General features: G+C 42.3%; 1 protein-coding gene and 1 long non-coding RNA gene across 14 annotated transcripts in view; both read right to left on the bottom strand.

Annotated features, from left to right (window-relative positions):
- The window catches only part of Gsap (gamma-secretase activating protein), a 115,719-nt gene extending 88,390 nt beyond the window's left edge, over positions 1 to 27,329 (bottom strand). For 6 of the 13 annotated variants that reach the window (XR_001784658.2, XR_001784656.2, XR_001784657.2 and 3 more), the window contains exons 1-3: positions 16,889 to 18,097; positions 8,872 to 8,948; positions 7,247 to 7,303 (exon numbers count right to left, since the gene is read on the bottom strand). Coding sequence is in view for 4 of the 13 variants with exons in the window: in XM_006535668.4 (XP_006535731.1) it covers positions 7,247 to 7,303; positions 8,872 to 8,948; positions 16,889 to 16,985 (231 nt within the window). In the remaining 9 variants the exon portion in view is untranslated. Of the gene's footprint in view, positions 1 to 7,246; positions 7,304 to 8,871; positions 8,949 to 16,888; positions 18,098 to 26,997 lie in introns of those variants that run through there. The other 7 variants (NR_153365.1, NM_175437.3, NM_001359876.1 and 4 more) reach the window with 4 other exon arrangements.
- A 31,057-nt stretch (positions 27,330 to 58,386) lies between these two features.
- On the bottom strand, positions 58,387 to 65,249 carry Gm42222. The gene is made up of 3 exons (XR_880865.1): positions 65,205 to 65,249; positions 63,919 to 64,009; positions 58,387 to 58,886 (listed from the first exon to the last, which is right to left on the bottom strand). It is a non-coding gene; the product is annotated as a predicted gene, 42222 (long non-coding RNA).
- Positions 65,250 to 72,089: the final 6,840 nt, after the last annotated feature.

Here is a 72,089-nt window from a genome sequence, read left to right as displayed (position 1 = left end):
CATGGTGCTGGAGGAGCTGAGAGTTCTACATCTTCCTCTGAAGGCTACGAACAGAAGACTCCCTTCCAGGCAACTAGGAAGAAGGTCGTAAAGCCCATACCCACAAAGACACACCTACTCCAACAAGGCCACACCTTCTAATAGCATTGTTCCCTGGGACAAGCATATACAAACCATCACAAATAACTTTAAAATGTGATTGAATGAAAATTAAATAGAAATTTTAAGAAGGAAATATATAAAGAAAAATGCCTAGAAAATTTGCACCTAAAAAGTGCAATAATCAACTATTTAAATCTCAAATGATAGTAACATGGTTTAAGAAAAAAACTCTATGAACTTGAAGGAAAATGAATACCTCATTTGAACAACACGAAGTAAATAATCTGGGATGGGGGAAAAGGAGCCGAAGCTCAGACTCGGGGCTATCACAAAGGTCTGTGTGAACTACTCTAACGTGTCCAAAAAGAGAAGAGTGGAACTTAAAGACACAGCAGCTGCTGCATGGATTGCCCCAAATTGAGCAAAAGATTTAAGAATTGTATGAAAACCCAAACAAATCCATATGGGCATACACAAGTAAATTTGCAGAAAATAAAGAGCAAAGGAGAAATTTAAAAAAAAAAAAAAAAAAAAACCCTTTTTCAAAAGTGATTGGGGGAAGTGATACCTTGAGTACAGGAGGGAAATAATTTATAAGACAGGTTTCCCATGAGAACTCTGAAGGGGGGAGGGGGGAGAAGAGAGGGAAGAAACAAAGAAAAAAGGAAGGAAGACTTTTTTTCACGACCCAAAAGACAAGACCTGCCATCCTGAATTTTAGACTCAGCAAAATCATCATTCAAAATGAATAAATAAAAGAAATGTGAAGGAAAAGAAAATTGAGAATGTGTGACCTGCACACCAACTGTAAAATACTGGTACTAAAGCTAAGTCTTAAAAGACCAAGAAGATGACATTTTTAAAACAGGAAGCAGTACAGGACACCAGGGAGGAAGAGGAAACAATGGAAAGAGGAACGATATGGGATCATGTAAATGATTCCCACATTCATATTTTCTAAAAGTCATCAACAACAAAGGCAGACGTATGTCATCAAATGTGGGTCTTGAAAAGTGCCAAGAAGCTAAGGCTGCCACTCATCTGCCTATCATTAACCCAGGGCTAGATGTTCAATCCCAAGGTCCACAAGAAAGTAAAAGGTTCAAACTAGAATAAAAGTCTTTTTTAAACTGGGAAGGCTGGCTAGAGAGATGGTGCAGCAGTTAAGAGGGCTTACTGCTCTTTTTTTTTTTTTTTTTTTTTTTTATTACATATTTTCCTCAATGACATTTCCAATGCTATCCCAAAAGTCCCCCATACCCTCCCCCCCCCCACTTCCCTACCCACCCATTCTCATTTTTTTGGCCCTGGCTTTCCCCTGTACTGGGGCATATAAAGTTTGTGTGTCTGATGGGCCTCTCTTTCCAGTGATGGCCGATTAGGCCATCTTTTGATACATATGTAGCTAGAGTCAAGAGTTCCGGGGTACTGGTTAGTTCATAATGTTGTTGCACCTACAGGGTTGCAGATTTCTTTAGCTCCTTGGGTACTTTCTCTAGCTCCTCCATTGGGGGCCCTGTGATCCATCCAATAGCTGACTGTGAGCATCCACTTATGTGTTTGCTAGGCCCCTGCCTAGTCTCACAAGAGACAGCTATATCTGGGTCCTTTCAGCAAAATCTTGCTAGTGTATGCAGTGGTGTCAGCGTTTGGAAGCTGATTATAGGGTGGATCCCTGGATAAGGCAGTCTCTAGATGGTCCATCCTTTTGTCGCAGCTCCAAACGTTGTCTCTGTAACTCCTTCCATGAGTGTTTTGTTCCCAATTCTAAGAAGGGGCACAGTGTCCACACTTTGGTCTTCATTCTTCTAGAGTTTCATGCATTTGACAAATTGTATCTTATATCTTGGGTATACTAAGTTTTGGGCTAGTATCCACTTATCAGTGAGTACATATTGTGTGAGTTCCTTTGTGATTGAGTTACCTCGCTCAGGATGATGCCCTCCAGGTCCATCCATTTGGCTAGGAATTTCATAAATTCATTCTTTTTAATAGCTGAGTAGTACTCCATTGTGTAAATGTACCACATTTTCTGTATCCATTCCTCTGTTGAGGGGCATCTGGGTTCTTTCCAGCTTCTGGCTATTATAAATAAGGCTGCTATGAACATAGTGGAGCATGTGTCCTTCATACCGGTTGGGACATCTTCTGGATATATGCCCAGAGGGCTTACTGCTCTTATAGAGGATACAGGTTCAGTTCCCAGCCCATATGCGGTAGCTCACAACTCCAGTTTCAGGGGATTCAATGCCCTCTTCTGGCCTCTATGGGCTTCTGCATGCACATAAGCTCACACAAGGACACATACATTTTTTTTTCAAAGACAGAGAAAATATTGGAAACAACTGTAAATTTAGGAAAGTCATTGACTTTAAAAAGTAAGGGTTCCAGTTTCACTGGAACTGGTCAGTGGTCTCCAGCAGATCTTAGAGATGACAGCAGAGATCTATCACTGTGTACATGACAGCAGTGGTAACAACAAAATCTTGCCTATATGATGAAATGACAGAGAATCACACTACACATGTTCCACCAATGTCGCTGTCCTGGTTCTACTGACAGGCTACAGTTATACAAGGTGTGGCAACTGGAGACAACTGGGTTAAGGGTACATGGGACAGTTTTGCCCATATAAAAACATTTAAACCAGAAACACTTCAGAAGGCAAGGAATCACTATATCCATGCAGCCTTTATCCCATCCTGGAGCCCTTATCACTAAAATACAGCATTGTCTTTCTCTTGGTGGCACAGTTCTAAAGCAAAAATACAGAACTTGAAAGAATATATAAACTTCAGCTGACCTGAGATGCAACAACAAGACCAATGAGCCAGGGGAAAATTGTGTGGATTGTAAGGTTTTCTGAATATATGGAAAAGATAGAAAAGGAAGGGTGCTTAGCAACTGCTGTGGTCTGACTATGTCTCCCAAGTTCATAGGCTGGAGACACTGGAAGAAGGCCCAGTAATGGGTAGTTGGGTCACAAGGCTCTGCCTTCCTTGTGGGCTACTGATGTTTTCACAACACTGGGCTACTTCCTCGGAGAGTGTTTTCATAAAAGTGAGCCTAGACTCCTCCTGTTCTCCTGTTCTCCCCGTTTTCATGTGGGCCATTGATGACAGAAAGAGAAGGCCCTTACCAAATCTGAAACCCTTGACCTGGAATTTCCCAAATCCAGAACTGTAATGTGTAGAACTAAATACCTATTCTCTACAAATTATCAAAACTCAGATACTCTGTTATACCAGCAGCAAACAGGGCAAGGGGGAAACTTGGGTTAAAAAAAAAGGAGGGTATGTCTTTATTATAATCATAACTGGTTAAATTCTCCATTAATCTATGTCTTAACCAATTTATTTCCTGAGTAATCTCCATATTTTAAAATCCAAAGAAGGTACAGGTAGGACCACCACTGCTGCTCAGAGGAACCCACCCGGAACCCTCAGGACACAGGAGCTGAGGGGTGCCCTGGAACAGGAGACTTCCAGTCTCGGTCTGCGCCCAGAGCTGATCCTGTGCCACAGAGCTGCATACACAAATACCTCCAGGAGAGAATTGGTCTCCCAGGAGTGCCTACGCATCTGTGAGCACAGGTAAGACCCCCACTTCTGCTCAAATTCTGGGCCCAAAAGGGCCCTCCATACATACATACAGTTCTCCATACATACATACAGCTCTCCATACCCAAATTCCTCCTGGAAAGAACTTGTCTCCCAGGAATATTGACACACAGGCCTACAGGAGGGAAAAGCCAAAGTCAGAGACAGCAAGACCAGCTAACATCAGAGATAACCAGATGGTGAAAGGCAAGCATAAGAACATAGCAACAGAAACAAAGACTACTTGGCATTGACAGAACCCAGTTCTCCCACCACAGTGAACCCTGGTTACATCAAAACATCAGAAAAGCAAGACTCTGAGTTAAAGACACATCTCATGATGATAATAGAGAACATTAAGAAGGACATAAATAGCTTCCTTAAAGAAATACAGGAGAACACAGCTAAACAGCTAGAAGCCCTTAAAGAGGAAACACAAAAATCCCTTAAAAAATTACAGGACAACACAACCAAACAGGTGAAGAAATTGAACAAAATCATCCAGGATCTAAAAGTGGAAATAGATTCAATAAAGAAATCACAAAGGGAGACAACACTGGAGATAGAAAACCTAGGAAAGAGATCAGGAGTCATTGACACAAGCATCACCAACAGAATACAAGAGATAGAAGAGAAAATCTCAAGTGCAGAAGATACCATAGAAAACATTGACACAACAGTCAAAGAAAATGCAAAATGCAAAAATATCCTAACCCAAAACATCCAGAAAATCCAGGACACAGTAAGAAGACCAAACCTAAGGATAATAGGTATAGAAGAGAGTGAAGATTCTCAACTTAAAGGGCCAGTAAATATCTTCAACAAAATTATAGAAGAAAACTTCACTAACCTAAAGAAAGAGATGCCTATGAACATACAAGAAGCCTACAGAACTCCAAATAGATTGGACCAGAAAAGAAATTCCTCCCATCACATAATAATCAAAACACCAAACACACTAACCAAAGAAAGAATATTAAAAGCAGTAAGGGAAAAATGTCAAGTAACATAAAAAGGCAGACCTATCAGAATTATACCAGACTTCTCATCAGAGACCATGAAAGCTAGAAGATCCTGGGCAGATGTCATACAGACCCTAAAAGAACACAAATGCTAATCCAGACTACTATATCCAGCAAAACTCTCAATTACCATAGATGGAGAAACTAAGATATTCCATGACAAAATCAAACTTATATAATATCTTTCTACATATCCAGCCCTACAAAGAATAGATGGAAAATGCCAACACAAAGAGGGAAACTACACCCAAGAAAAAGCAACACAGTAATCTTCTTTCAACAAACTTAACAGATGATAACCACATAAACATAAAAATAACATTGATAATAACAGGGAGCAACAATCACTATTCCTTAATATATCTTAACATCAATGGACTCAATTCCCCAATAAAAAGACATAGACTAACAGACTGGATACATAGGGACCTCACAAAATTGCAAAGCTTTTATAAGGTAAAGGACACTGTCAATAGGACAAAACAGTAACCAAGAGATTGGGAAAAAAAGATCTTTTCCAACCCTACATCCAATAGAGGGTTAATATCCAATATATATAAAGAACTCAAAAAGTTAGACTCCAGAGATCCAAATAACCCAATTTAAAAATGGGGTATGGAGCTAAACAAAGAATTCTCAACTGAGAAATATTGAATGGCTGAGAAGCACCTAAAGAAATGTTCAACATCCTTAGTCATCAGGGAAATGCAAATCAAAACAACCCTGAGATTCCACCTCACACCAGTCAGAATGGCTAAGATCAAAAATTCAGGTGACAGCAGATGCTGGCAAGGATTTGGAGAAAGAGGAACACTCCTCCATTGTTGCTGGAATTGCGAGCTGGTACAACCACTCTGGAAATCAGTCTGGAGGTTCCTCAGAAAATTGGACATAATACTACTGGAAGATCCAGCAATACCTCTCCTGGTCATATACCCAGAAGATGTCCCAACTTGTAATAAGGACACATGCTCCACTATGTTCATAGCAGCCTTATTTATAATAGCCAGAAGCTGGAAAGAACTCAGATGTCCCTCAACAGAGGAATGGATACAGAAAATGTGGTACATTTATACAATGGAGTACTACTCAACAGTTAAAAACAATGAATTTATGAAATTCTTAGGCAAATAGATGGATCTGGAGGATATCATCCTGAGTGAGGTAACCCAATCACAAAAGAACTCACATGATATACACTCACTGATAAGTGGATATTAGCCCAGAAACTTGAACTACCCAAGATACAATTTACAAAACACATGAAACTCAAGAAGAAGGAAGACCAGCGAGTGGATACTTTGCTCCTTCTTAGAATGGGGAACAAAATACCCATGCAAGGAGTTACACAGACAAAGTTTGGAGATGAGATGGAAGGAAGGACCATCCAGAGACAGCCCCACGTGGGGATCCATCCCATATACAACCACCAAAACCAGACACTATTGCATATGCCAGAAAGATTTTGCGGACAAGACCCTGATATAGCTATCTCTTGTGAGGCTATGCCAATGCCTGCCAAATACAGAAGTGGATGCTTACAATCATCTATTTGATGGAACACAGGGCCCCTAATGAAGGAGCTAGAGAAAGTACCCAAGGAGCTAAAGGGATCTGCAACCCTATAGGAGGATCAACAATATGAACTAACCAGTACCCCCCAGAACTCTGTCTCTAGTTGCATATGTAGCAGAGGATGGCCTAATCGGCCATCAGAGGGAGGGGGAAGCCCTTGGTGTTGCAAAGATCATATGCCCCAGTACAGGGGAATGCCACAGCCAGGAAGCAGGAGAGGGTGGGTTGGAGAGCGGGGGTGGGGGGGTGGGGGGGGTGAGGGGGTATAGGGGACTTTCGGGATAGCATTTGAAATGTAAATGAAGAAAATATCTAAGGAGGAAAAAAAATGAAAATTGGACATAGTACTACCTGAAGACTCAGCAATACCAACCCTGGGCATATACCTAGAAGGTACTCCAACATGTAATAAGTACACATGCTCCACTATGTTTATTGCAGCCTTATTTATAATAGCTGGAAGCTGGAAAGAGCCCAGATGTCCCTCAACAGAGGAATGGATACAGAAAATGTGGTACATTTATACAATGGAGTACTACTCAGCTATTAAAAACAATGAATTCGAGCCAGGCGTGATGGCACAAGCCTTTAATCCCAGCACCCGGAGGCATGATTAAACTGATCTAGGAGCACACACACACACACACACACACACACACATATCTTAGGGGAAGGCAGTGGACTTCCCACTTATATTTTTCCCCCATAACATTGTAAAATTAGTCTCAGCCAACTTTAAATTTCAAAGAACTGAGACTGTGTGAGTCATTTGGTTCAGTAGTTGTTAGTCTCTTTTTGTTAAGGTAAAAAGGACTTTTAAAAAGCTAAGGAAATTGGAGAAGGAAAGAAATGAAAGGATATAAATTTGGGGGGAAAAAATTGAAGTTTATATCTAAAAAACAGAAGAGGCAGAAAGAAAAGACAGTCAACTGAGAAATCTATAATTACCTCATTCTGTCTGGTTTGGCAATCATATAATCCAAAAACAGCGTTTCCCTTATTGTCCTAAAAATTAACCAGATGTTTATTAGTGTTATTGTTTAGAGAATCAAACCTGAAATAACTCTACCCATTTTAACAACAGGCACTCAAAGGTAGCCTGCTGTACACATCTAGAAGGAGCGGACCGAATTCAGCTAGACACTGAAGCCTCAAGAGGGGACGGGTCATCCCTCAACATCCTGGAGAATCTGAGGCCTGGCTAGAAGGCCTGGCCATGAGCCTCCAGCTGTGTCCGTGAAAGAGTAAATGTAGCATATTCTATAAGTAAAACTGAGTCTTTAAATGAATCAATCCTGTACTGGACGGTTTTGTGTGTCAACTTGACATAGGCTGGAGTTATCACACAGAAAGGAGTTTCAGTTGAGGAAATGCCTCCATGAGATCCAGCTGTAAGGCATTTTCTCAATTAGTGATCAAGGGTGGGAGGGCACCTTGTGGGTGGTGCCATCTCTGGACTGGTAGTCCTCCGTTCTATAAGAGAGCAGGCTGAGCAAGCCAAGAGAAGCAAACCAGTAAGTAACATCCCTCCATGGCCTCTGAATCATCTCCTGCTTTCTGGCCTGCTTGAGTTCCAGTCCTGACTTCCTTAAGCGATGAACAGCAATGTGGAAATGTAAGCTGAATAAACCCTTTCCTCCCAAATTGCTTCTCAGTCATGATGTTTGTGCAGGAATAGAGACTCTGACTAAGACAAACTCTAAATACAACTTAAGACTTTTTATTTGTTTGTTTGGTTGGTTGGTTTTCAAAATAGGACAAGCCCTGGATGTCCTGGACTCACTATGTAAAACAGGCTAGCCTTGATCTCACAGAGATCCACCTGCCTCTGTTTTGAGTACTGGAATTAAAGGTGTGCACTGCCATGCCTAGAAGCTTAAGAATTTTTTTAATCAGCAGGGAAACAAAAAATGGTGAAACAAATGCATAGAACTCGTTGCTGAAACTACTCCTTGATGTGTCCCTATTAGCAGAGCTGTCAGGAACATGAGATTTTCCTTAGGACAGCCAACACCTGAAGACATCAAACACCCAGAGTGTTAACTATGGTTATATTTACACCTGAATGTACAAAGTAACCATGACAAAAATTTAACATACTAACTAGGTTTAAGTATCTTGTGTTGTTTTTTTTTGTTGTTGTTGTTGTTGTTGTTGTTGTTGTTTTTGCTAGACAATGAAATTATCCATTCATTCAAAGTTTTTGAATTTCAGGTATGTAGTTATGTTTTATTTTCAAAAGATAAAATATTTCATAAGATGGACTATCAGCACTCTTCAGCTAAACCAAGGACATTAAAAGTTAAGTACCAACAAGTGTTTGTTATCCTTCAACAAAGGGGCTTATAAATTCTGTAAAAAGTTAATCTTAACACTGGGGAAGTAGAGACAAGTAAATTTTTGTGAGTTTGAGGCCAGCCTGGTTTACAAGGTAAATTCTAAGCTAGCTATAGCTACATAATCTCAAAAAAAAAAAAGTCTGTAAAATTCTGTAAAAGATTAATATAAATGATTAAAATAGTAAACTATATGTTGTATATGTTTACTGCAGTAAGAAGACAACATGGACTTACCTTATAGGTATAAATAATGTTTCCATTTCTTTCGATGTTTAGTACACGTAAGCTCCCATAAGTTGTTTCTAAAACACCTGGAATATATTAAGTCAGGTTAATATTCAGAAAATGGTCTTAACTTATCTAACAAATACAGTATTCATGAAGGAAATCAAGTGCAAAACACCATGTTGACGCTTCTGTTACCCTGGGTTTACAGGCAGGCAGACTTCTTTAATTTATCACATTTAGAGGTCAAAACGCTCATCACCTTTCAGGAACAGGAAAAGGCTAGTAGGCCAAGGTGTCCAGGAAGGATATTTGAGATGCCAGGAAGGTGGCAGATTCTGAGTACATTCATCCACTTGTGGACTCACTGGGCCTTGAGTCCTAGGCTATATACTTTCCTATATGTTGTATCTCAATAATTTTGGCTGTATACCTGCCTTTCTTAACGCATTCTGAGGCTACATCACGAATGGCATAGCAACTTAGAATGATCAGTTTCCTGCTAGGTTCACCCCGCCAGGTACTCTGAATTATAGGTATTTGAGTAGTAAATTAAAACAGTAAGATTTTAAACACAGAGCTTTTAAGGAGGAGATGGCTCCGATGGTAAAGTGTTGGCCACACAAACATGCAGACCGGCATTCAGCTCCCCAACACCCATGTAAAAACCCAGCCACGGCAACATCCATCTGTAACTTCCATGCTGGAGGAGGGCATTCAGATGGGTCCTCCAGCTTGCTGGAAAGCCAGTACAGTGATGGTCAGTGAGAGACTGTGTGGAGGACCCCAGAAATGCAGATTATGCTGGGCGTCCTCCTCCTTTGTGTCTGTCTTCCTGTCGAGACAGTGATGCAAGTGACCCTGTTTGAATGTCAACTGCCTTGTCAGCCATAAGTGCTTACTTACAAAGTCTTGGCCTTAGTGGAAAAGTACTAGCTTAGTTGAGATGTGTGTGGGAAAAGTTGAGGCCTCTGTGGGAAAGTACTACCCCCAATTAAGAACAAATAGCTACAGATCTTGTGGACTGGTACCTACCAACCCACTCTGTTCTGTTCCTCCTGCAGAACTTTTTACCTAGCCAATATCCTGCTTTTGGGAACAGGTGCATTCCCCCAGAAACAAAGTGAATATGCATCACCCCCCTCCCCATATCCTGCTTCTACTGGGTATAAAACCTGTCTGGGAAAAATAAAATTTGTCATCTTGATCAATCAGACTTGCTGTCTGTTCTTTGTGTTTCTTGTCCCCCATTCTCTCCACAGGTGGTTCCTCAGACCCTGTTTGACTGTCCTGCAGGTTGGGACAAGACAGTCTCTCACTGAACCTCCCTGCCTGGCTATACTGGCTGTATCTACTGAAGCAGAACACAGAAAGGCCTCTGTGTAGTAAGGACCCAGGAGGAGAAAGAGAGGAGGAAAGTGGAATTAGGAAGGGAAAGGGGATTTTAAGGGAGTCTCTATTAGGAGCCTGCCTCAGAAGGAAGGCATGGCCACATGCAGCTGTGTGTGAGAATAGCTAGCTAGGACACCTGAGTCCTGATGGTTATTCTCTATGGGGGCTGCAGCATCAGCTAGCAGCATCATTCCTAAGAGGCATTCGAATACATCTTCCAGTTACTCATTGAAAACTTTCTCTTGTTTTCTCTTTGGTACTTACACAGTGACGTGAGCATCTTTCTTGATGTGGCTTGTATGATGTTACTTTTTCTATCCTTTCACTATTAATCCTCTGTGTCTAAGGTATGAGACTTGTGAGCAGAATGTCCTTTTGTTCCCCCACACCGTCCCATCCCCAACCTTTGCCACATCTGACACGGCCACTTTCAATTGGATTAGTAGTCCAAGCTCACCCAGTGTGATCATGTCAGACCTCCTCTATGATACCCTTTGTTTCCTGTTTTACCCTTCTAGGCAGGAGTTCACATGTTCACTCACAGTTTTCCCCTGTCAGTTACACACTATTCTTCTGATCTTTGATCAGTTAGACCAGAAGTTGTCACATGTACTTTCAGCATTATGCTTTAATGTTATATGGGACCCAAGAATGTGATGCAGTTTAAACTCTCATTCACTCTTACTAAGAATAAATTGGAAAAGTGCCTGGCTGTGTCTACAGAAGTTGAACACGGGCAATTCAACAGGTTCACATGTACCTATCTCCCAACAGCAATCTACACAGATGTTCTCCTAACAGCAATCTATAGTTCTCCCAACAGCAATTTATACAGATGTTCAGCAAAAGGCAGAGCTAAGCTACTGTGTAGCTCACTGTTAAAAAAAAAAAAAACTATATCTGTTTTTCCTTCCCAGTCCTGCTTCTGGAAAGATGATTCTGAGACTAATTAAGTATTATTAAATGCCTAGGCCATAAGCTCTGGTTCATTCCCTGACTAGCTCTTAACTTATTCTATGTCCACTATTCTAACCATGTAGTTACTTACTTCTCCTTCAGTCCTGGCCTATTTCTTCCTCAGCATCTCCCTGCTGGTGGTTTATGCTCATTTCCTTGGTCTGTCTCCTGCCTCACCTCTCGGCTCTCACATTTCTCTTTAATCTCTTACTATTTCCCAAAATCCTCTTTCTTCCTGCCAGTGTCCCACCTCTTATTTCCTGCCTCAGCTCATTGGCCATCAGCTTTTTTATTGACAGGTGATATTTCTAAAGATTCTCTTTACAGTTCACAGTGGTTCTGAATCCCACAAAATGGCTATCAAGAGTAGACCAAGCTATATCTGAACAATGGAATACCCTGAAACAATGAGAAAGAACTAACCATAGTAACACACAAAAGTAACCAGCAAGTCAGCATGCCCTCCCCATCCCAGCACTCAGAATGCAGGTCTCTGTGGGTTCAAGACCAGCCAAGTCTACATAGCAAGCTCCAACACAATCAGAACTACATAAAAAGAATGGTTCTACCAAGAAAGAAAGAAAGAAAGAAAGAAAGAAAGAAAGAAAGAAAGAAAGAAAGAAAGAAAGAAAGGAAGGAAGGAAGGAAGGAAGGAAGGAAGGAAGGAAGAAAGAAAGAAAGAAAGAAAGAAAGAAAGAAAGAAAGAAAGAAAGAAAGAAAGAAAGAAAGAGGAAGGAGGGAGGGAGGGAGAAAGGAAGAGAGAGAGAGAGAGAGAGAGAATCCCCCATAACCACTAATGACCAACTGCATTGCTTGACTGATATGTTTCTGAAACTGGCAAAGTCAGTCTCTGAAGCTAAATGAGCAACTGCCTCAGAACACAGAGGACTGAGTGGTGCTAAGCTGCTCTTTCCTGTTCTGAGTGCTGGCTCTGTGGAGTTCACTCTCGGTAAACTAACTGAACTATGTGTCCTTATGACTTATGTACTTTCCAGTAGAAAATTCATCTTCTAGAGCAGGACATAAAGACCCTTTACAGAAAACACTTAACTTAAAAATCAACTGCCTGTCTTCACCTACAATTCTTAGGGCAGTCTTGAATCAACAGTTAAAGGAATAAATAAACACTGGTGTGTAGCACATCGGAGATTAGCATTCATTGGGGAATAGCTGATTTTTTTTTCAGCTTCTTTACAAGGTGTCCACAACTAAATTGTTTAAGCTTAGTTGCTCATGCATGACTAGAGTATGCCAACATTAAAATAGTATTATACTGATTGTGGGACATTCAAATGTTTAAATGAAAGCATGCACAACAGACTACAATAGCACGTTCTGTTGGTATTTCTAATTCAAAAGGAAAAAAAGCAGAATAAACTCAAGGATAGTGGGAGAACTGACAGCAGAGCTGGCATTAGAGTGGGAACTTCCAGAGGAAGCACAGGTATCACAGAGGCTTGGCCCTCATCTGGAGGCCTGTCTTCACACCTGTCTCAAGACGGCTGTGTAAAGGTTCTGTGGTGAGGATGCAGACATGGTTTCTATACACAGCTATATACTCCTATTGAGTGGTCGGAATCACCTTGCACAGATTTTTTTTTAATATATGAATAATCATTTGCTCTTACGGCAGAACAAGACTCTGTCAGCTGACTAGCTCTTCACAATGCGTTCTCATTCCCACCTCATGCACACCTTACACTATTATAGTCCCATTATACATAAAGAGCAACTGAGGACAGTGAGGTGAAGACCCTGGGCCAGTGCAGACTCATCTCAAACGCAGAAAATAACAAAGAGAACAGAGAGGTAGTGCCCTGCATCAGGCATGATGGGAAGATGGATAATTGCCTTTCGGAGCATTCAGTAACCACTGAAGAGACTTTCAGCAAGCTTATTCCCATCCTGCAAAGGTGCAGTGCTTCTAGAATGCAGTGTGTCAATATTTGGAGAAATATTTGTTTTCTTTCAAGAATATACTTATAAGAATGTTGGGACAGTCCTTCACAAAAGTATACTTTAAAAGGTTTCAGCTAAGATAAGAAATTCCTTTATAAGAAGTCTTGATAAAAATTCTTGGCAAAACACTTATGTTTAGATCACTAAAAATTCTTCACCAAATACAGACTACAATTATCATGTATGTGTGTATATGTGTATATACATAGATACATGCATACATATATACATACATACTGCATACCATGGACAGCCAGCTTTGTCTGTATTGGAAGCATGAAAGGAGTCTTTTAAGGAAGTATGAGGAACACTGATGCTCCACACCAGAACCAAAATAGTCTCTTTTTTTTTTAAATACCTATTACATTTTATTTTTTTGCTCAGTATGTGAGAGAGAGTGGGGAGAGGCATAGAGAGGGGGGTGAGGATGAGAGGGAAAGACGCCTGTGGCAGTCAGAGGAGCCTTGAGGAGCTGGCTCACTCTCTCCTTACACCATGTGGGACTTAGGTCATCAGACTTGGGAGGCAAGAGGCTTTACCCACTGGGCCATCCCACCAGCTCAAGCTATTCTGACTTTTAAGAGCCCCACACTCTTGTGTGTCTCAAGTTCCCCTAGACATTTCTCATTGCACAACGTTTATTTGTTAGAACCTAGATCAAAATATGGTACAACCACGGTAGACAGAGTTGAAAGAAATAAAATTGTCTTTGTGGATCCGTTAACTAGTGCAAACTCTAGTCAGACTCCTGGATTTCATTTCAAGGGCATGTGGCATGGATGTATTTAGCAATGCTGGAAATGTAGACTGATGTCTCACTCAACCTCCCTGGCCCTTCCTCTCTGGATCAGTTGCTCATGCTTCAACATGCCCTTCCCTGAGAATATTCAGTAATGTGTCTGCTTATTCATTCATTCTGACTCTTCCCCTAGTAGTGCATCTCTGGAAAGTCCAGAGGAAGAAGTTTAGCAATCTCAAATGAGGAAACGTGGTTTAATTTTTACAGTTCAGTATACTCTGGGATCACAAGTATCACACTCAGATAAGGAAGTTACTTGCTTAAGTAAACCTGATGAAGAAATTATGAAACACACAAAGTATTGTGATGTCTGAGGTAAGGTGAAACAGAAGCTAGCTTCCCAGACAATCCTGTTCACTTCAATCTATTCTTTGCTAAAGCAGAGTAGTTACACATTACAGAAAGAAGATTGCCAAATGTACAAACTTTAGTCTAAACTGCTAGGTGACAAAAATTGAAATAGTTTTGCCTTCCTACTTGGAGAGGGGCATCATACATTCTCACAAAGAAATGTGAGCCAGCTTCCAGCACACAGATCAAAAGGTAGCAACATGAGATTGCTTCTAGTCTGTACCCAGCCCCCAGTCCCTCAGGCTCAGTCCAGCCAGGCTTTATCATCCTGAAATCAGGACTTCTGAGACACTCTGAGTTTAGTGAGGAGCAGGCATGGGTGATTGGTTACGAATCAATCAAAGGAGAACTGAAAGTTAGGATAGGAGACTGGGGACTCGGGGAGGAGACATAAACAGGAAGGACAGTGGCCATAGAATGGTGAAACAGAAAACAGTGACTAAGCCACCCACGCCCCCACCCTCCATCTCCAGACCAGTCTGCAGGACCATATACATGAGGCAATAAAGAAAAGCTCACTTTCAAATGAGTTGCTTGGCAAACTATTATCACTCCCTGTACAAAGAGTGTAAGATTTAAAATCAACACTGTGTGTGTCACAAATTCAAGCCAAATCAAACCAGGGAAAAGCACACGAAAGAAAACTCGTGCTCTTTATTGAATTACACAGATGGTCCCTGACAACATTTCAACTTGCACTTTTTTTTTAAGTAGTGCCAAAGCAACACAAGACATTTAGTAAAGATGCTGGCTGGAATGGCAAACCCAGGGAGCTCCCAAATGTCACCCCCTCCCCTGTCTGCCAAGAGAAATGCTAAGTAAAGCTGGGTTCCCTGTGAAGCAGTGTTTCCCAGGAAATGCTTAGCCCTATGGGATTACACCTGTAAACTACAGATGACCCTGAAGCTTGAGGAGGGGGTGGGGTTGGAGCTCCAGAACTCAGCCTGATTTTGAAGAGTCGCATACTGAGTAAAACCTGACAGGCATTTTATTCTCTACTGTAATGCCTCACTGGATGCAGGTACTTGAGGGAAACTGAAGGAGCTGAACGTGCTTATTACACTGAGGGAAGGCTCTTCCTCAGAAGGACAGTCCACACTTGGAAAGGACAGTCCACACCTGGAAAGGACAGTCCACACCTGGAAAGGACAGTCGACACCTGGAAAGGACAGTCCACATCTGGAAAGGACAGTCCACACCTGGAAAGGACTGACTTCTGTGTTGTCAGTGAGCCTGAATCAATCTCACGATACTGAGAAGAGATTAAAGAAAAAAGAGAGCCTATGCTTTTATTCACTTGAAATTCAGATAAAAATGGGTCTAAAGCTACAAATAAAATGGAAAGAATGCTCTATAAATATTCAGACCTCCGAGGTACTCAGATGAAGAATCATGAGGTGCATACACACAAGCCCTCAACAGTCCTGCTACTGCTCACTTTGTAGCTGGATAATATATACATGGTTTCCTTTTAAATTACTATTTAGAGATGTTAAAGTATTTATGTTACTGTTTTGATTTTTTGTGAATATTTTCTCATTTTGTTTCAGGAGAAACCATACTCCCAAAGTTCAACACAGCACCAAGAGTAGGCACAATAATGAAACCTGGCCTCTTCCCCCTCAAGCTGTTGTTGACTCCATTTCCATCCTACAGCCACCTGTAGGGGAGGGGAGGGGAGGGGAGGGGAGGGGAGGGGAGAGGAGAGAAAAAAGAAAAGAAAAGAAAAGAAAAGAAAAGAAAAGAAAAGAAAAGAAAAGAAAAGAAAAGAAAAGAAAAACATATCTTAAATTACAGATGCTCTTCTTTTAAGTGAATCAATTCTGGGAACACACAAAAGTCATTTTCCACTTCCTCACCAGAAGAGCCTCAAGCATCAGAAACAAGTTCCAACTGACCTGGGAAGGCAGGAAGCTGAATATCCCTGCCTTGGTACTGCTTGCCGTGCAGGGGTGAGGTGAGGTGGGGTGGGGTGGGTTTAGGGGAGTGCTTGATGGCTCTTGAGCAAGCTGCTGCTTTGTCTTTAGAACCCGTGAACCCTCAGTTCCCTGCGTGCAGCCTGAAAGAGCACCCTACCCTCTCTACTCACATCTGATGGGAAATTCCCCCTAAGCCATCAGAGATACAGATTGTTCCACAGATACACAGAAAACGTCTTATTAACAAAAAGAAGAGAAAAGAAAAGAAAAAAGGTTAAACCACTGAACTCTCCTTTTTAAAAACATATTGACGCTAAGAATGGTCAGCATCCTCGCTGGGGCAAGCAATGTAATTGCTAAGATACTTAAATGGTCCTTTTTTGACCATCACGATTCATGCTGGTTAAGTCACCCTATACTTTGTCCTGATCCTAGCTGAGCCCAGGAGGCAAGCGAGAGGGAACCATCCCGCTACGCCACCTCCACCCCACCCTCCCCTCTCTGTGGTGACACATTGGGTACCACTCATTGCACAGGCTTGGGCAGCCCCAAGATGTGCCCGCAGGGACGGTGCCCCCTCAACCCAGAGCCTCTATGGGACTTCGGGTGACCAGCCCCGGCCGCCCCCTCCAGGACCCGCGTCCAGCACCTGCTCTGTCTCCTTCGTCCGTTGTCGCCGCCTGTGTGAGCAGACTCGGGAGCACGTCCTCCAGCACATCGAAGTGAGTGACCAGCCGCAGAGCCATGGCTCCCAAGCAGCAGCGGCGGGCATTCCGGGCGGGCTTACACCTCTCAGCCTACAACCACCTCTCCTTCCTCCCCGCCTCCCCAGGCTGCTTTCGGTTCAGGGTTCTGGGCGGTCCAGCCCCGAGGATCCCGAGCACCGCCCCTTCCAGGCCTACGCCGGGGAGCACTTCTCCCTACCCCAGAGACAACGCCTCCCCTGCCGCTGGCGCTGGCAGGGAACTGTGGCAGGGCCCGAAGGGGTGACAAAGCCAGCAGCTTCCAGACTGGACTTGGGGACAGCCGTGCGAAGCGGAGGGCAGGTTTTCTTTAGTCCCAGGTCATTCCCCCACGCAGCCACTTAGCTAGGGCCAGGTCACCTGAGGAGACTCGAGGTTACACAAAGGCAGCTGGCATACGGGCCAATTCTCCTTAGCTCTGCTGCACAGGGTGATGTTTCAGCTATAGTGTTTAGGTAATAAACAGCAGCAGGGAGTGGGTAAACTACAGGGTGCTGTTAAATGACACTAAGGACGGTTAGCTTAGCACAGTCTGGGTTCTCTTTACCTTTCAGTCATGCTTGAGGAAGCTGGCTTGTCCGCAAGTGGCCTCCCACGAGGTTTGTCTATAGGCACGTTCATTCTTCTTGGGTTCCTTCCCAAGTCCATCTATTCCACTATAAGTACGCCTGGTGTTTTCGTTCTATCACTCTGGCTTACTCTGCTTGAGGAGTGCTCAATAAACTTGGCCCTGTGAGATGCCATCCGTTCTGTACAGCAACAGCAGGTAATTACTGTTGCTAAAACTGAAATAGCCTTAGCCGACATAATGTCTCATGCCTATCAGCTTTGCACTTAGGAGACTAGCTTGGAGGTCATGGCCAGCTTGGGCTAGAGAATGAGTCCTGATCTCAAAAACAAACACTCAGCCAGCTCCATATCTCAAAGCAGAACACTGCCTAGTCTTTACCCAGTGCTGGTGCCTGGTAACTAGAACTTGAACTCCCAACTAATCTGGCTATTCATACGGATTCTGGTTATTCATACCTTCCTTCTGTTCAGTGGTTCTGAACCTTCCTAATGCTGCCACCGTTTAATACACCTCATGTTTAATACACCTCATGTTTAATACACCTCATGTTTAATACACCTCATGCTTAATACACCTCATGTTTAATACACCTCATGTTTAATACACCTCATGTTTAATACACCTCATGTTTAATACACCTCATGTTTAATACACCTCATGTTGTAACCAAACAAAAATGTTTTTCACTGTTACTTCCTAATTGTAATTTTGCTACTGTTATGAATCATAATGTAAATATGTGTTTTCTGAAGGTCTTAGATAACCCCCATGAAAGAGAATACCTACCCCTTTCGAGACTCACTGGTTGAGAACCACTAACCTAGAACAATCTCCAGTTGCTCCCAGACCTGGTTCCACACAACCTCTACAGCACAGCCCACAGTGACCTTCTTAACCCAAGAGTGGCATTGCTAATGGACTTCATTTCACCTGAGGTAGACTTTTGAGATTAAAAACCAAATCTGAGTCTTGAGATAGTTCTTCTGTCCCACCAATGGCCAAACAGGGCACCGTGGAAGAAAGTATAAATATTAGTAGTATTAGTAGCTTAGTGGTATTAATAGGCTATAAAATGCTTTTCTCTTACATCTCAAAATTAGGCTTTCACAACTGCAGGTACCAGAGTTACCTGAGGAACTGTCTTAGAGGGCAGAGTTTTCTGGCTTGGAACTGAACAAGGCTCAGAAGTGTTTCCCCTGAGTTTGAAAAACACTTGATAAGTGTAGAAGTCTTGATTTTCCTCTAGAGATTATCTCTCAGAGGAAGGTAGTAGCTAATTTGGAGTAGAATTCTATTGCTCACTACCACCATAACTTGCATATAATTTTAAGAGAAATTTAATGCTAATATTGATTGTGGATACAGGGGAAGATACTGGAGACATGAGGAGCCACTATAAGATTTTATAACAAATGGAGCCTGTTGATAGTTTACAGTCTTTATGTTTACAGGTTTGTTTTTGTCAAGTAAGATGGGCTGGTTATTTATGGGAAATAGCTTATTTAACAGATATATTCAATTTAAAGGTTCCACTCCACTATTTGAACTAAGAAAGAATTCTGAAGTTAAGATTCTCTTGCTTGTATAGAAACTGAAAATAACTAAGTTTAAGAAAAGTGAAGAGGCCAAGAAAGAATAACCAAGATGGGGGAAAGCTGTAGCCAAGTACCACAGAGCTGCTATGGATCACCATGGTCATTCAGAAACTTAAAATAAACCATGGTGGACCTTAAAATCAGATAAAATTAGAACCATAAAAATTATATACTTCAGGCACTGAACACAGGTATAATCATGGCCTAAATGTTTTAAGGGATCCAATGGCTTTCTGTCTCTACGGCAGGCAATCCATGTTGGGTACAGTAAATCTAACCAAGAATGCAAAGTTGAGGGGCTCATGGGCCCCATAAATGAACCTACTACCATTATTTTGCTAAATGGCATAGTAGCAAACAGCTTTCTAAGCTATACCCATACTCTCTGACCTCACCTGAGAAGTTTCTTTGTGCAGTAGATGGTGATTAATGCAGAAACACACACTCATCAAAGTGCAGAGAATGAGAGTCTGTGGCGTGCTCGGCTACAAGTGAGACATCTAGATCACTTCTTATCTCCCCAAAGCTTAAGGACCATTGAGGAAAAGCCAGAGGTGAGGATGGCTGGACATGACATGACTACTCTCATGACTTACTGCAGCTGTGGTTGGCTGCACAAGATCTCGACAAGATCAGCTAATCACCATTTCCAGCATAGAAGTGGGAAGGGGATACCCAAATTCCTCCAGGAGGGAGCTGGTTTCTCTGAAGTGCTGGCACATCTGTGAGCACAGGTAACAAAAGGGAAGATCAGCTAATCACCATTTCCAGCATAGAAGTGGGAAGGGGATACCCAAATTCCTCCAGGAGGGAGCTGGTTTCTCTGAAGTGCTGGCACATCTGTGAGCACAGGTAACAAAAGGGACCATCCCAGAGTCATCAGGACACAGGAACCAAGTAACAGCTGGGAAAGGAGCATTCATGTTTCCCTCTGCACCCTGGAGCTAACCCTGTGCCATGGCTTTTCAAATGCAAATCCCTGGTTTCCCAGGAGTACTGACACACAGACTTGCAGGAGGGACAAGCCACAGTCAGAGACAGCAAGACCAGTTAACACTAGAGATAACCACGTGGTGAGAGACAAGGGCAAGAACATAAGCAATAGAAACCAAGGCTACTAAGCATTATCAGAACCTAGTTCTCCCACCACAGCGAGCCCTGGATACCTCAAAACACCAGAAAAGCAAGACTCTGATTTAAAGTCACATCTCATGATGATGATAGAGAACTTTAAGAAATAAAGTTCTCTATCATAAATAAATCCCTTACAGAAATACAGGAGAACACAGGTAAACAGCTAGAAACCCTTAAAGAGGAAACACAAAAATCCCTTTAAAAATTACAGGAAAACACAATCAAACAGGTGAAGGACTGAACAAAACCATCCAGGATCTAAAAGTGGAAATAGATTCAATAAAGAAATCACAGAAGATAGAAAACCTAGGGAAGAGACCAGGAATCATTGACACAAGCATCAACAACAAAATACAAGAGCTAGAAGAGAAAATCTCAAGTGCAGAAGGTACCATAGAAAACACAACAGTCAAAGAAAATGCAAAATGCAAAAAGATCCTAACCCAAAACATCTAGGAAATCCAGGACACAATGAGAAGACCAAACCTAAGGATAATAGGTATAGAAGAGAGTGAAGATTCTCAACTTAAAGGGCCAGTAAATATCTTCAACAAAATTATAGAAGAAAACTTTCCTAACCTAAAGAAAGAGATGCCCATGAACATACAAGAAGCCTACAGAACCCCAAATAGATGGACCAGAAAAGAAATTCTTCCTGTCACATAATAATCAAAACACCAAACACACTAACCAAAGAAAGAATATTAAAAGCAGTAAGGGAAAAATGACAAGTAACATATAAAGGCAGACCTATCAGAATTACACCATACTTCTCACCAGAGACTTTGAAAACTAGAAGATCCTGTGCAGTTGTCATACAGACCCTAAGAGAACACAAGTGCTAGCCCAGGCTACTATATCCAAAATTCTCAATTAAAATGATAGAGAAACCAAGATATTCCATGACAAAATCAGATTTACACAATATCTTTCTACAAATCCACCCCTACAAAGGTTAATAGATGGAAAATGCCAACACAAGGAGGGAAACTACACCCTAGAAAAGCAAGAAAGTAATCTTTCAGCAAACCCAAAAGAAGATAGTCACATAAACATAATTCCACCTCTAACAAAAAAATAACAGGAGGCAACAATCATTATTCCTTAATATCTCTTAACATCAATGAACTCAATTCCCTAATAAAAAGATACAGACTAACAGACAGGATACATAAACAGGACCCAGCATTTTGCTGCATACAGGAAACACACCTCAGGGACAAAGACAAACACTACCTCAGAGTAAATGGTTGGAAAACAATTTTCCAAGCAAATGGCCCCAAGAAACAAGCTGGAGTAGCCATTCTAATATCAAATAAAATTGACTTTTAACTAAAAGATATCAAAAAAGATAAGGAAGGACACTTCATACTCAACGGAAAAATCTATCAAGAAGAATTCTCAACTTTGAACATGTATGCTCCAAATGCAAGGGCACCCACATTCATAAAAGAAACTTTACTAAAGTTCAAATCACATATTACACTGCACACAATAACAGTGGGAGACTTCAACAACCCACTTTCAGCAATGGACAGATCATGGAAACACAAACTAAACAGAGATACAGTAAAACTAACAGAAGTGATGGACCAACTGGATTTAACAGATATCTATAGAACATTTCATTCTAAAACAAAAGAATATACCTTCTTTTCAGCACCTTATGGTATCTTCTCCAAAACTGACCATATAATCTGTCATAAAACAGTCCTCAACAGATACAAAAGATTAAAATAATCCCATGCATTCTATTGGATCACCACAGACTAAGCCTGGTCTTCAATAACAACAAAAACAATGGAAAGCCCATACACATGGAAGCTGAACAACACTCTACTCAATGATGACTTGGGAAAGAAAGAAAGAAAGAGAGAGAGAGAGAGAGAGAGAGAGAGAGAGAGAAAGAAAGAAATTGAAGACTTTTTAGAATTTAATGAAAATGAAGACACAACATTCCCAAACTTATGGAACACAATGAAAGCAGTCCTAAGAGGAAAACTCATAGCTCCGAGTGACTCTAAAAAGAAACTGGAGAGAGCATACACTAGCAGCTTAATAGCACACCTGAAAGCTCTAGAACAAAAAGAAGTAAATACACACAAGAGGAGTAGATGGCGGGAAATAATCAAAGTCAGGGTTGAAATCAACCAAGTAGAAACAAAAAGAACTATACAAAGAATCAACAAAACCAGGAGCTGGATCTTTGAGAAAATCTATCTATGCTCCTTTCTTTCTGTCTTTCTTTCTTTCTTTCTTTCTTTCTTTCTTTCTTTCTTTCTTTCTTTCTTTTTTCTTTCTTTCCTTCTTTCTTTCTTTTGTTTTTTTCTTTTTTTTTTTATCAAATATAGTCTAACAGGAGCCAAATTGAAAAAGGAAACTTCAGTTGAGAAAATGTCTCCATCAGATTGTCTAGTAGGCAAAAGATCACTAAGTATTTTTTTGACTGATGATTTACTACTGCAAGCGCCATTCCTGACCAGCTGGAATAAGAAATCAGTCTGCACAACATAGTAATTCTATTTCTTCATGACCTCTTCTTCAGTGCCTGCCTCCAAGTTCATGTTTGATTTTCTGTCCTGACTACCATTCATAATGTACTGTAAGATACAAGATGAAATAAACTTTTTTCTCTCCTAAAAAAAAAAAAAAAAAAAAAGGAAGTGGGAAGGGAACCTGGGCTATCAGCAGGTGATGCTTCTGGGAAGAGAGAGTCAGCTCTTCTTTAAGAGTATAGGCCTTCGTAGGGCTAAAAGAACACTTTTATTAATATATATGTTGAATTAAATAATTGAATAAACTAAAAAACAAACTTTGCATTTGGGGAATTAGACCTTCGAAAGGACAATCAAAAACTTAGTTCTTGAAATTCATAGAAGTCAGCTAGAAGCATTAGATTCTAAATAGTACAAGACAAAATTCCTCTTCAATGTCTAGGAAATAATTAGGGTCTGTACCAAGATGTAGTAGTCCTTTACAATAAGACAGCTTTTTATGTAAGCATTAAGAATGCTTTCTCAATGCAATTTACTTTTTTGTTTGTTTTTTCGAGACAGGGTTTCTCTGTGTAGCCCTGGCTGTCCTAGAATTTGCTCTGTAGACCAGAACTCACAAGATCCATATGCCTCTGCCTCACAAGTGCTGGGATTAAAGGCATGAATCACCACACCCAAGTGCAATCTACTTTTGATAGAAATAAAAAGATATGTTGAAGAGATTTACTGTGGTAGTCACTATGACTTCCCAAAACCCATTTGCACCAGCCAGGAGATAACAGTTCCTCTTGCCAGTTTCTCAGAGCTGAACTCCCAAGAAGTTAATAAAATCCAAAATTAACCATAAATTAAACACACAGGTTTTATTCTTTCACCCATGTGGGGGTGGGTAGTCCAAAGCTCAGAGGGCAGGTTCCTGCAGTCACCAGGGACCTGAGATCATTTTAGTTTTTGGTTCTATCAGACTGTGACTTAAAACACTTGTTCTCATTGTCTATGGTGATCATAACAATTCAATCATCACACTCATATTCTAGAAATCAAAAAGAAGATACCAGTTAAACAGAAGGTGCTGACTCTTTTTAAAGGATACCTCCCAAAAGTTCTAAACACCATGCTTATTTTAAACATTACAGGTCTTTTATTTGTATAATATGATTTCTGGTTTTGTATTTTTATGGAATTTCTCTGTATGTGAGTGTGTGTGTCTCTGCATCTGTATGTTTCTTGGAATTTTTCTTTAGTTTTTTTCTTCCTGTTTGTTTATTTCATTCTGGTATTTATTTATTTATTTATTTATTTATTTATTTATTTATGATACCTGCTTGTTTTCTAATGAGAGAGAGCAAGAATGGGTATAGATTTGAAGTTGGGGAGGGACAACCATAATCAGAATATATTGTTTGCAAAAGAATCTATTTTTTTGTTAAAAAGGAGAGAAGAGAAGAGAAGAGAAGAGAAGAGAAGAGAAGAGAAGAGAAGAGAAGAGAAGAGAAGAGAAGAGAAGAGAATTTATGGGGGATTTTAATCCACAGCATGGCTACTCTGGCAATACATAACCTCCAAGGACCTGGTTCTGTGTGATCTGGCTGGAATACAGATGTGCCTTTAATCCTAAACAATGATGTCTAATAGAGGGGCAGACAAAGTGACGAATCAGAGAAAGATTTGACAGAATGAGTCGGACATAGGACGCACCCAGTTCTCAGAGAACAGACAGAAAAGAGGCTACTTAAGAGTAGCACGGGGTGAGCCAGAGAGGACGGGCAGTTCAGCTGAGTTTAGTTCAGAGCAGTCCAGTTGGGTGCAGTTCCATTCAGTTCATGCAATCAGTGAAGTCAGTACAGTTCAGTTCATACAGTTCAAAGGCAGTTTTTCCAAGCAGAGAAATTCAGTCAGAAGCTGAGAGAAGCCAGTTTCAATCAGTCAGCTTGGAGAGGAATTTAAGGCAGAACAGCTGAGTTGAACCAGCCAGCCAAAATTCAGAAAGAACTACAAAGGGTGAGTTTGTTCAGCAGTAAGTCTCAGAGGCTGAACATTCTAGGCCTAGGTTAGCAGATGGAGGATGGAAGCTGAAGCTTTCAAGGTCTGGGCTTACAAAAGATATGTATGGAGGCTAGAAGCTTCCATGTCTCCGGCTAGGGATAGTTAGATAGAAGTGCTCTGGACTCAGCCCAAGCCATGTGTTCATAAAGCTTGGGGATGCAGGATGGCTCTCATCTCATCCCTTCTTCTGAGGAAATAAAAACAACATGTACAGGTATTTATATTCAATCATTCCCTTGTAGGTGGCTGATGTGATTATTATTTAAAAATATATATAATTTTCCAACAGAAAATTGACTTACACAAGTATTTCTCCTCCCCTTCCTTCCCTTTTTGCCCTGTATTCCTTCTCCTTCTCTTTCTGAATGAGACCCCCTTAAAAAAACTATTATATTAGCCAAAGAAAAGTGTCTGTGAAGGGAGAATTGAGAGCAAGTGTTGGTCAGCATTTGGGTGTCAGAGTTCAAACAGGACAACCCAGGGAATCCAGAGGGATGGATGTATTCAACTCTCAAGAGAATAGACAAGAAAGAGACAGGGCAGGTATTGAAGAATTAAATATTAATAAATAAATCCCAACTGTGTGGTTCACTATCTGCCCCAATGCTTCCTGTTCTCGAAGGAAAGACACACACAGCCTTTATATTTTAATATGCCTTAAGCAGCACTGTGGTTACTCCCCAGTTATTACTTACAAATTCTATGTTCTATCTGGATTGCCCCAGACCCACTTGGATATCCCTCTGGGCCGAGCCCTCTAGATTCCTTCACATGGTGGCCATGTGTCTCTGTCCTCCACTCTTCCCAGGTATGGTGTCTCTCCTCTTCCCCACACTCTCCCTGGGTGGTGGGTCTCCTCCTTCTCCCTCTGCTCCCTGTCCCAAGCCCAGGAAATCCTAAAATCCCACCTCTGTCTGTCCTCCCTAGCTATTGGCTGTTAGCATCTTTATTTACCAATAAGAACCAACTGGGGCAGGTTCCCAAAAGCAACCTTCGGACAGTAGTTTGGGGCGGGGTGGAGGAAGGGGCACATATAAGCATTTGTAAGTCAAGCAGCTACAAGGTATGGTCCCTGGCATAAGACACCACATCAGAGGCTGTCTGTAGAGAGTGAGGAGGGCAAGAGAGGGAAGAGCCCAGGCTAGGAAATCAGACTTCAATGTGGCAGCTAACCTGGCTCCTTACCTGAGAATGGATCTGTTGAGTAAATACAGTAAGAATGACAGGAAAAGCCTATGACTTGACGAAACAAGAAACCAACAGCCAAAGTAGATACAGGTTCACCAACCAGACTGATCGAAAGTTTGCTAAGGAAAAGGATAACTAGCTACCAACATACTTACTAAATCTGGAATATACCACTTCATCAAGTGTGGAGTGAACAGTTCTTACAGAATGGTATCACCTCGAGGAATAAATAACCTTAATCTAATCGTGAGGAAACATCACACAAACCCAAATGAAGACATGCCACATAGTAACTCAACTATGATCTCCACAAGTAGGAAGGTTGTGAACATCAAGGAAAGATTAGCAAGCTGTTCCAAACAAACGGGCATTTAAAAGATATGACAATAAATACTCCAATCAGCTTTCGCCTGGGTATGTGTTCTGTCAAATCTATTAGTAGCCCAACTGAATAAACCTGAGTGGATTTGAGGATTTAAACCTCACTGACGTATCAAAGTTAATTTCCCAATTTCGATGTTAACACAATAGCTAAGAGAAGGTTCTTGCTCGTAAATAAACACATAAGTACTCACATAGAAATAGATTTGAGTCAGTGAACAGCAGAGCATCAATTAATCCCATCATCCAGTGAAAAAAAATTCTCTAACTTTGTGACTATTTCAAAATGAAGGCATTTTAAAAACAAATTTATATCAGAAAAATTGTTTCAGGGGGCTTATAATTTTTTTTCTTCTGAGAGATTCTCATCTTCAGTTGCACTGTTTTCTTTTGCAGACTTTAAATAGTGATGTGGGCGGTTTGAACCAAAACATTGAGTTGTTAGTAAACACGGGGTTTGAAACTGCTTTGCATTTCCCTCCCGCAAATCGCTAAAGAAAATCACATTCTTATTGATCTTGTTCTGGATAAAGGCCATTCTCCAAAACTGGCTAAAAATATCCTGTAGTTAGAAAAACAGAAAGAAGCATAATAGAAAAATTTACCTCCTTTTCAAACTCTCTCTTCTTCTGAACAGGAAACGTCCATTAACTCGCCTCAGGGGGAAAAAATTAACTCGCCTCAGGGGGAAAAAATTAAAACTCGCCTCAGGGGGAAAAATTCTTAACACAAAACTTGTCTTTTCCAAAGCCATCAATCATCTGGTTTTATTTCTTAGGGACATTGATGACAAAGAATACATACCAATTTCAGAGATGCTCATTCACAACTATATGTGAACTTCCTAAAACTCCCTTGTGTGTTCTGTAAACAGCTCTTAGCCATTAAAAGGAACTGTGTGACAGGATTTGAGTGCACGAGGCAGAGTTTTAGTGCCTAACTAACTGCCAGATGCTCTGCACAGAGAATTTTTTTTTCAAATTTCTGAACACCCAAGAGAATATTTAAAGTAATTCATTAAAATCTTGGCAGCCAGGCTCCATCCAACTCCAGCCTCCCTTGAAAGCTGCCTTTACTGGAGCTGAACTCTCTCAGTGGGTCCCTCCACAGAGGACCTATTGTCCTTGCTGCCTGTCTCTGCAGGGGCAACTCCTGGAGGAACCCAGTTAGCTACTGAGATCCGGAATGAAAAACTGAATAAATAAAATTCCCATCTCCCAAGAGGAGGGTTTGTGTGCTGTTTTGAATGCCCTAGGAATAAGCATTTGATTGGAATTAAGTTGTACCAGGCAATGCTCCACATCAGAGGAGCATTGGAGTCCAAGGTCCAGTGTCAGCTGGGGGAGGACGGGTATGACAGGCTGTGTGCAGTGCTGGGTCTCACCAGTTCTCCTCTTGGGAAGACTTGACACTAGAAACCTGTGGTGACGATCTTAAAGACATCTCTCTTGGCAAAGGGCATTACATACATTTTCACGTGTGTAGTTCTGAGTTGGTTCCCAGCGGGGACTGGGGGTCCCTCCACTTGACTTTGCTAACCAGGGAAGGAACTATTTCCTGACTCCACTTCCCCGCACTGGCTCCCCCACAGCGGTTTCCTCCCAGCGCCTATCTCTTTGGTGCCTTTGTTCTCAACACAGAATAGACCCTGCAAGCATTGATCAACATTCTGTGAGTGCCCAGTGACTCATTGGCTAAAGATCAGTCTTCCTTAAAGGACTTCTCTTAAAATTCCAGTTGTGGTTTAGGTTGTATTTCTTATGAATCATTGTGTACAAAGAATGTGATCTGACCTGGGGTGTGTGTGTGTGTGTGTGTGTGTGTGTGTGTGTGTGTGTGTGTATTTTAAAATAACCATAACATAGAAAATTCTTTTGAAGATTTTGCTGTGCCAAGAAAGTGAGTTTTTAGAGCCTTCTCTATTCTATGTACAACCTAATACAAGAGAGAATCCAGGCAGTTACTCATCAAAACTGTCCCATATAGATTCCTTTGAAAACCTGCTATCCTTGGTTCTCTTTAAAAAAAAAAAAAAAAAAAAAAAAAAAAAAAGGTATCTTCTGAAAATAATCTGTTAAAGTTTCAAGATTTGTAAATGATCATTAAAAGTTTTTAGTTACAGTCTCACTAATGTTCCCTGTTATGTTTGACTTATAAAAACTGTGCTTAAAGCCTTCACATTCAGCACTCTATACCATTCAACAACTTGAACCTACTTAGCTTCTCCGTCACAGTTTTTCTTTAAAAACATCATCTCTGGGGTTTGGACAATGGCTCAGTCGGCAATGCTTTCTGCACGAACATGAAACCCTGAGTGCAGAGAATCCAGCAGCAACCACATTAAAAAATAAAAAATAAAAATAAATCTTGATCTGTCATGTTAGACCTGAAACCTGGGACTAAAGGCTGAAGTTAACAAATCAAAGCAGACCTGGCCACCAGCTCTCCCCTAAACCCTCAGCTCCTACCTGTCACAGGGTCTTCCTGGCTGACATACCTCATGCCAGCCCCAAACTTCTCCAGCCCAAGTGCCGGGCAGCCTTTCCCTGTATTATAATCCAGCCATTTTCCTGCTCCGGCCTGGTTTTGGCCCCTTTGGTCTCCCCTCTTCCCTCCTGCCTCTCCTCACCTAGCTGCTCAGTCTGGACTCGCACAGGTGCCCCTACCTCTGAGTATCCTCTCCCTTTTATCTACCATAGGTGCTCTCCTCCAACATTCCTAGGAGCCGCCCTTTTTACTTGGTTTTTTTTTTTTTTTTTTTTTTTCATTCAGTCCACAAGCCTGTAACCCAGTAGAGGAGGACAGGGACAGAGTGTCCCTAAAGAACCCTGACCAACCAGTCCAGCCCATTGAGAAGCTAAGGTTCTGTGAGATATTCGGTCTCAAAAAATAAAGTAGACCCCTCCTGTCCTCCCTCTCTCTCCTTGCCTGTGGCAGTCAGGAGAGCTGGCCCCAGGGTCATGAGAATAGGTGAGCTGGCCCTGCCCCTCACCGGCTGCAGCACTCGGAAAAACAGACCCCGAGCTTCACTGGGCAGCACAGCAGAGCCGGCCCTGGTGGAAGGGGCAGGTGAGCTAACCCCGTGGGGGTGACCCCTCTGCCACGACGTAGCATGGATGCAGGGTTGGTGCTCTCCAACACACACACACACACACACACACACACACACACACACACACACACACACACTTGCTGGCCCTGGGGTCATGAGAGTGGGAAAGCTAACCAGGACCCTCACTGGCTGTAGCTGGTACAAGGCGACCTTGCACATCACCTGGGCAACACTGTGGAGCTGGTCTTGCTGAAAGATATAGGTGAGCCAGCCCTGAAGGTGTGAAAGCAACGGCTCTGACCTGGCCTCCTTGCTGGCTGCAGCACTTGGGAGACTGGGCCTCGCACCTTGACTGGACAGCACAATCGAACTGGCTCTGGAGGCCTGGGTGTGGCTCACGGTCAGGAGAGCAGGAGAGCTGACCCTGCCTCATGTGGCATTGGGTGATCTAGCCAAAACAGTATTGGAGAGCTCGCCCTGAGTTATAGATAAGGTAGAACCCACTGGCTGTTCAGCTCAGCTACCACCCAGGCCTACATTCAGGGCTTTGAGTTGGCTCACCCCAAAATCTACATCATCTGTGAACTGCTGGGATGCATGCAAGGGCCAGTCCTGTCTATTAAAGCTGCAGGATCTCCATTACACAGAGCAGCAACAGGATAACCGGGAAGAGTCCTGGTGAGGGTCTAATAGTGATGGTGTCACAGAAGCCAGAGGCCTTGAACCAAACCAATGGCTCATTGCAATGAACATTTCTGAAGGTGTGTGGACAGAGGGATCTACTGTAGAACACACTGTGATACACTACAGCTTCCATGACAAGAGTTTTTCTATGCTTTGGGGTGTGTGTGTGTGTGTGTGTGTGTGTGTGTGTTTTATTAAGGGGGATTGCAAGGGCAGGAGGCAGATACAAGGGGACAGGGAGATGAGTGGGACTGGGGTGCATGATGTGAAACTCACAAGAATCAATTAAAAGTTAAACGGGGGGGAGGGAGAGCCTTAGAAAGACACCTGACATTGACACCCACGTGCACAAGCACAGATGCACAAGGTAACCTGTCTCTATCATGTCAATCTGCTAGAACAAAGACCAGGTGACAAATTAAAGGTAACAACAAAAAGACTTCCTTGTCTCGTGCAGGTAATTAGAACATCAGCGCCAGGCTCAGGACGGGGGCAGCCTGAAGCCTCAGCTGTGTCACGCCTCCCCTCTTACCTCTGGTTTTTCAAATGCCCATCTAATCTGTGTCCACTCTTGGGAGCAATTGGAACAGGTTTGCACCCGGGTGTTGTCTGATAGCATCAAAGTCTTGTTACTTAATAAAGAGCCTGCTATTGACACCAGACTGGCCAGATGCTCAGCTGAGTCTCCGGAGAATGGTAAATGGCAAGCACTGAATGTGGGCAGGGAAGGGAGCCAGCAACAGCCTAAGAGAGCCAAGACCTGAGCCTGGTCAGGGACCTGCCTGCACTATTGATACTGGAAAAGTCACCTAACTTTTCTGAACTTGGTTTACATTGGTAGACATTTCTGTCTGTGAGTCCTTAGGTATTGATTCTAAGCATCTGAAGTAAACCAAACACTCTGTCCTCTTTCATGAGTCTCTTCCAGTATTCAGCTAATCACATAAGCAAATTAATATCAGAGTAAAGACCAGATGCCCCGGAGGCCGAGTGTACTCTTTCCTGGTTCTCCTCCCTGTGTTTGCATACTCCTTTTAAAGCATGGATGAAAACTAAAGTCTGCCTATACTCTTCTCTTTGATACTACAAAGAGGTGTCGTAAAGCTAAGTAAAGGTTTCCCTGGAGAGATATCAATTCTAAGTATGATTCATACATAAACACACACCCATGAGGACGTTAAGCCTGTGTGACCACCATACCCTGTGGGTCACACAGCTAGCTGTAAACTTCAGGAAGCCGGGCACTCTCCACCAGGGTCTGGACTGATGGGCTTCCTGTGAGAGCCAGGTCCCTGACAGCTGAAACGGGAACATACATCCTAGGGACCTGCTGTTTAAGTGGAAGACAGATTCCATGTCAAGGAATTGCTCTTTGTCTGAGGAGAAAGGAGCTGGGAGTGAGACACCAAAGCGCTGTGAAGAGCCAAGGTGCAGCTCACCTCAGCATCAAAATCACACTGGTCTCCAGCATCACCTGCTCTTCCCACTCTCCGTCACACAATGAGAGGTCAGAAGGGTCAGGAAAAGTGATCGGGAGCAGGAGGAGAGAAGAGAACCAAAAAGCATGAGAGATCAAATGCTTCCCAGGCCCTCCAGGCCCTTTCCTCTGCTCTTGGGCCCATTTCCAGGGTCTCTCCGTGGGTGTTAGGAAGCCATAGAGAGAAGCTTTGTTTTCATGGCACACTGTATTAATCACAAGTTGGAATGTCTCCCATTTGAGCATTTGGTGTGAAATGAGATGTGAATCTGAGAGAAGACTCATTACTGTCCCCAAATACAAGACCGGAGCTAAACCAATAAGAGGAGCACCCTCCTAGGAGTCCGGGGATCAGGCTCAGCCCACTACCCCTTAAACTCCTAGACGGTCCAGTTCCTCACCTGCAGGATTCTAATTCCCCTTTTGTAGGCATGGAGAAGTTGTTAACACATTGACTGCTGGGCTTTATCGCTCCGTGTCTGAGGTTCCCAGGTGCTGCCAATGCTAGTCTTGGGGACACAGCTCAAAAAGGTCTGTGGGTTCAAGGGGGAGTGGGTGCCACAGCATAAAAGCAAGCATCCTGCCCTGCTCTGGATTTCCCGTTTATACACGTTCACTGGGCTTTCCCCACTGTTCCACACTGCTGATGCTGTTTCAGCAATTTGCAGGAAACAGATGTGTCTTTCCTTCTGGGAAAACAAAGGAAGGTTAATAATAGTAAAAGCGGTATCTTGGAGGAAACTGGTATAGTGTATGTGTCTCTATTTGCCTTGTTATTTATATAAGTGGCAATTACACTATAGGACTTGTGTAATTTGACTTGATTTTCTTCTAAATCTTTTAAGAAATGCTTTTATTAGCATATATTAATTATACATAACGATTGATTTCACCTTGACTGTATTACTTTTCTGTTGTTAGGATAAACACCATGACCAGACGTGACTTGGGGATAAGAGGGTTGATTTTGCTTACACACCTTGATCACAGTCCCTCCCCAAGAGAGGCCAGGGCGGGAGCTCAAACAGGAGCAGAAGCAGGAAGCATGGAGGAAGACTGGTCACTGGCTTGCTCTCCGTGCCTCGCTCAACTTGTTTTCTTATAGAAGCCAGCTTCCCAGGGGTGAGGCCCTCCACAATAGCCTGAGCCCTCCCACATCAATCATTAACAAGAAAATGCCTCCATAGAAGTCCTACAGGGTAATAGGATGGAAGCATTTTGTCATTTGAGGTCCCCTCTTCCCAGATGACACCAGCTTGTGTCAAGTTGACAAAACTAACCAACCAGCACAGTAACATTTGTATACATGCCCACCCCCTGTTACCCTCTCTTGTCCCCTCAGAGACACCACTTCCCCCTCTCTTCCCAATCAATGGCCCACTTCTTCCAATGATTCTCTTCACAGTCGCTACCCTGTTTTGCCTTAACTGTCAGATTGACACAGCCCACAGTCATCTGATAGGAAAACATCACTGGAGGAGTTGCTTAGATCAGACTGGCCTGAAGGCATGTCTTCAGAAGATTATCTTGATTATTAGTAGGTGTAGGAGGGGCCAGCCTGCTGTGGTGGTACCATCCTTAGACAAGTGGTAAGACAGACAGCTGAGCATGAGTCTGAGGGTGAACCAGAATGAAACAACCACTTCTGACCTGAAGAAATATTTGCTGACCTAAGTGATTTTGTTTTTGTTTTTGTTTTTTTTGCCATGAACCAGAAAAATCCTAGCATGTGTATGGTGAAGGGTAGAGCTGCTCACCGAGTAGTCCTTCTTTAGCTCATTCCTTTCCACTATAACCCTCAACACAAATGAGTTCAAAGGAAATGGGCCATTTCAAGCCTTCATTTTTGGCTGAATATCCATCCTGCAAACTCTCTTCTTAGACATATGCACCAAGGTACCAAGTCACAGAGCACAGAGACACTCAACGAAATTGAATATAGCAATAATACAGCAATGCATCTTCATTAATAAACTGATAGAATTAGCCAAGGTTTGCAGGACTATTCCGACAACTATGAGTTTTCTTGTAATTTTACTTCTCTGTGCTCTAGGGACTTTATAGGATCCTGAAATGTGTTTCTGGAACATTCCTCTGAGGCAAATAAGAAGCAGGTGTAATTATGTCTTCTTCACACATGGACAGGCAAACAGAAAGGAACGCACTGAAGCACACGAGGCAAAGGCCAAATGGTTCCAATGTGACCTATGCTCCTACCAGCCCACTTTCCTTTATCTGCACTGTGGGAACCTTGGAAGGCATTGTTCTGTCATTTTCTGAGGACATCTGAAGCAAAGAAATGATAAAGCTAATGCTTATGGGCAGCAGCAGTCCAAGCCTGTGGAGAGAAAATGTGATTTCTACAGATAATGTGATCATGTCTCCTCAAAGCTAAAGTCTCTCCCCCTCTGATGAGCCCAAGCCATACAATTTGATAGAGAAGCAAGCAGAGAATTGACTCTAAACTAATAGATGTGATAATGGCTGCAAAGCTCTGAAAGCACTCGGCATTTCCGGAGGACTATGCAACTGGGAATTTTTCCAAATTGTAATAGTTTTCAGTGGAACAGGCTTACAAAATGTGCTGCCGCTGGCCAGACGCCATATTGCTGACACTATAGAACAAAGCCAGACCCAAAGAAGAAGAAAAGCACAGCCCAAAGCCTGCACTGTTCACCCTCTTTGCTACTGTGCCTTGGTTTTAGACGAGATTTATTCTTCAAGATCTGGGCCCTTAAGGAATTCTTAATTTTAATAACCAGGGCTGGGGAAATGGCTCTGTGGGTAAGTGGTTGCTGAACAAGTGTGAGGAGCAGGGAGAGCCTCAGCACCCGAGTAAATGTTGTGTGGGTGTGGCAGCCCACTTGGCATCTCACTGTGTGAGACACGCAGGATCTCCGGAGCAGTTTGCTACAGAATAGCTGAGATGACTAGTCCTCTGAGTTCAGTGTAAGACTTTGCCTTGTATAAAGTTGTAGAGAGATAGAGATACCTGATTTTGGCCTCCAGCCTGTACACAAACACACATCTATACACATACCCACTATATGCATACACACACACACACACACATATACACCTGTATGCATGAGAGCGTGTACACACACACACACACACACACATATACAGATACATGCACATGCATACCACACACATACAAACACACATTTTAAAATAATTTTAATACCCTCACCTTCAAGCCACAGACCCTAAAACAAGTTCATAGTCAGTCTTGGCCATTTTTTGACCTCCAGCTTCCATAAGTCCCAGTTTGCTCTGTGTGGAGGGCCCACAGCAAAAATCTATCTTCTCTTCCTGCCTCTCTACCACTCTCTCCAAACACCTCCCATGTAAAAACCCTGAGACTGAAGGAAAGAAAAGGTAGCTGGCGTCCTCCAGTAACAAAGGTTCAGGGTCTTCCTTTTCTATACGTTTTGTCCTTTGCCAGGTAGCGTACATATTGAAATGTGGAACTCAGCGGACAACATCCGCACTAGTGGCCTGTCCACCAATAGACTATTTTTCATGAGGTTACAACTTCTTGGCTCTTTATATCAGTAGGTTCTAGAATCCACAAATTTAACCATTTTTAGATTTTAAATAGTTTTAGACTATTTACCAAATATATACAGAGGTCTCCCTAGAAAGCTTAAGGCCTCATAGTAAGACATTGACCCAAAACTAAATAAATAATCCACCCCCAAATCAAAAAAAACAAAAACCCAGATGATTTTTGTTTTGTGGTCTATGCCTATAATCCAAGCACTTGAGAGGAAGAAACAAGTGAAGATCTCTGTGAAGATCAAGATTAGCCTGGTCTACATCCAGTTCCAGGACAGCCAAGGCTCCAATAGTGACACCCTATCACACACACACAGAGGGTGGGGCAAAGACACCAACCAATGTGTCCTAGTTCTGTCAGAATTCCCTATAGAACATAAAACATCAGCGCATCAGGTACACTGCATTTGCATCATATCAAGTCTTATGAGTCCATTATGAACAAATGTTTGCAGATTTCACAAAAGAAAGGAGCATCATCAGAGTCGATGTCTGCGGGGTTCTGGAAAATGTGGAGGTAGAGATGGAAACAACACTAGAGCAAACTTCTATCACCCCAAAGTTTGGCTCTACCCAAGTTTATGTCAGTATGTGTCTCAGGTCTTCATCTTCACTGCACACACTGGCAAATAAATCATGTAAACAAACAAACAAACAAACAAACAAACAAACCAGGGAAATAAGACCCTTCACAATACCCTCAAACAGTATGAAATAGCTTAGGGTAACTCTAACCAAGCAAGTAAAAGACTTGTATGATAAAAACTTCAAGTCTTTGAAGAAAATTAAAGAAGATATCAGAAGATAGAAAGACTTCCCTTGCTAATGGATCAATAGGATTAACATAGTAAAAATGACCAGCTTACCAAAAGCAATGTACAGATTCAATGCAATCCCCATCACAATTTCAACACAATTCTTTACAAATATTAAAATGACAATTCTCATGGGAAAACAAAAAACTTAGGATAGCTAAGACAATCCTAAACAATAAAAAAACTTCTGGAGGTACCACCATCCCTTATTTCAAGTTGTAATGAAGAGCTATAGTCCACACTATATTGGCATAAAAACAAACAGGTTGATCAATGGAATTGAATCAAAGGCCCAGACATAAATCCACACACCTATGGACACTTGATTTTCATAAAAAGTTTATAAATACACACTGAATAAAAGAAAGTATCTTCAACAAATGATGGTCTAACTAGATGTCTACATGTAGAAGAGTGTAAATAGATCCATATTTATTACCCTACACAAAACTGAAGACCAAGTAGATCAAAATCCTCAACATAAAACTAGATACACCGAACCTGTTAGAAGAGAAAGTGGCAGTGAATAGCCTTGAACACATTGTCGTAGGAGACAACTTCCTGAGTAGAACACCAATAGCTCAGGCACTAGATTATTAATAAATAGGACCTCATGAAACTAAAACAGCAACCTACAGAATGGGAAAAGATTTTCACCAACTGCAAATCTGATAGAGGTTTAATGTCCAAGATATATAAAGAATTCAAGAAACTAGGTATCCCCCCCCAAAAAAAAACCCACAAATAATCCAATTTAAAATGTGGTATAAATCAAACAGAATTCTCAGGAGAGAACTCCCCATGGGTGAGAAACACTTGAAGAAATGTTCAACATCCTCAGACAGCAGAAAAAGGCAAATCAAAATTACTTTGAGATTCTATCTTACCCCTATCATAATAGCTCACATCAAGAACAGGGGGACAACCGGGCAGTGGTGGCGCACACCTTTAATCCCAGTACTCAGGAGGCAGAGGCAGGCACATTTCTGAGTTTGAGGCCAGGCTAGCCTACAAAGTGAGTTCCAGGACAGCCAGAACTACACAGAGAAACCCTGTCTCGAAAAAAAAAACAACAAAAAAACAAACAAAAAAGAACAGGGGACAGTTGTTGGGAACAAAATAAAAGGGGGACCCTGGGGGAAAGTGGGGGAGGAAAAGGGGCCTAACATCTGGCCAGAGTTCCCCTGTGCTCTGGGCAGGCAGACGCAGGCAGAGCTGCTGGATGCTTTTCCACTTGGCCGCGGGTGAGCATGCCTGACCCACGCAGCGAGGGGTGGAGAAAGGGGCAGCCCCAGACAGGGGAACAACCCCCCCCTCCAGCTACCTTGCTAGCACGCCCCAGCGTTGCAGGAAAGAGGGAATAGGGGAAGAAGTTCCCAACAGTGACCAGAGTGTGCAGAGGGCCTTGAAGGAGCACAGACACTCTTTAAGAGCTTTACTATAGAAATTCAGGGGGAAAGAGAGAGAGAGAGAGAGAGAGAGAGAGAGAGAGAGAGAGAGAGAGAGAGAGAGAGAGAGAGAAAGAAGAAGAAGAAGAAGAAGAAGAAGAAGAAGAAGAAGAAGAAGAAGAAGAAGAAGAAGAAGAAGAAGAAGAAGAAGAAGAAGAAGAAGACAAAGAAGAGAAAAGGAGAGAGGAGAGAAGATAAAGAGAGAGGAGAGAGAGGGTGAGAGTGAGGGGTAAGAGGTAAGAGCAGAAGAGTAAGAGAGCATGGTGGGGGCTGAGCACCCCTTTTTATGGTCTTCACTGTTGCTAGGTAACTGGGGAGGAGTTTAGCCTGAAGGTCAGAAGTTTGGGCCATTGCTTATATGACTACTGACCATGCTTCTCTTGTGGGGCTGTGGTGGGTGGTAACTTAGGCAGGGGCTAGAGTTCCAGGAGCATGAGGGAACGCCTACCGTGTCATGTAGGTGAATTATGACCATCAGGGTTCAGACCTCAGCTCGACTGGATACCAACCTGCAATTCCCCACAGACAGTCACACTGGCAAGGATGTGGAGCAAGAGAGGCACTCCTCCATTGCTAGTGGGAATGCAAATTTGTATAGCCACTATGGAAACCAATATGGCAGTTTCTCAGAAAACTGGGACTCCACCTACCTTAAGACCCAGCTATACTACTCTTGGGCAGAGTATATATACTCAAAAAGATGAGTATATATACTCAAAAGATGCTCTACCACACCACAAGGAACTATGGTTTGTTGCCTTCACTGCTTAAGCCAGGCTGTCTTGGACATTGATCTGTACACCATACTGGCCTTGAACTCAGAGATTTACCTTCCTCTGCCTCCCTAGTGGTGGTATTAAAGGTATGTGCCATTACCACCTGGCCCTAAACTTTGTTTTCCAACTATGTTTGTCGAAGCTCTCTTCATAACAACCAGAAACTAGAAACAACCTAGACATCACTCAACTGGTGGATTAAAAAAAAAAAATGTGGTACCATTTACACAATGAAGTATTACTTAGCTGTTAAAAAAATGAATTTTGCAGGCAAATAGATGACATGGAAAAAATCATCTTGAGTGAGGTAACCCATAACCAGAAAGACAAATATGATATGTATTCTCTTATAAGTGGATATTAGCTGTAAAGTAAAAGATGCTATGGTCCACACACCTAGAGAGGCTAAGTAACAAGGAGGGTTGCAAGGATCTCCTTGGGAAGGGAAATAGAATAGATCTCACCAGTAATAGATTCTCACTGTGGTGCTGAATTCTGCCTCTCCTCCAGCAGTGTCTGAACACAGCCAATGCACCTGCTTGGGGAGGACAAGGGCCTGGGAGTGTGCAGAAGGGGGGATGTGGAGTCAGGACAGTCAGGATCCTGCCCCACTTGGAGCAGGGGGTTGGGGGATTGGGTGGGGAGTGAGTGCTGGAGGGTGGAAGCTTGGAGGCTTCTTCAAGAATCTTAATGCTACAGCTCCTTGAGATGAAGGCCTTCCTCAAGTCCATCTTTAATGAAGCAGCTCTCTGAGATGATCTTAGCTTGTTCATATTTATTGGGGGTGGGTTTGAATGTATACACTTTGCTTGGGGTGCACCAAGGATTATATAATTGGGGAAGGGTGTGGAATTATCCCAGGAGGGGAGGTCACTGGCTGAAGGCTAAGGCTACTGAGACCTCTCATTGGTGTGGCGAGGTTTTTCAGGAGTCTCAGGTGCTAGCTGAACTGGTTCTTATCAGGAGAAAGGAAGTTGAGCCTGTAATCTAATTAAGGCTAGGTGACATTCTGTGGGTAGAGGCATGTGGGTTTTTGTTTGTTTGTTTTTTAACTCCCCAGACAGTCACAGAAAGGGAAGCCCTGCTGGTAAAAGGAGTCCTCCATTTTGTGGGAAGCCCAGAAGACTAGTTGGACAATGGTAGACTTCAAGGGTGGAGCTGGGAACTCGGGATCAGGTGAGGGGGAAAGGAGAAAATACTGGGAGAAACAACAGAATTGTGGGCATTTTGGAAACCTAGTATTGACTGTGTTGTTTGGTGATTGGTGGCCACACTTATGCAGATCTAGAATGAAATTGAGCAAACTGAGCCAGGAAAAATACAAAATGCGTAGTATGAGAACAAAAGAGGCACCAGGAAGTATGATTGAGCCAAGTTAATACTTTAGGAGCTAAAGCTTAAAGAAAAGCCTTAAGCTAAATGGAATAAAGGGAGTGGTGACCTCAGGGCAAGGCCCCACCCAGCTAAGCTTCCAATTTGTGGAAAACAAAATCCAGGGCCAGGTGGTGATGGCACACACCTTTAGTGCCACCACTTGGGAGGCTGAAGAAGGTACATCTCTGAGTTGAAGGCCAGCACGGTGTACAAATCAATGTCCAGGACAGACAGCCTGAAGCAGTGAAGAAAACCTTTGAAAACAGAAAGCTGGTGAAAATGTATTTGAACGAAGAGGCCATGTTCCAGTCCCACCAAGCAGCAGAACTTGGCAGCTTCAGCCATGTGGTTGTGGCTTTAGAGTCAAAGATACAAGAAAGGGATTATGGAATCTCCCTCTGTGACTGAGGAAAGCCCCTGAGGCCAGGCACATGTCAGGGGTATCTCTTGGTCAGGGGTTAGAAGGGAGGGAGGCTAGAGAGGCCATTATGGGAACCTGTGATGGTGAAGCCTGGATTGCCTTGTAGGAGATGCCAGAGCTGTGCCATACCTGCCAAGGAGAACTACTAACAGGGAGTGGAACCAGCCCAAGAGAAAGAAGTATGTTGCAGTCAACCAGGATGAAAGGAGTTGGAGATCTAAAGAGGATCCTGGCCCAGTTTGGAGTGCAGTGTTGGGGGACGGGGATGTTGGGAATTGACATTAGACATGGAGTTGCAGAGTTTGAAGTTTGCCCAGCTGGTTTTTGTTGGTGCTTTGGTCCAGTATTTCCTTACTATTCTCTTTCCTCCCTTTTGGAACAGTAATTTATGCCCCGTGTCACTACATGTTAGAAATACATGATCTGCATTTTGAGTTAAGAGATTGCATGAGTTTCAGAAAAGACTTTAGACTTTTAAAGAGTTGCTGTGGTCATGGTGTCTCTTCACAGTGATAAACTAAGACAGTCAATAAAACATGAAATTTCCTCCCTTGGTTTTGTCTAGAAAGTGTCTTGGTGTCTCTTCCCATCTATGTTCAGCTTTGCCTCCTATGGATCCCTTTCATCACTTTTGGGCCATCAGCTATAGTGTTTATAACAATAATCCAGGCAACTAAGACACAACCCAGCCTCAGTTATGGGTGAGGACCAAATGCAAAAAGGACTGGTGAGGAGGTTCAGTGGTGTCTGCAATGTGAGCATGAGGACCTGCTGTCAGCACCCATATAAAAGACAGATGCATGGATCCAAAGGGGCTCGGCAGCCAGGCAGCCTTGGCCAGCCACTTCAACGACAGATGCTGCATCACATACAAAGCGACAGTCAATAGAGGAAGGCTGAAGTGGAAACTTAGTTGTTCTTTGGAGAGTCAGTTGTGTTGGATGGTGTGTGTTGGATGGCGTTTGCTGGAGCAAACATGTGAAGGAGTGTTTTCCTGAAGTGGAAGTAAGTGAAAGACTAAGGCAGACTCATGAAGGAATGGTCAGACACATGAGAAGGGATGTTCTGATAAAGCAAGCATGTGAAGGACACATGATGAAGGATTCTTGGCTAACAACATGCATGTATTGGTCTGCATTACATTTTGTAGTTGAACTCCATTTGTCAGAACTTCATAGAGAGAAATGCACCAAAACACTTCTGGTGGTGTGCCTCCTCAGACTGGGCCTGATTGGTAGAGTGATGTCAACTGAGACCGATACACATGCTAAGGCAAGACCCATGGAGAACATGTGATATTTGAAGGGATATAACGGGAACTCTACAGACAGGGCAGGAGGCTGAGCTAGGCTTGCTTATAGAGCTAGCCGTGCAACGCTTGTGGGTCTTGCTTCTTCACTGATCTTCGCTTCCCTGAGAGAGGCGCAGCCAAGACCTTCTTCTGGCATTCCTTCTGTTGACTCAGCTTCAGAGTGGAAGCTGAGGCCTGGCTGTCTCTGCACGGCAGGCAGTGACACCTCTGCTGATTCATGTTTGCTATCCTGACTCTATCAAGCTGGACGACTGGTGTATCCATGAAGTGTTTGCAAGTGGATTGAGCTGCCACTGCCTGCTGACCTGTGAACTGAACTGCCGATTTCCAGACAACACAGATGGAACTTGCTCCAAAGAACCTTTCTAAACAGGTCCACTTCCTGCATCCTTTCTTTTTCACTACTTCTGGTGGGTGGTGGTCTACAAGGGAGGTTAAAACATTTAAGAATCATTATTAAAAGTTAACATTTTTAAAAATTAAAGTTACAGAAGGCTGCCAACATTGACCTGTAGCCTGCATGTGTGTATGTAAAGGTTCACATGCACGCATGCACGCACACACACACACACACACATGGGCACACGGGCACAAACATGCATGGATGGCAGACATTGGAATGCCCATGGCCCAGGAACTAACTTTTCCTCAGAGAGAAGAAAAGGGAAAAAGACTCAACCCGTTCATTTGATATTTAGTCACAGAAAAAGTTTCCATGTGGAAGTGATTACAAATTGTCAACCTTGTCTTCATGTTGCCATGCCATGCCATACCAGAACTCATATGTTTCAGGTATACACAACGTTACATCCATGTACTCCATGTCAAAGGCTATCTCCAACAGCACTGATGAGGCTGCTGTGAAGGGGAGGGTCAGTGTGATCTGGGTGATGTTGGGACAAGAGGACAGGAAACAGTGAAGGGACTTCCAACTCCCAAGCCTGTCCAGATGATAGACACATCCCACCCAGTCACAGAGACTCAGAGACCTGGGAGCTGTCTTTAGCATCCCTATCTAAAATAGCACCTACAAAAGACGGTGGCAACTGATAACAGCTGAATGTTTTCTTCACTATTCAATTGCCTTGTAACTATGGGTGGTGAGCTACACCCCAAGATATGAGAGATGCTAGTGCTCAGAAATAAGTGTTCAGTAAATAGATTGAGAGGGGGAACAGGGTTAGATAAGGAGAGTGAGAGAAACATACATGAAAACATTGCCACAGATATAACTAGCTGTCCCCAAACTTCTAAGTGTTCTCTCTCTCTCCTTCCCTTCCTCCTTCCCTCCCACCGTGTATGTGTGTGTGTGTGTGTGTGTCTGTCTGTCTGTCTGTCTGTATGTCTGTCTGTCTGTCTGTCTGTGTGTCTGTTTGCAAACTAGAGGATAATTTCTGTCAGTCTCAGGAAGTTTCTTTTGACACAGGGTCTTCTATTGGCCTGAAGATCCCTATTAGACTAGATTGGCTGGCCAGAGATCTGAGATTACAAATATATGCTGTGGCACCTAGCTTTTTATCTGGATGTTAGGGATAAAACTTGGGTCCTTGCTCTTGCAAAGAAAGTGTCCTTACCAACTGAGTCCCTGTCCCCAGCCCAAAGACCAGCATCGGGCTTCTCTTCATAAACTAGGTCAGGATATGCAGATACTCAACCAGGGGCGCCTTTCCCAAGGCAGGATTAGCCCTGCACTAGTGTGGCATGTCACTTTGACCAAAGTGGCTAAGAAGCAGATGTGCCTTTTGTATTCTCCTCCAACTCCTACCTGAATGTGGATTCCCAGGTAACTGGAAACTGTATGAATGATGCCAAAGAGCTGCCTCACACAGATCCCTAAATGGAGACAGAGGATGGTCCCCTCCACAAGAACACACACACACTGTTGTCAGTGAGTGAGAATCTGGATTGATACGGCACTGGGTTTGAGTTTTTAGCTCCTAGGGGCTAGCAAATATTTCCATTGCTAATATGACAATGAGGTATGTACTCAAAAGTAAGGTGTGTCTCCCCTTCTCCTGAAGAAAATTACAAAATGTTTCACAGAGAAGGTAGAACTTGAGCTGGAGATTGACCTGTAGGCCATAAGGGCTAAAGGGCAGGAATGGGGATGGGAAGAGGGACTAGTCAGCAGGGACCACACAGGCAAAGAAGAACACATATGCAGAGCAGGGTGGTCAGCATACAGAGAGCCTTAGGCACTTAGGACTAGCTCAATAAAACCACTAAAGTTTTAAGGAGCAAATGGATGCCTGATAAGAGGACTATATTCAGAAAATGAATGACACTGAAGAGCATAGCATGGGCCTGCAGGAATAGATTAGGCTGGGTGAGCGGGCTATGGGATGTTGTGGTCACCTAGTCTGCGTGTAAATGGAGACTGTATAGGGAAACTTGTAGGAAGGAAAGGGAATCTCTAAGCATGGTCTTAAGTAGCACTACTTGTTTCCTAGATAATTATGTAAAAGTAAAACGTTCTTTTCTTTTTTACTACTTTAATTTTTTTTTTTTACCTTATAAAGCAGACTCCTGAATGACATTAATGTTTTGCAATAAACTAGGGACTTTAGCACTGCTTTCCACCAGGACAATGACCACTGACAAGTTAAAGTGAGAGGTGCAGCCCTGGACACTTAGCAGCTTTCTGGCTTTGCTATAGCTTCAAAGAAAGATATCACTTAGCAGGGGTTTTGGTTTCTTGAAACAGGGTTTCAAATAGCCCAGGCTGGCCTAGAACTCACTGTATATCTGAGGATAGAATTTCTGTTCCTCCTGCCTCCGCCATGCATGGTAGGTAGTTCTCCCAACTGACTAGCAGGCACTTCTAAGGACAGAGCTTGTCACATTCATTTATGATATAGAATGTGGACCAAGTTGGATGAAATCAAAGAAGAAATTCAGTGATAAGCATACATCTTATTAGAGACTGGTGTTTAGGATATATAAAGAATTCCCATAACTCGTCAATAATATATACCACTGGATAAAAGTCAACAAATTCTTGAACATTTTGCCAAGAAAGCCAGCAACATGAAATGTATGGAATATCACCAGTAATCAAATGTCAACAGGTACCAGTGTGGTAATTGAAAAAGAACCTCCACAGACTCATAGATTCCAATGTTTGGTCACTAGGGAGTGACACTAATTGACAGGGATTACAAGGTGTGGCCTTTTGGAGTAGATGTAGCCTTGTTAGAAGAAGTATGTCATTGGGGGTGGGCTTTGGGGTTTCAAATGCTCACACTAGGGCCAGTGTCTGTCTCTGTCTCTGTGAATCAAAATGTAAAACTCTCAGCTCCTTTTCCAGCGTCATGTCTGCCCGCCTGCTGACATGATTTTCACTATAACTACAATGAACTAAACCTCTGAAACTGTAAGCCAGCCCCAATTAATATTGTTTTAATTTCATAACTTTATAAGAGTTGCCTTTATAAGACTTGTCACGGTCATTGTGTCTCTTCACAGCTATAGAACATTGACTAAGACAAGCACAGTGATGTCATTATGCACCCAAAAAAAGGGGGGGGATTCAAAAGATGAACATGACTGAATGTTAAAGACTATAAAGCAACCATAACTCTTACTCATATTATAGTGTAAAATCTGCAATCATTTTGGAAAATAGACTTAGTTGTATATAGAGGAATTTTAATCTAGCAACATGGCTGCTCCGACAAGGGATCACATCTAAAGACCTTCTAAGTCTGTATGAGCTGGCTGGCATGCAAACACACTCTGGATTACAGTATGACCTGGCTGAATACAGACATGCCTTTAGTATACACCTTTACTCCAAAACAATAAAGTTAAAGTTAGTGTGTAGAAGGAATGAGCCATGTTTGAAAGTGATGCCTAATTGAGGGGCAGACAAAGTGACAAACCATCGAAAGATTTGACAGAATGAGTCAGAGATATGATTAACCTCAGGAGAGCAAACAGGAAAGAGAAGCTACTTGAGGGCAGCACAGAGATAGTTGAGTTGGATCAGTTGAGTCAGAGCAGCTCCTGCAGTGCCGTGCAGGTCAGCAGACGCAGCTGAAGCCAGAGAATAAGACAGAGCCAGAAGATTAGAACAAATCGCCAGAGTTAGTTGGAGGTAAAACAGAGCAATTCAGTGAGAAGTCAAGAGAAGCTGGATTGAATCAGTTAGTTTAGAGAAGAGTTTGAGCCAGAACAGCTGAGCTAAACCAGCCAGCCAGAGTTCAGAAAGAACTAGAAAGAGCAAGTTTATTCAGCAGTAAACCTTTGAGATGACAATGACCTCTGGCAAATAAAAGTTACTTTTACGATGGTAACTTATACTCTCCAGTATACAAATATTCATGATTCCGAAAGTCCTCTCTATCATATATCCATATGGCTACAAAAATACAGCAAAATTCTCATAGTTGCTTTACTTGTCATAGGCATAATACTGAAAAGACCCAGATTGTGGATAGAACATTGAAAAAACAACTGCAGTGTAGTCACATAGCAGAGTACAAACAACGATACAAAGAAACTATTGATATACATGATAACATAATCTCAAAAAAAAATGATGTGCTATGTGATTACTGTCTTAGCCACAAACATCCATACTGGTTTTTGGTTTTTGGTTTTTGGTATTTTTGTTGTTGTTGTTTTTGTTTTGTTTTTTTGCGGGGTTTTTGTTGTTGTTGTTGTTGTTTTTGTTTGTTTTTCAAGACAGGGTTTCTCTGTATAGCCCTGGCTGTCCTGGAACTCACTTTGTAGACCAGGCTGGCCTCAAATTCGAAATCCACCTGCCTCTGCCTCCCGAGTGCTGGGATTAAAGGCATGCACCACCATGCCCGGCATCCATACTGTTTTGATTCTGTTTGTTCTAGGGTAAGCAATGCATGGTAGAATTAGAATACAGATTGCCAGAGATGAAGAGTGAGAGGTTGGAAGAGGAACTTGAAGAAACTTTCCAGGGTGATAGTGATGTATGTTTTGAGGAGAGTTACATGACAGATATAGACAGTCATAAAAGCTCAGTGAGTGGTGCCATTCCTACAGATCATTACGTGCACACATTGCCTAAGGAAGAGAAGACTGCAAGTAAAATTGGAAATCTAATTAGAGGCGCTCATGCTGAGCCTTTATTGACAAGCTTTCTAACTGTGCCAGCAACTGATGGCACCAAATAGATTGGATGGATACATAGATGAAAGACTGAGTAAACACATTGGGCTAGTAAATCAAATATAGCCAGATGTTAATTATAAAATATATACAAGTGGATATAAGCGTGGTCAGGGCTGGAAAGATGGCTCGGCCACCATCCATAATGAAATTTGACACCCTCTTCTGGAGTGTCTGAAGACAGCTATAGTGTACTTACATATAATAAATAAATAAAATCTTTTTAAAAAGAGTGGTCATTATACAATTTTTTAGCCTTCCTATTTTTATGAAATTTGTCAAAACAGAATATTGCAAATGAAATGGAAAATGAAATTTCGATTGTATTTCTTTTTATTTTTTATTAAGCTAATAAAATTTATTTTAAAATATACAACTCAATATTGACATTTTTAAGTCATCAAGATAATTTTATAATAGTTAAATGCCTCTTAAATACACATGATATCTTCTTTTTTTCATTTTTTATTAGGTATTTAGCTCATTTACATTTCCAATGCTATGCCAAAGGTCCCCCATACCCACCCACCCCCACTCCCCTACCCACCCACTCCCCCTTTTTGGCCCTGGCGTTACCCTGTACTGGGGCATATAAAGTTTTCGTGTCCAATGGGCCTCTCTTTCCAGTGATGGCCGACTAGGCCATCTTTTGATACATATGCAGCTAGAGTCAAGAGCTCCGGGATACTGGTTAGTTCATTATGTTGTTCCGCCTATAGGGTTGCAGATCCCTTTAGCTCCTTGGGTACTTTCTCTAGCTCCTCCATTGGGAGCCCTGTGATCCATCCAATAGCTGACTGTGAGCATCCACTTCTGTGTTTGCTAGGCCCCGGCATAGTCTCACAAGAGACAGCTACATCTGGGTCCTTTCGATAAAATCTTGCTAGTGTATGCAATGGTGTCAGCGTTTGGATGCTGATTATGGGGTGGATCCCTGGATATGGCAGTCTCTACATGGACCATCCTTTCATCTCAGCTCCAAACTTTGTCTCTGTAAAACTCCTTCCCAGGGTGTTTTGTTCCCACTTCTAAGGAGGGGCATAGTGTCCACACTTCAGTCTTCATTTTTCTTGAGTTTCATGTGTTTAGGAAATTGTATCTTATATCTTGGGTATCCTAGGTTTTGGGCTAATATCCACTTATCAGTGAGTACATATTGTGTGAGTTACTTTGTGAATGTGTTACCTCACTCAGGATGATGCCCTCCAGGTCCATCCATTTGGCTAGGAATTTCATAAATTCATTCTTTTTAATAGCTGAGTAGTACTCCATTGTGTAGATGTACCACATTTTCTGTATCCATTCCTCTGTTGAGGGGCATCTGGGTTCTTTCCAGCTTCTGGCTATTATAAATAAGGCTGCTATGAACATAGTGGAGCATGTGTCCTTCTTACCAGTTGGGGCATCTTCTGGATATATGCCTAGGAGAGGTATTGCTGGATCCTCCGGTAGTACTATGTCCAATTTTCTGAGGAACCGCCAGACTGATTTCCAGAGTGGTTGTACAAGCCTGCAATCCCACCAACAATGGAGGAGTGTTCCTCTTTCTCCACATCCACGCCAGCATCTGCTGTCACCTGAATTTTTGATCTTAGCCATTCTGACTGGTGTGAGGTGGAATCTCAGGGTTGTTTTGATTTGCATTTCCCTGATGATTAAGGATGTTGAACATTTTTTCAGGTGCTTCTCTGCCATTCGGTATTCCTCAGGTGAGAAATAAATACACATGATATCTTCTGAAGCTAAAAGTAACATGCATTCAACCAGTTTTTAAAATCTGTTTGGAACATTAAACATGATAGAAGTAGAAAAAAAATCTCTTATGAAGTTCTCTATGAAAGGAAATTGTGACAAGTTCCTGATTAGACAGAAACCTTCCCATCTCCAAGGGAGAATATGTAGCATAACTGTGGCTTCATAAAATGAATTGGGTAGTGTTCATTCTGTTTCTATTTTGTGGAATAGTTTGAAGAGTATTGGCATTAGGTCTTCTTTGAAGGTCTGATAGAATTCTGCACTTAACCCATCTAGTCCTGTAGGTTTTTTTGTTTTGTTTTTGTTTTGTTTTTGTTTTTGGTTGGGAGACTTTTAATGACTGTTTCTGTTTCTTTAGGGGTTATGGAACTGTTTAAATGGCTTATCTGATCCTGATTTAACTTAGATATTTGGTATCTGTCTAGAAAATTTTCCATTTCATCTAGATTTTCTAGTTTTGTTAAGATAGGCTTTTGTCATAGGATCTGATGATTTTTTTAATTTCCTCAGTTTCTGCTATAATATCTCCCTTCAATTGTATTTCTTATCATATGAAAAGGCACAATATCTAGTATCACCAAAAGGACCAGAAAACAAAAGTGAAAAGCACAAAGAAATGATTATGAATGTTTCCATCATGGGAGAATAGTAAATGATTAAGGAGTTAGATACATTTTAAATTCAAATAAACTGTACATGTATTAGATTACATGGTAGCCCACCAATGCCATAGTATGGTCTGTGTATTAGTTTAAAAATAAATTTAACATAGCCTAGCATGGTGGTGTGGGCCTTTAATCCCCAAACTTGGAAGGTAGAGGCAGGCTTGAGGGAACTCTGAGTTTAAGGCCAGACTGGTCTACAAAGGGAGTTCTAGGACAACCAAGGATACATACAGAAAACCTGTCTTGAGAAATCAAAATTAATTTAAGGCTAGGTATGGTGGCACTATTCTATCTTCCCAGTACCAGGGAGTCTGAGACAGGAGGTGCCCAAGTCTGAGGCTACCCTGTATCAAATAATAAAACAGAGATATTTCAGTAGGTAAAGACACTTGATACCAACCCTGATCACCTGTGCTTGACCCTGGGACTCAAGTGTTGGAAAGAGAGAATCAACACCAGAAGTTATCCTCTGACCTCCACACATGAGGTAGCAAGAATGCCCCACACACATGTACATACCCACAATAAATGCATGTGTTTAAAAAAAGAAAGTGGGCAGAACACTGCAATATGGCTTAGCAGGTAGAGGCACCGGCATGTAGGCATCACCTGAGTTTGATCACTGATCCCACAAGGTGGCAGGAGAGAACCAACTCCTGAGAGTTCTCTGTCTCTGTGTCTCTTTCTCTCTCTTGCTCTCTCTCTCTCTCTCTGGCTCTCTCTCTCTCTCTCTCTCTCTCTCTCTCTCTCTCTCTCTCTGGCTCTCACTACATAAATTAATTAAAAAATAAAAATAAAGTTAACAAAGAAAACTACAGATTTTGTGAGTTTAAAAAAGAAGATAACAACTTATAAAAAAATAAGAGTAACAAAAGAGAAGTGGCTCTAGCCAGAAAATAAAGCCAGCTCACATCCACCATGGCACTGGCTCTCTGCAGTACTTCTCGATTCCTGGGAAAGACATTCACTTATCAAAGGTGTTAATAATGTAGACTTGGTCTCCATCATTCAGGGGAACTGTCAGCTGAAAATGAGTTTAGGAGAAAACTACAGAAAGGAGCAGAGGGAGAGGGATGCTGAGTAATGAGAACAGTGAAAAATGAACAAATAGATCAATGCATGCTCACTGTAGCGCTCAGAAGAAAGCAAGGCAGTTATCAGCATCTGCTTTGCTGTTGGTTTGTTTTTTCTTCTTTGGTTTTTCGAGATAGGGTTTTGAGACAGTATAGCCTTAACTATCCTGGAACTCGCTCTGTAGATAAAAGTGGCTTTAAACTCAGATTTGCCCCTGCCTCTGCCTCCTGAGTGCTGGGATTACAGGCTGTACCACCACCACCTGGCTGCAAGTTCACATCTTAAACTCATGCCATGTGCTTTTTACATTAAAAAAAAAAAAATCCAACTAAGTGTGCCATGTGATTTTATGTCTTATTGTCTGTGCTTATTTGTCTCACTGTATTGCCCTGACTGGCCTGGATTTTGGTATGTAGAACAGGTTGTTCTTAAACTCAGAGACCCACCTGCCTCTCCCTTCAGAATGTATGCTGCCACCCCAATTGAATACTTCCAGTCAGAGCAGATGCAACTCACCAAAAGATGTATTGGCTCTGGCTTTACTATGCATGAAAATAGTGAAGAAGGTAAATGAATAAGGCCACATTTCATAAAGGGAGCAGGGCAGGAGAAATTTGAGCAGGCAAAGTGTTATATCTCAATGGAGAGCAGATGCCCTAGGACCAGGGACAAGGAAGGTTCAAAACCATTCATAATTAAGTATTTTTCTCAGATATTCCTCAATGGATTTTCATTGAGCCTTAACCCGTGACCTCTGCTGTATCCCCTAGGCTATCCTACAATGTTCTGATTTCACTAGCTAGTCCCAGACCTAAACACTAAGCTTTTACCTCACCTGCTGAAGGATAATTGCAATGTATCTTATTAATCCCAGAGGTAGACAGGCAGCACGCCTCTCGCCATCCCCGACCTAGCAGGGCCGGAGACGTGTGAGAGAGGAAGCCATGTGGGGTGGTACTCTTAGGGATTTTGCTTTAAACAGCGTTGATCTTACTTTATCCTGCAGACACTTTTAATTCTACAAAAAAAAGAAAGCGACTTGTATATCGAACCACAGTTGTCTGTGGTCTGTCAGCATACAGTATCTTAGGGGAAAAGGCCCTCAGAGATTCCAGACATCCCTTTTCGTTCTCAAAGTAGAAATTCAATACCCAGGAGCTACACTTTTGACTGCACTCTTTACTCCTTTGGGCAAAATCTTTTAAAGGGTTAAAATTTCAGTGAGTTGATGTCATTTGAATGTAAACACATTTAAAAAAAAAAAAAAAAGACAATGTTTCACTGTGTATCCCTGGCTGTTCGGTAACCTGCTATGTAGACCAGGCTGGCCTTGAATTCACAATGATCTGCCTTCCTCTGTCTCCCAGTGCTGGGATTAAAGGTGTGAGCCACGACTCCTGGTTCTGAAAGCAAATATTTTTCTTTCTTTTTTTTTTTTTTCTTCCATTTTTTATTAGGTATTTCGCTCATTTACATTTGCAATGCTATACCAAAAGTCCCCCATAGCCACCCACCCCCTCTCCCCTACCCACCCACTCCCCTTTTATGGCCCTGGCGTTCCCCTGTACTGGGGCATATAAAGTTTGCGTGTCCAATGGGCCTCTCTTTCGAGTGATGGCCGAGTAGGCCATCTTTTGATGCATATGCAGCTAGAGTCATATTTTTATTTCTAAGTTAATTTTGTTTATATTATTTTAAATTCTCAAGAAACATTTGTTAAGAAAGGTTCTGCAAATAATCTTTAAAGAGACCTTGAACCTGACATTCTGAAAATCGATGTTACTTGTCACGGAAAGCAGGCCTGAATGAACGCACTCTTGCCTTGCAGGAGGTGGGGAGAACCCATCCTCACCAGGGCAGGTTAAGAAATCATAAGGCAGCTGGGTCACCTGTTGACTGTGCAGATTTCCTGGGCCCATGTACAGATAGACTTTCTGGAAGGCCAGGATCTACTCTAGAAATCCCAGAAACTGGGTCTCCAGCATTGGAGAAGATCAGTTGGTGTATTTGTTTAGCTATTTTATTGGGTTCTTGTACCTCTACCTCTTTTCCAACCCTTATTCCTCCCTCATCCCTCCGCCCCCAACACTAGGTAGATGAGAAAGAAGGTTAGAGGAGAAGGGGCTATAGACCTTTATAGCCTGCTTCCAGCTGATTCAGGACCTTAAGTTCCTTGGGGCAACTCCAATCTTCATCATCAGAACATCTCCATCTCTTTGCTCCTGAACACTTGACAAACAAAACAACAGCAACCAGGGAGCAGTGAGTTGAGCAGCAGCAGCTCCACAGAGCCCCCAACTCTCCCAAGGCTCTGGCATTGACACCCTTGTCAGAGTCCCCAGAATTAAACTATCTGCACCTGGCAAAGATCACACCCCTGCTAGTGCATGAGGCAAATCATAATCACCTGCTGTGAAGCAGCCTCTTATCCCACACCTGGGATTAAAACAAAAACACATTCATATAACATGACTGGGTTTTTCAACAAACCCAAACTCTCACTACACCATATACCTTCCTCCTGCACCCAGAAGAGGTTACAGCATCATGTTTTCTCTACTGTGCAGAATCTAGAGGGTTAGTCAGTCTGTTTCATTTGACAGGAAAGCAGAAGGGAGACAGTTGAGGGGAGAAGAGACAGGGGAGGTATAGAAGGGTAAATATGGAAAAAATGCAATGTATAAATGATCATGTCAGAATGAAAGCATTATTTTACATACTTACCAAAAAGCTAATTTTAAAAACAGAAAAGAATTAAGGCCGTATTACAGAAAACTACTGAGGCTCCTGGTGTCAAAGAGTGGAGAGAAAAACAAGAATACTTCTAAACGGACTCTGGTCTCATATACATCTATAATCTTCTACTGAATACAGATGAAGCATCTCTTCCTGTTATCAGTGGTGCTGGTCTGAATTCACCTAGCCATTGGTTCTATATCGAGAACTGCAGAATAACTTCTTAAATGAGATCGGCACAGGAAGAGGACAGAAGGTCTGAAGCCCTGGGCCCAGAAGAGGTGTAGGAGCAATGGACTGAGATAAGAAGGCCTCTGCTGGGTGTGTTTGTGGAAACTATTGTGTATAATGGACTCATTCCTGTGATACCCAGCTAAAATGGAGTGGAGCTGCTACAGTAAAAAACAAAAACAAAAACAAAAACAAAAAAAAACTACGATCAAGGAGCCTGTGTCTTAACAAACAATCTAATCAAACTTTAAGGCTAATTTTACATGGCAACTTTCCATAAAACTGTTGGCCATGACTTTAAGGTTAGATTCACCTTGCAATGGCTGCCAGATGTCAACCAGAGTTGGCTAGCTCTTCAGCGACATCCAAGCACTAACACGCTTTTTTTCAGAACACCTCAAGATGAGAAAGAAACAAGTGGAAGAAATCTTCTGGAAAGCAATAAGGCTTTGTGGTTTCAATCCAAAAATCTTCCTCAGACTTGTCCATACTCTGGATGCTATTTTGGGGGTTTGGGAACGTTGGGAGGTAGAGTGTAGCTGGAGGAAATAGATGCCTGAGGAGAAGGTCCCTGGAAGCCTTCCTGGGATCTCTAGCCACTTCCTGTGAACACCCTCTAGCACATACTTGCACTGCTGTGACCTGAGCTGCTCAGGCTTACCTGGCCTGCAGTGATGGACTAAAACCCTCTGCAATCATAAACAAAGGAAATCCCACAGGGCTGGAAAAATGGCTTAGAGGTTAAGACCACTTTCTACTCCTTAGAAGATCCAAGTTCAGTTGCCAGCAACCACATGAGATTGCTTATAACCACCATTGCTTATAGCTCCAGCTCCAGGCACCTGACACCTACTCTGACCTCCACTGGCATCCCACACACATGAACAAGGTGATAAACAAATAAATAATCCCTTGGGTTGTTTCTGTCAGCCACACTGAGGCAAAGTAAGCAGGACAAAGGGTGAACACGCCTTCTGGGAAACTGATGTATTCTAGAATGAAGACTGTCATAAGATTCAGCACGTTTGCATCTTCATGCAATCTCTTTAATAAGAGAGATGAATTTAATCATAGGCAGAGACTGAGTCAGTGATGCATCCATCATGTGTTCCTCTTGCCACAGCTCACGTTCTTCTTTCTCCTTATCTACTGTGTCCCATGTTCACCTCTCAGGTCACTTCCACTAAAGACAGCCTTGGGTTCCTGCCTGAAGCATATCCTTCCAAGAGCATGTACCTGGTGAGCTACAAGCCTCTGACCTGGTGAACTATCAACCTCTGATTTGTAGCATTTATCATCAGTGTGGTAAAACAATTACATATTCATTGCAATAAAAACAAGAATAAACTGAATAAACAACTTAGCTGAACCTGAGGTGCCTAGAGACGTTTCTCATATATTTTCTGTGTAAATGTACTAGCTATAAGAAGTTCAGTAGAAGGAGCTGAAGTTATTTTCCTAGAGGAGAAAAGTTCAGGTAGGCGACAACACCTGTCTTCAAGTGTTTGAAGGAATATCATGTTGAGCCAGTGGGCACCTTTGTGGCTTTAGAGAGCAGGAAAAAAACAAATGGGGAGAAAGTTCCAGAAGGCAGATTTCACCACAGTGTAAAGAAGTGAACTGTGTAACAGTGAGACTTGTTAAAAACGAAGTGTCCTGGTCAAATTGGTGATCAAAGACTGAATGAACACATGTGTGTAGAGGAAATCCAGTTCTGGCCACTCTGTGCTTTTTTACATCAGGAGGAGGCACCCGGAAGCAAATGGAATTGGTTTGAACTGACCTCAAGAAAGAGTGCAACTGCAAAGAACTGATCTCATGGTGCCCAGCTAGTGCCATGCTCTCTAAAACCTGCATCTGGTGTGTGGGTGGTCACACTGTTAACTATGCTTCCAAAGCCAGCGTTCCAACAGTGGTCACAGCTGCACAGCTGCCACTGTGACTAAATTAGGGAACACACAAGCAAATGAAGGAAATCTCGGACTTACCCCCTCAACATAGTCTCCCCACCCAACCCTGCCTCACAAACACATAGACATATACATATACACATATGTCCACATATATATGAATATATTTCTACTTCCAAAGCCCCCACCCTGTGCTGCAGTTCTCTCTCTGACCCTTAAGCCCTCTCTTTATACTTCGTACACATAACTTAATTACTGTGTTCTCCTTTCTCATGGGAAATTCAGCATGCAAAGACATCTGACAGAAAATAATTAAACAGTCACCTTAAGAGGTCATTTCTATCTTAAAGTTACTTAACAATTATGAAGCTGAGAGCTAGCACTCCTGTTTGGAAATTGAGATCTAATGACACCATAGGTTAGATGGAAGTCAGCTTACAAACAAGATCTGTGGCCACTACTTTCCACAGGAGCAGGCCTGGATCAGCAAGGATAGTCTTCTGAGCAGTGAGATATTATGACTCTTCAGTTACCGGTTTGCAAACTGTGAAATATAATCCATTTATAAACAAATAAATGCAAAAAAAAACCCTATCACTTTATTTAAATTATAGATACCAAGTCACTACTTACCTTTTAGAACCACAGTGCCCTTATGCTGTTTGATAAGCTATTTGGTGATCCAATCACCCAACACTTACTGAGCACCTATTCTGCATCAGAGACATTGACAAGCAAATTTGATGCTGTCTTATCAGAGTTTTATTCCTGTGAGAGACACCATGACCAGGGCAAGTGCCTTCAGTACAAGCTACCTGGCTTCTGGAGAGATAGGCCAAAATAAGCCAGCAGCAAGGCCAAAATGGGAATGATCACCTATACTGGCAGTGTGGCAGCCTTTGAGGGGTAGGCTAGACAAGCTGTACACTAGGGCACACCACAGGAACGACACTGGCCATTACTCATGATCAGCTCCTGTGATGACCATTGTTCCAGACACTGATCGTGTTTTTCCTACAAAGAGTTTACATTGCCCATGGACTGTTTAAATCTAACGACTCTCAACCACATTGAACGCCTGACTTGGATAGGCTTCTTACTTCTCTTTCAAATACCCATACTGGCCTTTCCATAGCCTCTGCTTACTCTTTCCCTTCCTCCCAGGCTGATGTGTGATGGGGGGGAAGATCTGTCCTCTGGATGTAGTGATGAAGCCAGCACTTTAAGAATGGTAGAAATTGGGCTAGAGAGATGACTCAGTGGTTAAGAGCACTGGCTGTTCTTCCAGAGGTCCTGAGTTCAATTCCCAGCAACCACATGGTGACTTACAACCATCTGTAATAGAATTCGATGCCCTCCTTTGGTGTTTCTGAGGAGAACAACAATGAACTCACATACATAAAATCTTAGAAGAAGAAGAAGAAGAAGAAGAAGAAGAAGAAGAAGAAGAAGAAGAAGAAGAAGAAGAAGACGAGGAGGAAGAGGAGGAGGAAGAGGAGGAGGAGGAGGAAGAGGAGGAGGAAAGAAACAAAGTCATGTTTAAACGAAAACTGGTAGAAATCACAAGCTAGCAAGTGCCTTCCTTATTGATTCTGCAGTTTACAGAACTGGAGCCTTTGCTTGTTAGACTCATTGTGAGTTCACCCAGCATCCCCACCTGTATCCAACCAGCACAACCGGAATGAGGCAGGAGCACTGGCTTGCAGTAGTAACCCTCTTGCCCTGGATTATTTGCTCACATTTATTGTCAGCAATCCGTGAGGGCTTTGGCTGGATGGCAGCTTTACCACTAAGAGTCTTTAGATTTAAGCAGGGAGGTGGTGGTGCACTCAGGAGGCAAACATAAGCTGATCTCTGTAAGTTCAAGGCCAGCCTGGTCTACAGTGTGAGTTCCAGGGCATCCAGGGCTATACAGAGAAACCTTGTTCAAAAAACAGAAACAAATGTAAATAAAGAAAAATATCTAATAAAAAAAGAAAGAAAAGAAAAAACAGAAATAAACAAAAAAGGCAGAAAGAGTCTTGAGTAGTCTCAACTTCATCTTATAGATGATGAAAAAAATTATGAAAGGACTAAACAAATGGCCGAATGTTTTGCATGTGCATGTGTTCGTGTGGGAGAATGCGCATGTATGTTCAAGTGTGCAGACTTATATGTGTGCCTGTCCACAGAGACCAGCAGTCAGTCTCAGGTGACATTCTTCAGAAGCCATTCTCACTGGTTTGAAGCAGAGTCTGTCACTGTGACCCAGGAGTTGCCAATTAGGCAAAAGAGACAACAGGCAGCTCCAGGGAGCCTCCCCTTCCCTTCTCCCCAGGGCTGGAATTATAAGCACTCTACAGCAAGAATGGCTTATGACATTGGTTCTAGGGATCAGATTCCTGTCTCCACCACTTTACCAATTAAGCTACCTCCCAGCCCCTAAAATTGTATTTTTAAATCTTTAAAGAATTTCAAAATTTAAAAGAAAAAATATCTATCATTTTTCACCACACACACACATACACATACCACTTAAATGTTCAATGTTAATAACTCAGGGAAACAGAATGCCCATATATATTGCTGTGTATAAAAACAAAATTGGGATTGCCTTTCTAGAAGGTAGTTAAATTTCCCTTTGACCAAATGTACTGGCCGATTTTGTGTGTGGACTTGACACAGGCTGGAGTTATCACAGAGAAAGGAGCTTCAGTTGAGGAAATGCCTCCATGAGATCCAGCTGTGGAGCATTTTCTCAATTAGTGATTAAGCGGGGAGGGCCCCTTGTGGGTGGGACCATCTCTGGGCTGGTAGTCTTGGTTCTATAAGAGAGCGGGCTGAGCAAGCCAGAGGAAGCAAGCCAGTAAAGAACATCCCTCCAGGGCCTCTGCATCAGCTCCTGCTTCCTGACCTGCTTGAGTTCCAGTCCTGACTTCCTTTGATGATCAACAGCAATGTAGAAGGTGTAAGCTGAATAAACCCTTTCCTACCCAACTGCTTCTTGGTCATGATGTTTGCACAGGAATAGAAACCCTGACTAAGACACCAAACATCCCACCCACTTTTGGGCCTTCAGTGTAAGGAAGTAAGTCATGGATGTTAGGACTCAGTATAAAAGGGAACAGATAAGAATGAAGCATCATGACACATGGGTGAGACTGGCATGATGAAGCCATGACTTCATATGCTAGCCTAAAACTTAAAATGTTTATGCACTAGGATATCCTTAGTGTTTAACAATAGGGAGTCGGTTGGGTAGACCATGAATCACCCTTTGAACACTATACAACTTACCTGAATATTTAACAACACAGAAATGCTCATTAAATTTTGTCACATGAAAAAAGAAGTTATAAAAGAATATGTAGACCAATCAACACTCCTAAGAATGAGGCCAGAGTGGAGGGGTTTGAGCTTCAGAGGCACCACTGACAACTGTGTAGCCTTGGTTGGATAACCTAGTCTTCCCATAGCTCAGTTTGATCATCCATAAAATGGGGCTAATACCAGTCTCTGTTTCACAGGGTTGTTGTAAAAATGACAAGCTAAATCACAGACAGCATTCAGACAAGCACAAGCCACATGGAAAGGATTATTGTAAGAGCACACTATTGTTGACAGCTTAGTTTCTGTTGCCAATAAATTAAGTTGACTTTTAAGCTAATTCAAGAAGCAGAGGTGGGAAGGAGAATCATCCAGGCAAGAGTCACACCCTTGCATTCCACAGGGCTGCTCCCATGAAGTCACCAGCCCAGCTGCCAAAGGCTGACCCCGTGGCTCACACTGCGAAGTCCTTGGATGCAGGACATTGCATACTGCCTCAGAACAGCTGTCTTTCTCTCAACTGGAAACCGGATGCAGCTGCCATAGCTGCTGCCCAGGCCACAGTGGACTCTGCGTCATCCGTCATCCCTGCTGCTCTGAGTCAACAGCTCAGGAATCAAAGTCCAGAGAGGATGCATCTGCTCGGCTGTACCAAGTCCTTAGCCCCCCTCGTAGGAGCAGTCACGTAAAAACAGCATCACATAGTGAAAAAGGTACGGAAGTCCAGCAAACTCAGGGAGCAAGTCTGCAAACTGAACAACAATAACAAAAAAGATATAAAGAATCCCTTCATGGTTTAAAAATATAATCATAACTTGGACAGAGAAAGAAAACCAAAAGGCTATATATGCATCACAATGTTAATAATCAATCTGAGTTAATCATGACGACTGATTTGACTTTTTATTTTTTATTATTATTGTATATGTGTGCACATGTATGTATGATGTGTGTTTGTGAGTGTAGGCTCACCTATACTACAGCAGGTCTGGGAACTGAACCCATGTTCTTGGGAATGTTTACCCACTGACCCATATTTTAAATTCTTTTTGTGACTAGTTGAATTTTCTATGACCTAGAAAAGGTCTTTTCTTTAAAAATAAATAAATAAATAAATAAATAAATAAATAAACCTGGACAATGTCAGGTCTGTATTCTGAAACAGAATTGACTCTTTAGCGGTGAAACAGAAGACTAGACTCAGATGAGCACTGCTAGCCCAGAACAGGCCCAGTGGACCAGCACCACCAGCTGATTCACAGTGTGCTAAAATACGGGATCTCAGAGGAAAAAAGGAAGGTGACTTCTCTAGGAGACTAAGAAACAGACTTGACAGTGTGAAGACGCATTATGTAACATTTCATGACTATAAGCCTTGAAATGCTTCCAGACTTAGAAGAAGGCAAGATCATTAGCAGAAATAGATAGCTGGAACAGGATCCAGTTTTAAGGGGGAAAAAAGATAAATCTGGCTTTAAGCAATGAGGTTTAAGATCTTGAAAGGTGGCTCAGCCCAGAAAAACAAAACTTAGACCAACAATAAATGTCAATGCTGGACTTGTAAGTTGGAGAGAAATCCAAGGCCACGAAATAATGGGAGCCATAAAAGTAGACGAGATTGTGCACAGACGAAGATGAGCCAAGACAGGAAACCGAAGCAGGATGCCCCGTCGTAACACCTGTGTGGAGACTGGGGAGGAAGAGAAGCCAGAGACTCGGCAGAGCAAACGCTTGAGGAAAGAGAAAAAAAGGATATTCGTTTTACATTAAAACAACAGTCCTCATCAGCAGACAATTCAAAAGTTTCCGAATTTTTCCTGTAATGTTTTGATGAACAATTTGCTGTTTGTGAAGAGTTGCAAATGCACAAGGGCCACAGCTTATCTATGTTTTATTCATTCATTCATTCATTCATTCATTCAACAAACATTGCCTTAGCACTTACTTTGAGACAAGTACTCTCTTGTGTGTTGAGGGTGGAACAGTCAAAAGCTCTTGCCCTCCTGGGAACTACATTCCATATTCTAGAGGGGAGGCGTATGGTAGGTAAGTATGTTAGATGGTGGCGAATATCGGAGCCCAGGTAAGGATGGGTGAGCGCTAAAGGTCGCAGCAGGAAGGCTCACCGAGATGATCAGATCCAAAAAAGAGAGGAAGCCACTCTTGCAGAGAGATTAGGAAAGAACACCCCACGACAAGACCCTGAGATGGTGGGGGTCCTGCCATGCTTAGGAAGGCTGGGGTGGCTCCCCAGGGGAGGAGGGGACGCAGCTGAGAAGGAAAGGTCCTCAGAGGATTTTGAGTAAGTGATGTTTTCTAACTTGAACTCTAATGCCATGAGTGCTACTGTTCAGAACGTTCTAAGGTGCAGCATAACGACATAAGCCTTTACATCTAAGCACACAGGAGGCAGAGGGAGGCCGGCTGGTTCTGGTTTCTGCTAGTTTGAGGCCAACCTGGTCTACATAGTCAGGCCTACATTGTGAGACCCTGTTTCAAAAAAAAAAAAAAAAAAAGGAAAAGAAAAAGGAATATCCTAAGAAGAACAGGACAGGAGGCTATTGCCACTACCTGGTAAAAAGTAAGAATGACTTGGAGCAAGCACCTGTGTTTGCTATGTTTCATATGTTTTCATGTTTGTTATTCTTCTAGTATAACCCAGTGTAGTGGGGAGTAAGAGATGGATGAAAGATTGTGTGTGAGGGAGAAAAAGAAGTACAGGCCTTGCGTCTCTCACTATATCGTTCTGTGTTTCACATGTATCCCCAGACACACAGAATTAAAGGGAAAAGCAACTTGAACATTTAATATGTTTGCTCACTTAAATCTTCCAAATTATTACAGCTTCGTGAAAACGTTTAAAAATAGGACTCCAAAAGCCAGTTATCACCACTTTGACAATAAATTTATATTTAGGCCAAGGCAATAATAATAGAACATGGTAATTTTTTTAAAAGGCATGAGCAATATCTTTGAAATGCAGAGTCACTAAATAATGACTGGTTCTGAAAGGTGTAATTTTAAACCTTCCCCTCTGCTGGTGCTATAATTAAAAATAAAAGTGAATCTAGATAGTTGCACACAGGTCTGAGTCACATTGGGACATATAATTTGCTTTTCTTACGAATCTGAGACCAAAGCCTCCCATTATTTGCTAAAGATTAGAAGGATATACTGATTATTTCTCTTGTTAAGACACACAACTTAGTGGAGTTAAATGTTGATTCGGGGGCGGGGGGGGGGGGGTTGTCTGTCAGCACCACCCGGTTGGCACCCTGGTGCACTTCACTGTTTACAGAGCACTCTGGCTGGCTCTGCTATCTCACTGAGCATTCACTCCAGACCTATTCAGGTCTTGACTCTGCTGTGCAGAAATGCAAGCTAGTGTGGAGCTGAGGGGCTTACACGGATGTCCTGTTGGGGCATCCTCCCTCTCCCAGAGCTGGAGACCAGTCAGCCACTTCTCATACCCTTGCAACCTGAATTCTGTTCCACAGCTGGATCTCAGGGGAAAGTTCCCAGGTCAGCAAGACCACCAGAAGAAAAAGCACCCGTGTAAAACTACTAGTCAGGGTAGACTCTTAGGAGAAGAGACACTGTTGCTGGTACTTAATCCCGGAAAAAAACAAGACACAAGTCTCTTGTGGGTCAGCCAGTGGCTTTACTTGTTCGGGTGGTTGCCATTGCTGCTAACTTTGGTCTCCTCGGTTCCCCTTCACAGCTTGTCTGATTTGGCAGCTCCACCAGAGGGCAGGCAGGGTGGGAAGAGCACTTTCAATGCTTAGCTAAAAGTTGCAAAAGGCTAGAGAGGGCTCAGGGGTTACAGGAGCTTCCTGCTCCTGCAGAGGACAGGGCTTTATTCAAAGCATTCGCGTACAGCCCACAGCTATCTGTAACTCCAGGTCCACAGCTATCTGTAACTCCAGGTCCACAGCTATCTGTAACTCCAGGTCCACAGCTAGCTGTAACTCCAGGTCCAGGTCAATGCTTCTGACCTCCGCAGGCTCCTGTCCACACAATCTGACCTCCGCAGGCTCCTGTCCACACAATCTGACCTCCGCAGGCTCCTGTCCACACAATCTGACCTCCGCAGGCTCCTGTCCACACAAGGCACACATACTCTGGCACACATGCGTACACACAAAATAAAATAAATACACAGCTTAAAAATTTTTTTAGAGTTGGAAAAAGAAATCTTGGGTCATTTTCTTAATTTAGATGTTGGTGTCTTTCTACATTTTAGTTGCTAATGTGACTTCTGTCAAAAGTCTCCCAGGTAAAGCTAGATTAAACAGTACAATGAAATCATCTCAGAACGGGAAAACAGAGTTTTATTACACTTCTATTAATTCCCATGGCTGGTTTTCCTAGTGGACATGAAATGTTAAATGTTTTAAAAGGAGTGCATACAGGCACGGAAGAAAATAGACAGATAATGCAGAGCGTAGACAACTGGCAGGAGAGAGAACACAGCGGCCAGGGACCATGGAAAACAGCCCACTTTACCACCATTAAAGAAATACATGCTGAAAACAAAGTGTCAGTTCTCATCTGAAATGACTTAGCAATAAAAGCAAGAACTGCTAGTAAGGGTGTGATAGCTTTTCATGTATTTTAATAATATAAACCACTACCATCTTTCTGAAGAGAAATCTAACCATACAGGGATTAATCCTAACACCTGGCAGGGCAGGGCATTCTTGTAATTCCAGCACTCAAAGGTTGAGGCAGGAGGACTCCTTAAAGTTTGAAGGTAACACACACACACACACACACACACACAGAGAGAGAGAGAGAGAGAGAGAGAGAGAGAGAGAGAGAGAGAGAGAGAGCTAGTTCCCAGAGCCAAAATAATATTTAAAAAATAAAAATAAGTGGCTAGAAAAATGGCTCAGCCCTTGCAGAGAACACAGGTTCAATTCCCAGCACCTACATGGTGGTTCACAGCCATCTGTAACTCCTGTAGTTGAGGATCTGACCCCTCTGTTGACCTCTGATGGTACCAGTCACACAGGCATCCGTACAGGCAAGGCACTCATACACAAAAAATAAAATAAACCTTTAAAAGATTAAATAAATAAAATACAAATGAAGTGGCAACAAGCATACAGAGAAAGGAGTCCAGAATTGAAATCTTGCTGAATAAGGAGGGGGTTTTCCATTTTCTTTTCCCTCCGCCATCGCCAGCTTTGGCTCAAGGTCACCTGAAACTTGAAGCAAGAACAGGCAAGGACGAAGAGCTATGTGTGAAATCTTCTAAACGGAGCGGAGCTCCAGGGGAAAGGAATTCCCTGTTGGAAGCCAACAGCAGAGGCCGCGCTCCTTTTCCTTTTCAGCAGTCTGCTGCACAGCATCCCCACCGCCACCCCCCATTCCCCACCCAGGATTACCCAGGAGTGGCTGCGCAATCTGTACTGGAGCAGTGGCAGAGGCACTCGCTGGTGCCTGACTCTGAGAAGGAAGCATGGTTGGTTGCCAAGGAAGGGAACTGTGCCAGAAATGAGTATGGGCCTGATATGGGCAGAGTGCTTCCACATCCCAGATGAATCTGTCACGTGTGCTTGGAATCGAAATCTGAAGCACAGAAGAGACCTGGGCTCGAGTTCTAGGCTTGTGAGTCATCTACACTTAGAAGCTATTTAAAGCTGAATATTTCAGAGGCTTTCTTCCTTTGTTACTGAGTAGTGGCTGATGATGGAGATTCCCACGTAGCAGTCCTTAGGATCTGCTTACTAACGAGGATAAAACAGATTGGTGCAAGCCTATAAATGGAGGTTATCTTACTGGTAGACAATGCTGACAGGGTTCCACTTGGTCCTGAGATCTGAGGCATGATGGCTGAGACAGATGTCATCAAGTTTTGCAGGCACGGCTCCTAAAATCAATTTGAAAACCTTTATATTCCCTCACACATTTTCAGATTTTCATTTGTTTTTTAAAGATTTATTTTATTTTTAATTGTGTGTGTGTTTGTATGTGTGTACGTGTTTCTGTGTGAACACATGCACAAGAGCTTAGTGACTGCCCAAGGAAGTTAAATGCATCAGACCTCCAGGAGCAGGAAGGCCATATGAGTCATCTAATGTGGACACTAGGAATTGGTGGCGCATGCCTTTAATCCCAGCACTCGGGAGGCAGAGGCAGGCGGATTTCTGAGTTCGAGGCCAACCTGGTCTACAAAGTGAGCTCCAGGACAGCCAGGGCTATACAGAGAAACCCTGTCTCGAAAAACCAAAAAAAAAAAAAAAAAAAAGGAATTGAGCTCAAGTCCTCTGAAAGAGAAGTACACACTCTTAACTTCTGAGCCATTTCTCCAGCCCTCACCATAAACTTAGTTAATGGCAAGGGACATGGTTTGGGATGTATAATACCTATTAACTACTAGATCACTCATATATGCCAAAAGATTAAGAATCCCAGGCTGGCCTTACACTTCTGTGGTGGTTTAAATATGCTTATCCCAGAGAATGGCACTATTTGTAGGTGTGGCCTTGTTCAAGGAAGTGTGTCACTGTGGGTATGGGCTTTAACATCCTCATCTTAGCTGCCTGGAAGCTGGTTTTCTCCTGTTGGCCTTCAGAACAAAATGTAGAACTCTCAGCTCCTCCTGCACCATGCCTGCCTGGATGCTGCCATGCTCCTGCCTTGATAATAATAGACTGAAAGTCTGAACTGTAAGCTAGTCCCAACTAAATGTTGTCCTTATAAGAGTTGCCTTGGTCATGGTGTCTGTTCACAGCAGTAAAACCCTAACTAAGACAATTTACCATCATATATTCTTAAAAATATATTAAGCCCAGCCAGTGAGATAGCTCAGCAGTCAAAGGTGCTTGCTACCAAGTCTGACTACCCAAGTTTGACTCCACGGACCAACATCATGGAGGAAAGGAAAGAACAGATTCTCCCAAGTGTGTGTGTGTGTGTGTGTGTGTGTGTGTGTGTGTATGTGATGCATACACACGAATGCACTGGTACATGAATGCATGCATGCAAAAGCCAGAGGAGGCTGACATCCTTTATCATCCTGTTTATCCCTTGAGATAGGGTTTCCGGCTAAAATGAAAGCTCACCATTTTGGCTCACCAGTAAGCTCCTGGGATCTGCTTGTCTCCACCCTTCAACCCTGAAATGACAGCACACACAGCCATGCCCAGTTTTCTACGCGGGTCATGGGGATTCAAACTGAGATCATGTTAAGCTGTTCTTACCCATGGATCTATGACTCCAGCCCACAAACTCTTTTTTATTGTCACAAGTTTCATATCATTATCTTTTCTTCTTTAGTTCATATTTATATTCCAATTTCTCAACAAAATTATACTGTATTATGCCAATTTTGATGCTTGAAATATATTATTAAAAATTCTATCACTACTTATTATAATATAGTACACATATAAATTGAAACATTCTCTAGTTCCATAACTGCTCTCATTTTTTCTTTGCATATAGTTACTATCATTAGTAATAACCAAGCTACATAGTTATCATATAAATAAATTTGATTAACCAGCATAAATAGCACATTTAGCCATATGGTGATGGCACATACCTTTAGTTCCAGCACTCAGAAGATAGAAGCAGGGGATTTCGTTTTTTTTTTTTTTTCTTTTAAGATTTACTTATTTATTTTCTGTATATGAGTATACCATTGCTCTCTTCAGACACACCAGAAGAAGGCATCAGATCCCATTACAGATGGTTGTGAGGCACCATGTGGTTGCTGGAAATTGAACTCAGGTCCTTTGGAAGAGCAGTCGGTGCTCTTAACCATTGAGCCATCTCTCCAGCCCAAGAGGGATTTCTGAGTTCAAGGCCAGAGTACATTCTACAGAGTACATTCCAGGACAGCCAGTACTACATAGAGAAAACCCTGTCTTGAAAAACAATCAATCAATCAACCAATAAATAAATAAATAAATAGCATATTTAAATAATATTAATAAATACATAAGCATAAATGGCATATTTAGATATTTTAAAAATTAAAATATTGTAAATGTATCATGTGGCCAGGTAGTGAAACCTATTTTTGATTAATTTATATATCTGTCAGTTAATATTAATTACTGTTATAATTAGACATCCATTTTATTCCCTTTTTAGATATAGGTCCTGAAAATAACTTATCCATGTGAATGAGTGGGTTGAGCAAGGAGTTGCATTGTAGCAATGGTCTGAAATAATTTGAGCACCTCTAGAATTATATGTCTAAAAGTCACATAGTAATGTAGCACAAACATTTATATTTTAACGAGTCGCCAACCAACCCCTCCAGATTCCTCCTTCAATTTTGCTGCTAAATGACTCGTTGCCCAGGTATCATAATAACTTGCCTTCTCCCTATCTGCACTGATAGCATGACTTGCCTGTTTGTTAACAGCTCTTCTGCCCCAGGGCAGTGTGCTGCAGAATGCTCTGCATTTCCTAACTGCTGCTTGTTAAGAGCTTCCTAACTTGGACTGTGGGGCGGGAACTGTGCAAGGGAGGGTGAGAATGGAGAAAGCAGAAGTTTTGAAGGTCTAAGGCAGATGAGATTTAAAAGGAATGTGGAAGTCCAGGATTTTAGCAAATCTCTGTTGGCTTTCATACTCCTTGGAAGTCTTTGGTGTGCTCTCGGTTGCTTTAAATGAATAATCATTTCCAAAATGAGAAAGAAATGAAGGAGAAGGGGGAGGGTTGGCAGGAGGGAGGCAGGCAGGCAGAACTATTAAAGGTTATAGGAAGAAGAATGCACATGTAGAGCATTCTTCAGTGCCTGGCATGGAAGACGGTGTAAGGAGTATGGTAAATAGGAAAGAAAAAACATTTTCATTCTCGAAAGTGGTTAGGCCAGATCCCTCCCTCTCGAGTCAGAGCTCTGGGCTGCCTTTTAATCATCCAACAAACATTTCATGGCATTTTTCTCAATCAGGACCTGTGCCAAACCTCAAGGATACAAAGACCTTTATACCCATAGTCTTCAAAGAACTTACATCAGCTGAGGTCTTAGGTCCATGAGCCCTGCCAGCCATATCCCTGCTTTCCTCTGGGGACTTTTCCACACACATTCCTGATCCCTATTTGACCCCCATTCATTTAAGCTAGTTTCTACCACAAGCTACATCTCCAGCCTGTTCCCTGCTCTCTAATGCAGAGTAAATGAGGGTTTACAGAGGTATCTGAGACAGCCAAGTTGTTAGCCCTTTAGTACTTTTGGAGACAAGGAAGACCTAGGCCTTAGAAAGCCAGAGTTTGGATGCCACTTGGCAATGACAAGCTTCTCTCAGTGTGATGCACATCCGTTACTGTACTTTTATGTGTTTCCCAGTATCGAGCCAGAAGCACTGTGAGCCAGTTTATCAAATTATAAACCAAAACCTCTACACAGAACTTCAGATGCACTTCCTGGAGCTACATGTGGCCTGCAGACACTTTTGAATCGGCAGTAACAGTGCTGATGATTTTTTAAAAATAATAATTCATTTATAACATTACAGTTTTCAAATAGCAATGAGATATCTTGCTTCTGGTGAAAATTTGACATTGCAACAGTGAGCTGGCAGTGAGTAACAGCTGCCCTTGGAGACAGTGTACCCTTCCCACACGGCCCACCTTCTTCCTTTCCCTACAGTGCTGGAATGCCTGCCTCACAGCCTTGATGGAAGGAGTCTCTCTCTAGTGCAACGAACTATCTGTCCTTGCATGGTCTTCACACTCAACATAACTACACACAGCCCCTGCTGTCTCAGAAACTCCATCTTCAAAAGCAGCAAGTTACAGAAGCAGTTGATTATATTAAAAAACCAAAAAACAACAACAAAACAACAACAACAAAAAAAAAAAACTACATGTGCAACAGAGAACACTTAGAAAATTAACAAAATGAAATAAAATCGTGAGGTTCACCACTGACATGATCACTACTAATCCCCCAAAGCTGTTTTAATTGCTTCTCTATTATTTCATTCAAACATGTGCATATGTAAGTATAGAGGCAGTTCTTTATTTTTTAAATTTTCTTTCTTTTTAAGTTCTTTCTTTCCTTTTCTTTGTGCAGATCAAAGCCATGATTATTCTCCTCCATATTTACAACCATGAGATTTGCTTAGCAATCACGGTTTCCTAGAAACCCTTCTAAGTTCATTTTTTTTAGTAGAATGTTATGTACATTGAGCCCTATACAATATTTATATTTATTTAGAATCCATTACATGCACTGTAAGGCATCTCTAACTTAGTTGAAGCGGGCCTGAATATCCTAGAGGACAGCTTTGAAACTGATGTAATGAATCTGTCTCTCAGGTTTGGGAGAGAACCCTACAGTACCACTTTGGTTTCAGACTTTCAAGTGTCTACAATAACCATTTTCAGATGACTTAGAGTTGTATCATATCTTTTGTTCATGTCTGCATTGCCAACAAACAAACCCAATGAACAAACAAAAATCCCCAAACTCTTAAGGCAGTGGTCCCCAACCTGTGGGTTGCAAACCCTTTGAGGGTCAAATATTAGATAGTTGCATACCAGATGTTTACACTACGATAAACAGCACTAGAAAAATTACAGTTATGAAGCAGCAACAAACGACTCTTAAGGAACTGTATTAATGGGTCAAACAGGGCACTAGGAAGGCTGAGAACCAATGCCTTACCATAGGTGAGGAGATGAGGAGAGCAGGAACCAAATATCCCTCTCCTCCTCCCTGTCAACACATACAACCAAAGCACCGCCTAGACTAAGAAGAAGGAAGCACCATCTCACCCAAACTAAGTCTCTATGTTCATTCATGTTTTCCTTACTAGTGGGGCTTATGTAGACGCTAAGCTCATAGAAGGATTATCCCTCAAGATTTCTGTGTGCCAGTTTGTTATGGAGGCTTTGGGTGGTTTTGTTTGTTTGCTTTTCCCTTTAAGACAGGGTTTCTCTGTATAGCCCTGGCTGTCCCAGAACTCCCTCTGTAGACCAGGCTGGCCTCCTGAGAGTTGGATTACAGGCACGGCATGCACTACCACCACCAGGCTTTTGTTATGGACTTTTATCCTGAGCTAGTAGCTGTTTGTCCAGTGAAAGTCAAGCTACCAGGGAGCTGCATTTTTCCAGAAAATAAAGGTTAAAAATTCTAAAAACTGAACAGAAATTATTTGGAGAGATAGGAGCAGTATTTGCCACTGTTTTGAATATGACTGAGAACATGTCCAAGGTTTTGTTATGCCAAACACACCTGCAACCTGAAAGGAGAAATTATGAGTTGGAAAAAACAAAAACAAAAACAAAACAACTTCTGTCCAGGTAAAATTAAAATGTGTCAGGACCAACTGCTCTTTTAAAGTGGTCATTTGGGCACATTAAAAAGAATCTTTTACTGTAAGCTTTGGTTTTGTAATGCTGTTTTTTTTTTCTTTTTTTAATTGTAGGATTAAAGCAATTTCAATAGCATCAGAAGCAATTTGAAGCAACAGTTGTCAAAACTAAGCTCCATTTTAATGTTATTCCATGTTCATCACTTTTGTCTTGGACTATCCACGCATCAGTTCCTTTGATGGACATGTACAGAGTGCCTACTATGCGCCATGTATTCCATATGTGCTGGGGTAAAAAGATAAGACGGGCTTAGTTCTCTCTCTAAACAATTAAATGTTGGTGCCTTCTAGAGAGAAAAGAGGCATACAAAGGGGCAGGCCTTGAAAGATCATCCACATACTGGAAGACTAGCAGTCGGAGGAGGAAGCAGGAAGAAACCATGGAAGGATGTGGTGGCTGAGTCTGACATGAAGGATTGGGGAGCCATTGAAAACAGGAGGCGCCTGCTGTATTATTGAAGTGCAGAGTAAAGAAAACATGTGCTAAGTGAACTTGGTATGCTTCGGGAAGCTCAATGGGTTCAACATGTGCAAAGTGGAAAGTGTGCTGGCAGATAAGGAGTGGGTGGATGCAGGACCGTCAAGAAGCCTTTGTGTCCCAGTGTTCCTCTGAAAGCAACAGGGATTCACAGAGGATATTTTAGCAGCAAAGGGCCACAATCACTTTTATCTCCTTCAGATGGCCAGTTTGTGGGCAGAACGGAGACTCAAAATGGAGGCCAGTTTCTCCAGTTCAAAAAAGTGATAAACTAATAGCAACCTTTCAATGTATCAGAAGTAACAAGAGAATTCTTTTTGTCAGCATATTTTCTTTTTTATTTATTTTTTATTAGATATTTTCTTTATATACATTTCAAATGCTATCCTGAAAGTTCCATATACCCTCCCTCCACCCTGTTCCCCTACCCACTCACTCCCACTTCTTGGCCCTGGCTTTCCCCAGTACTGAGGCATATAAAGTTTGCAAGACCAAAGGGGCTTTCTTCCCATTGATGGCCGACTAAGCCATCTTCTGCTACATATGCAGCTAGAGACACGAGCTCTGGGGGTACTGGTTAGTTCATATTGTTACAAGGGAATTATAAGGAACACAGTGTGATTTTAAAGTCAGCACTTAACTCCCCCACGGTGATGGGGGTACACTGAAGTGTATTTGCTAATATCAAGTTCGAGTCAAACAAGATAACTGTTGCTTAAGCTTTATGAAGATGTGCAGTGAATTAGTTCAAGACCTTTTTAACTTTACTGAGTAATTTAGCTGTCCTGTGAGATGTATGGGAATGTTTTAAGCTTGAACCTTTCTTTTCCATCAGATGGTCCTGAAGTTAATGAGAAATTAATGTTGCTATAATGAAGCTTTAAAAGTCTACCATCAGTGTCACTTAATGGTAGAAGGAACAGATGATGGAAACTCATTTTGGAAAATTCCTGACTCCACTAAAAATTCCACAAGAGCTTCAGAATTTCCAAGACAGAAATTCAGGTCATAGTTTATACAACAGATGAGTCCCTGTAAACTGAATTTAGAGGAGACACCATGGGGATTGTTTTGTTTAACTGCCCAATATTAAGAAATGAAAGACTAGAGAATAATCAGATGTAGCCAGGGTGACCAAACTGGTTGGTAATGGCATTGAAATCTAGGCCAGAGTTCTTCCCAAGCTCCCAGCCTGTGTCTTCCATGACCTTAGAGGAAGGGAACTACGTTTGCAATATGTATGACATGTTTCCTCATTCTCAGAAAAACTCAGTACCACACACATTGCCTCACTTCAAAATGAGGGAAGCAACTCAGAGAAGAGAAGTAGGTGGCTCCAGGTCATATAGTCAGACATAGCTGCAGGTCAGCCTGGCTCAGGGTGCAAGTCCACTCCACACGCTCTGCCCTTCAACATGAAGCAGTTGGGGGACCCTGAATTCTACATCGGAGATGGAATACATTGTAACCTCCAATGTCCTTTGGCTATGGAGAGATTGGGTCTCTCTATAAAGGCATGTTATGTTTTTAGCATTTTATTGGGAAAATCTTCTGGCTAGACTTTACTTCAGAGAGCTAGAAAATATCTCCTATGATTAAGTCACTCTGGGCTCAATGTTTAAGAAATGTATACCATCCATCAAACCAGACATCACCTCAGCTTTATGGCATTGAAACTGTCAGATGTCAAAGGGATTGGTAACAGGGGCCCAAGGCACATGAGATGGCAAATTAACAAAGGGGGCTTTCGGTTAGGGAAGAGTCAAAGAGTGCTCCAAGCATGTGTTGAAGTACAATTTCTACTCATCTAAGACTGAAAGAGGCTGTCAGAAAAGTAGCTCAAGTTTTGATCCAAAAAGACACTGAAACAGGACATCTGAGTTCTCAGAAGGATCTGGTTTTGTCATCAGCAGCTTTACTTCTGTCTGGCTAAGCATCTGGGCTGGCAATGGGAAACATTGCAATGGAACATTAGGTCATGTCCAGTTGGCCAATACCGGTCAAGTATGTTCTACATTTAGAAGAATTATTTCTGGGGCCCTGCTCCCTTAAAGGCCACAGGACAGCCTACAGTTAACTAGAAGGGCATTGTTTTGGTTTCACTTCCCCTAGATACATGTTACTTAACTTGAAAT

This window comes from Mus musculus, chromosome 5 (genome assembly GCF_000001635.26).
Source record: "Mus musculus strain C57BL/6J chromosome 5, GRCm38.p6 C57BL/6J".
In the NCBI taxonomy this organism is placed as follows: Eukaryota; Metazoa; Chordata; class Mammalia; order Rodentia; family Muridae; genus Mus; species Mus musculus.
This window is presented reverse-complemented; position numbering and strand designations above follow the sequence as displayed.